Source organism: Gossypium hirsutum, chromosome D05 (assembly GCF_007990345.1).
Source record: "Gossypium hirsutum isolate 1008001.06 chromosome D05, Gossypium_hirsutum_v2.1, whole genome shotgun sequence".
Classification (NCBI taxonomy): domain Eukaryota; kingdom Viridiplantae; phylum Streptophyta; class Magnoliopsida; order Malvales; family Malvaceae; genus Gossypium; species Gossypium hirsutum.
In genome coordinates, this window is record NC_053441.1 from 58789864 (window position 1) to 58851232 (window position 61369).

Here is a 61369-nt window from a genome sequence, read left to right on the forward strand (position 1 = left end):
CATACATATGTTCTTCATATTTTCATAATTTTGTACATATATATATATATATCTTTTATATTTTCATAATTTTTTGGATCATTTCATTCATTTATTTATTTGTTTACATGACAGCTATTATTATTTATGTTTTAGTTTTTATCTATTTATTATTTGTCATTGTGCCTGCATGATTGAATTTTTTTATATATTGGTCTTATTTATTTATTTGTTTGTTTGTTTTTGCTCGTATTATTTACATCATCATCATTATCATTATTTTGCTTCCATTTTTACTCGGATTTATCAAAAAACGAAAAATTTCAAAATAAAAGCAATACTCGATATTTGGGATCTTCGAGAGGATTGAGTCCTAACGTATTGGGTTCCGATTTTCTTCGTTGAATCTAAATAATCGAGAATGCTCTTTAATCAAAAAATATAATAATAAGCTCATTATCAGGAATTCAATACGTTGTGTCCTAACACATTGGATATGACATGTTGTTTTCCCAAGACGAGGATTTTTTTTTCTAAAATAATAAAGGGAGTATTTAGTATTTAGATTCGAGAAGGTCGTACCCTAACTTATTGGGTTTCAATTTTCACAATAAATCTAAATGTGTGAATCTTTTCAAACTCAAGTTTTAAACAATCTCTTGACACCATTTTTTGATGAAAACGGGGTCGACTTGATTTGAAAATGAAAACAAAAAAAGGGAGTCGCCACCAATCCTTTTTGATGAGGTGTGATTGGATCACCTCGAAAAGTGGTTGTTTTTAATAAACGATTTGATTTTATTAAAACAACAATTATGGTCCACGAAATTTAGAAAAAAGGTTAGGGAGTCGGTTACGTACGAGGAAGGATTAGCACCCTCGTAAAGCCCAAAATTGGTACCTAATTGATTAGCTAATGTCTTGATGTCGAGAATTGAAAACTTTGAAGAATTTTAAAAATACGATCCTTGTGTTAAAATGTTGAAAATTTTGGGAAAAAAAGCATATTTCACGTTAATCGAGAAAGAGAATCATATCCAGTAAGTTAGGACACAATGTCTCGAATTCCCGAAATGCGAATGAATGCTAAAAATTTACTTATTTAAAAGATATTTAGCTATCTCGGATTTAAAAAAAGGATCACGACTAGTAAGTTAGGACACGTTCTTTTATCAAATCCCGAGATCGTTTAGAATTTGAGAAAAAAAAGGATCATACTCGGTAAGTTAGGACACGATCTCTTTTTAATTCCCGAGATTGTTTAAAACTTAAGTTGAAAAGATTCACGCATTTAGATTTATTGTGAAAATCGAAACCCAGTAAGTTAGGGTATGGCCTTCTCGAATCTAAATACGAAATACTGTCTTTATTATTTTAGAAAAAAAATCCTCGTCTCAGGAAAACATGTCATATCCAATGCGTTAGGACACAACGTATTGAATTCCTGATAATGAGATTATTATTATTATTTTTTGCTTAAAGAGCATTCTCGATTATTTAGATTCAACGAAGAAAATTGGAACTCAATACGTTAGGGCTCAATCCTCTCGAAGATCCCAAATATCGAGTATTGCTTTTATTTTGAAAATTTTCATTTTTTGATAAATCCGAGTAAAAATGGAAGCAAAATAATGATAATGATGATAATGTAAATAATACGAGCAAAAACAAACAAACAAATAAATAAATAAGACCAATATATAAAAAAATTCAATCATGCAGGCACAATGACAAATAATAAACAGATAAAAACTAAAACATAAATAATCATAGCAGTCATGTAAACAAATAAATAAAAGAACGAAATGATCCAAAAAATTATGAAAATATAAAAGATATATATATGTACAAAATTATGAAAATATGAAGAACATATGTATGTACACATATTTTAAAGCTATTTTACGTGAAAATATATGTAAGTATGTATGTACGTAAATTGAATTAAATTATACATATATATGTATATATAAAATTATGAAATATATAAAAACATGTATATATAAAAGTATGTATATATATGTATACTTTATATATTTATAAAAAAAAGAAATATGTACGTATAAATATATATATACTTATAAAAATTTAGAAAATATGTATATAGATATGTATAAAAATTATAAAATATATATAGGTACGTATATGTATATATAGATAGATTATAAAAATATGCATATATATATATTATAAAATCACATGTATGTGTATATATATATATATAAGTAATTAAAATAATAACAATAATACTATAATAAGATAAATATATTTAAATTTTACATAAATAAGTATAAATGGAAATATGATGATAGTAACAATAATAATAATAATAATAATAATAATAGTACTAACTTAATTGGTTTAATAATAAAATAAAAATAGAAAAGGACTAAAATAAAAAAAGCAACATTTGGGGGAGAAATCAAAAACAAATAAAGAAGAAAGGATCAGCTTGAACGCGTGGAAAACTAGGAGGGGGCAAATGGGAAATAATCCCATTCTTGCAAAACGTAGAGTTCCAATAGGGACTAAATTGAAAACACAAAAACAATCCGGGGTAAAATTAAAAGCAATAAAAATACTTGATTATAAAACCATTAAAAAGCGGAAGGGCTAAAGGTACAATTAGCCCTTCTGAATAAAAACACGTGGATCTTGACCTGGAGCTGGTTAGTTCTCGAGTCGGCCACGAAACGACACCGTTTTGGGGCTTTTGAGCACCAGCCAAAACGAGGTCGTTTTATCACCCTTATATAAGTTAAAATTTTTCTTAAAAAAATCATTTTTCCTTCTTTTCTCTAAAAAAATTCTGAAAATGCTCTCAATTCCTCTCCCCTCTCCGGGCACTGCCCAGAATCAGGCAATGGGACTGCCGTCGACGCCGTCGCGCCAAAAAGGTATTTTTTTACTTCTATATGTTATATATATAAATGTATAGTTTAAAAATAAAAGAAAAATAAAAAATTCGAATACAAACAGTCCAAAAAAAACCAAAAGCAAAGAAAAAATAAAAATAAAAAGGACTTTTCGTATTTTTCTTGTTTTTGATCTACTTTTTTTTGCTGATTTGCTTGAATCCTTTTTTATTTTCAAAAAAAATCCCCCTGTTACAATGTTTACAATCGGTTTTTATACCGAAATACAAAATCCTCCTCTTGTCCTGTGGTTTGTTTCTTTTTATCGTTTGCAGGTAACTGATGCGGCAAGTGGGCAAGTGGGGGTGTCAGGTGAAGCAGGTGGCGATGGGACGTGCCGACGGTGGCGGCAGAAGGGTCAGAGAACCCTAGGTGCGCCGCACCTAGGGTTAGATTTAGTTGTTTCTGATTTGATTTTTTTGGGCTAGGTTTAGACAGTTGGGCCTATAATTTTGGGCTGGTTTTGTTTGGGTTATGTTGTGTGGGTTTTGGGTATTGGGTTTGTAATTGGGCCCCGGGTAAAAAATTGGGCCCTACAATTAGGTTTCATTTTATCCTCAAGGTCAATTTGTGAGTAACTCTTTTGCACAACAATAGGTAGGTGGGGGAGAATAGAAGTTTAAAATACTGGCATCGATACACGTATTGAAACCTTTTTTAATTTCTCATAAATTCATTTTTATCACCAGTAGCAGCTATGGGAACAATAATCAAAGAAAACAAACAATATTATGAGTCAATTTTTATGGTGTTCGGGGCAAATTTTGTTTTTAAGTTCCACAAAGGTAAAGTAAATTCCATCTTTTCTTGTTATTAGTTTTTTCCTTTGCTGTTTTCCATTATTGTTGGCACTATTGTTCTCTACTATGATTCTAAAATATAATATTTGTAAATCACATGTATCTAAATTAGAGCAAATAGCAGTCTTATGATTTACATTAATGCAACATTTCATGGTGCCTCAAATTCCAATTCTTTTAGTCTCCTCCATGTTCCACCTTCAAGAAAAAAAAGAAGAGAGAATGAACCTAAATTTGGATACCTAATCCTTCCTCTATGAAATCAGAGTTACCTTCAAATTTTAATTCCAATACCGACATTGTAACGCCCTAATTATTTAACTTTGTTTCTGTGAATTTTATCACAAATATGTATTTGCTTTAGGGGCCAAGTGTTTTGATTGTGTGTTTGATGTCTTAGGTTCAAGTCCCATTTTTTGAAATTTTTTCTATTTGTGATCCTAGCCTATTCCTTGGCGGTTTGGCTTATATTCTATTGCTAGTCAGATCATATTAGAATGAGCTTGCTGGTTTGAGTGGTAAGGTATTAGCTTGCCTGAGGTCTCGTGTTCAAATCTCTGTATGAGTGTGAATGATAATTTTTGTTGCGGTTGTCTGATAGGGGTTCGGGAGAGTTGAAATTCTGAGGTAGTTGGATGTGAATTGAAGTGTCGAATTTGGTGGGATTAGGTTGATTAGTGGGTTAGTGGGGAGTTGGGGGAGAAATTAGTGATATTTTATTAAAATTTTATTTTTAATTTTTAAATTTTAATTTTCTTTTTTTTCCCAAAAAAATTTCCTCTCTTTCTATTTTATTTTAATTTTTGATTTTATTTTATTCAAAATAAAATTCAATATGCAAAACCAAGTCATTTAAATTTTCAAAGCATTTCGTATTATTTAAGGCTTCTAATTTTTTTGTGTAAAAATCAAAACTTATTTGCAAAAGTTTAAAAATATGCCCCAAACTCTCTGATCACCGTGTCGTGACCTCATGATTCCAATGTTGCAACATCGACCAATATCGGTATCACGATATGGACTTGAAAATTTGCAAGAAAATTTCAGTACTTGTGTTGGACACTTTGACACCCTGATATACATACCAAATCGAGATTTCATGCTATTCTCCCTATTTTAACATGTCATATAACTTACATTAACATGTTTTGACATCTCAAGTAAATTACTATGCTATCATGTAACCCTAAAGTCACAATTCAATTACTCAAATTGTAAATTTTGCATTTTAAGTATTTCTAAGTGCATAATTGATACATAACATACTATATGGTCATTTTGGACTTACCTCAATACGCAACAAGCCAATCCACCTGCAATTTACATGTTAGCCAATAAACAAGTACACAACACCTTACTAATTCAACCAATAACATGCATTCTCAAATCTTCCATTGAAAGCATTCATTCGAACCAATTTTAAAAGTTCTAAAAACCATTTTAAACAACCTATATTGTCCATTAATAAAACATTAACAGTTCAAAGTCTAAAACCCTTTAGATTAGTCCCACATTGCCTTCCTTATTGATTTAAAAACACACCAAACGTAGTCAAGTTAAATTGTCTTGCTTTGAATCACTTGCCAGCTCACTTCTCCTCCTCGTTTCGGCTATATCTCTGCACTGTTAAATATAAAAGAGTGTGAGCTTTTTCAAGCTCAGTGAGTGCTTAGAAATTGCCACAAGTAATCACAATATCCAAAGTTAAAAGAAAGCATACAATCACAATTAATCACGGTGAGCAATAAAGCATAATTCATAGCATTCACATTAATATGTTGCCAGAATGTGATTATGAAGCATATGTACAAAATATATTGCATTGGGTAACCAGATTTTCAAATACGACCAATATAATGTGTAGCGTAAAGCTATCACCCTCCAAAAACATCCACTTAAACATGTATACTTATTGTTTTATGCACACTTTCACATATCACACAACTCATGTTCATATCACATATTCAAGTCTCATATCATGCACTTACAAGTGCTCACATTATGCTCAAATAGTCACAACATATAGATCTCATATAGTGTATATAAAATCAGCAAGACTCATATCATATCCAGTCATGAACACATAACATTTTTATTGTCATCTCAATATACAACACATAACATATCACATTTAAGCATCATTTGCAAATCATCATTAGTTTAGGTAGAAACACTTACTATTGAAAATTGGAAGGTGTGGATGTGTTTGGATAGCTAGAAAAATCATTAAGGATGAGTTAATTTTGAGAGAAAATATTATAGTTGAATTTGGGGAAATTTTGAATGTGAAATTCAATGGAGGGAAGGGATGTCGGGTTCTTAAAGAAATGGGGAAGATGAGTAGTTTTTTAAAATAAGGAAAAATTGCATTTTAAAACTTCCAGTTTTCCTTTATTTTTCCATTCAGACCTTAGCTCAATTAAAACACATTTTTTTAAATTATTTTCAAACCTGATATTTTTAAAAAATCCATTTTAACCAAATTAACTCCCGAACACCCAATTTTAATATCTTAAAATTATTAATTATATTAATTTTAATATTTTATTTAATTAATTTCTAATTATTGTAATGATCTAACTTAATTACGATTTTTGATTCACTAACCCCCGATTTACTATCCCGATTTTTGGGATGTGACATGACAACATTATGTAAATATGATATAATAATAATCACTGATAGCATACAAATAAATTATTGATTACATACCCTATTGTATAAACTAAAATATATTTATACTACAAGTTCTATAATATGATATCTAAATGGGTTAATTTTTAAAATTGCATATTTTAAAATTAAAAAAAATTATAGAAATGTTAATTTATAATTATTTCTAACTTATGTGCTTTTCAATGTTAAAACTTTTACTAGAATTATTAGTAAAAAAATGCATGAATGATTGATAGCATAATCATTTTAAAGACATAATTATAAATTAATTATATAAAAAGGGTAAACACTTCGTAACATAGTAATAAATAATTTATAATACATGAATAAATTATGGATAAAATAATAAGAAATAATATAGTATAAAATTAAATAATTAATAATATAATATAGTAATAAAATTTATAAATATCATTATTTTTAATGCCTAATCGTAAATACATCATTTTAATTAATAAAAATTTATAATATTGTAAATAAAACCATGATGATAGTTTTGTCTCACCTTAATTCATTTTGATTAAAATATGTTTATATTTTATTAATATATTAATAAAAATGGAATATATTTTAATTTATACATGATCTTATTTATTATTTATTATATGTTATTTTTAGATATTAAATACGTGGTAAGATTTCTAGCATTATTTGAACCTTTCAAACAATAAAATTTTTAATTATTAGACTCTTGATATACTCTTAGAAACAATCTACATTTTTTTCTAAATCTAGACCCATTTTTGGCCTAACTCGGTCAATCCAAAAAATAACTCATTTTATTGTTCAAAAATAATAAAATAATTTTATTATAATATTTTTATATTTAAAATTTAAATTTAAAAATATTTTTATTATTTAAATTGAATTTGAATTGTACCCTCTCAATACATGGAAGGGTCTATAGTCAACTTCTATACCATATATTTTTCTTTACTTTAAAATTTGAAGCGAATATATATTATTATATAAAATTTACAAAATAATAGATTAGTGTTAGATGTGATAAAAGATCAGAATAATATCAAAATAAGTTTATAACTTAAATGTTTTAATTATAAATATGAAATTTTAGAAGGTTATTTTGGGAAGTACATATATATATGTATATATTAGAGAAGAAAAAGAGAATAGAAGGAATGGTAAGAGGGAAAATGTTTAAAAAGTGGAGGCAGTTTGATTTCTTATTTACCTTTGCATCATTCCTTTTCTCCTCTCTTTTGCACTATCCTCCCCCCTCCTTCTTTCCCACCAACCCTTTTATCTTTCTCTTCATCATCATCACAGGTATACTTCCAATTTTATTATTATGGAGAAATTAGATTTATCAAAATAAAAAAATAAACTAAACCATAAATGGTTCATACCTCTTATCCTCACGGAGGTTGAAGCGAAGAACATTTTTAAAGTTTGGATGGTCATCCCACTCCAACGATTCCCACTATTCTTTCCTTGACTTGATGGTAAGAGAAGGTGGAGCATATGCAAATGGCTGCCCATTGCCAACAAAGGGAACAAATGGAGGAATTCTCTTCAGTTTTTCACACTTATCAACATTGATAAGCTCGAGAGAATCACAAACCATCACTCCACATTTGCTGCATATGCTCTTCAAATTTGGTAATCTCCACAATACCAGCTTTCTCAATTTGGGAAGATGGAATTTGATTAATGCATCACTCCCTTTTTCTTCAACTTCTGATGTTGCTGCTCCCAATATTTCTACTAGCTGACTACAACCACCCACAAATATTTCTTCCAGGTTTTGGAGGTTTGGAAGCAACCAAGGTGGAAGCAACGTCTTCATACTTGAGCAGTTCGCTATCATAATTTCCTTGAGATGGGAAAAGGTGGCAGACGGAGCCACTGTTGATGTTGTTGCTGAACCAATTCCTGTATCTTTCATAATAAGGGCACTCAACTTTGGCAGAATTTGAAGATCCAACACCTCGAGGCTCTGAAATGGATGAGCGGAAGAAGAGGCAAAAGAGAACAAGGAAACAACACACTCTATCCCTTTACAATCATAAATCCTACAAACCCTCAAGTCAATCGCATTTTTGAAGGAAGAATTATCATCGACTTCTCAAATAGTCGCACCTTGAAATATTAAACTCTCGAATTTCACATGGGTGCATAATTAACTCACCTTCCCAATTCTGGACTCCTCCAATTGTTACTGTTTTCTCCCTTCCACGACCCATATCATCTGAGCTCACCTGTAAATGGTACTTGATGAGATTTTTCTTACTTTGCTGCATTGAGGAGATGAACTTATTCAATTCACCGATGTCTTCGAAACGTCCGGTAAAGCACTCCAACTTCTTCAATGGTTCCATCTCCTCTGCTTTTAGACTTGTTTTTTCATTGCTCTCATGAAAACCCAAGTGCTGAAGGTGAACGAGTTTTGGTAAAAGTCCAGCGGGTATCTCTTTCAGAGTGCGCACTCTAAGATCAAGATATCTTAGCTTTATCAGCATATCCATTCCTTCAGGGACTTCCTCAATTTTAGTCCCGCAAAGATCCAACTTCTTTAATTCTTGAAGCGTAGAAAGACATGGCAGACCTCTTAAATCAAAACAGCTACCAAGCAACAATGTTGTGAGGTTCTTTAGTTCAGAGATGGAATTTGGTAAACTTTTGATCTTCGTAGAGGACAAATTGAGAACACTAAGACAAGGCATGTTTGTGAAGAAAGAATATGGGATCTTCTTTATAGGGTTATCCTGCAATAACAAGGTTGTGAGCAGTTGGCATTTTGTGGGTAGCACATCTATGGAAATTTCTGGTATGGAGTTAAACATAAGCGACACTTTCTCAATATCTGGACTCCATTGCTCCTCTTTTGGTAACTCCTCTAATTGCAAACCTGCTTGTATCATATATCGAGGATTCATTCTTGTGATCGACAATGCCATGTCTCTCACTGCATCATGCATCTTTATACGATGTAAACCAAATTTAGTGGTAATATTTTCCAACAAGCAATTATCTTCCAACTTCTTCAAAATAACATGGCCCTTTTCTTTCATTTCTTGTCTTGTACCCATATCATCTATGAATCCCTCCTCAATCCAGCACTCAATTAGTTCATCCTTTTCAATTTTAAAATCTTCGGGATATAATGCACAATGTAAGAAACAATATTTCACTTTCTCGTCCTTTAAGTGATCGAAGCTAAATTTCAAGCGCTCGATTACCTCAGCTTCCACTCCTTCAACTTTCCCTATTCTCTCTTTTAATTCCCCGAGTGCATTTTTCCAAATAAGAGGGTTATCTTCTCCTTTCATGGTACCAGCTACCACGACAATTGTAAGAGGTAGACCCGCACATTCCTTGACAACAAGCTTCAAAGTAGGCATTATAGTTGGACTTTGAACTATGTTAGGTCCAACTTTATTCAAGAATAGTATCAATGCCTCTTCTTCTGAAAGGGGCTTCACTTTTATCACCTTACAACCCATATACTTACAGACATGCTCCGAACGGGTTGTCAACGCCAACTTGCAGCCATTGCTGCCACTCAGCTCGGGGATCCCAACTTCCTCTAGAGAGACTTTATCCCACACATCATCTAGGATTAGAACATGCTTTCCTGCGTTCTTCAGCATTTCTGACAAGATTGCTGCTCGTCTGAGCTTGTCTTCTTCTTTGTCTAAATATGCCTTCGCCTCCAACGCACTTGCAATATTATCTTGTACCTTCATTACATTGAACTCCTTTGATATGGTAACCCAGATTACCCTTTCGAATCTTCGTTGTTTCAAAAGATCATTGTGGATGTGCTTCATGATAGTGGTTTTACCCACACCGCCCATCCCCCAAACCCCAATCTTGCTCACCTCCTCCTGCATCAAACATGCCCAAATCTCATTTCTGACAGCTTCTTCTCCAACTAGTTCTGATGTTGGCAGTGGCAACCCAGCACTTGGACCATCCATGGCAAGACCTTCAGAGGCATTAGGAGCTTTATCAAGAAATTCCTTCATTTCTCGAGTCTTTTCATCAACCAGCTTCCCGTTGCAAGCACGACAGAGATATCTTCCGTTACTGACTTTGTTTTCAACAACTTGTGCTTCTCTAATCATCTCTTCCACAGCTGTCAACCAATTTTCAACTCCTTTCTTCGGTATCCTCCCCAGAGGACGAAGAAGCTCTGCTTTCAATTGCAGCTCTATATCTTCCATTTTGCAATTCAATTCATCTCTGACCCTGTTGAAGTTTCTCACGTAATCGTTCAACTTTCTGTGATATTGCAAATATTTACAAACAGGAGTTCCGAGACAATTTGCAATGCCGGCAACAGGCTCTACGTATTCCATTGCTATGTCCCTGCAATGCAATCATATATAACAGTAGCAGAGAATGAAAATCTGTGAATGAATTGGATATTTTATGAAGTATTGATATGTCAGTGTAAGCATGAAAAGGAAAACAGGAATGCAAGTTTCAAGTAATGGAGTTTATTAGATGGAGCTATGGATGGGTGGCGGACAGAAACAGGATGAAATTTTGGTCAACAGAATTAAGCTCGCGATGTATATAAAATGCTAGATTCAAGTGTGCAACAGTTCATTACAGAATATTAAGAGTTAAAATGTTAACAGTTTGAGATTTCAACATTATATTGCTCCTGGGTAGCTCTTTCTGTATTAATTTCAATCTGGAGTAGATTATGTCTGGTGATCATCTTATCTTAAAATCTAAAACTGTTGATAATCAGTAGAGGAAATCATAGCTTCAGATCTTATTACCTGACTTAGTGGCTGAAAAGTGTTGAGAGATTAGAAGTGAAGATGAAGCAGTGAAGTTCACTTCTTCCTTGACTGTCTTACAAAGATAGCTGCTAAGAGTAGCAGATAATCAGAAAGAATCATCGTAAAGTCATGAATCAAGCAAAGAAAAGCATGTGATGGATTAAGCAAATGAAAGAAAATTACCTGGAAATTTGGTGATAGACCTTGGACATCATTGAAGTTGGCAATAAAAATAAGAGTTGGGACGGCAGGGTATAAGAATGCATAATTAATAAAAATAAGAGTTGGGACGGCAGGGTATAAGAATGCATATTTAATAATGAGTTGCATTAGGTATAGTTATTCGCACCCCATTAATTAGTAAATTATTTTTAAAATTTTAGAACATTATAAAATTAAAAATTAAATAAAAGTAGATAAAATTTTCAAGATTAAATAAAGTGAGAGAAAATGAGGATAATTGTGTTAAACCCTTCAAAATTTCTCTATATTATTTTTATAAAAATATCCAATACCCATTCTTTAAAAAGAATATATAAAAAAAATTTAAGAAAAATGATATGTCTCTGTCTTTTTACCTCTTCTATTTCTTGACGTAGCTTTTACATTATAAGAAACTATAAAATTCTGAATATAATTTATTTTTATAATTTTGATTTTGAAAAATAATTTAAATGTAATGAAAATTTGAATTGAGTTTGAAAAAGAAATTTTTATGGTATATTTTGTATTCTTTTGATTAAAAAATGGCATCGAGGTAAATTTTATAAGCCTTTGTAATATCAGTTTTAGATATTCTTCTAGGGCATGTAATTCAACTTGAAAATAGTACTAATTTGGTTTTAAGAAACATTGATTTGTTCTGTTTTTAATTTGTTATTAGATTCTATTAAATGATAATTTTATTTATTTCTCAATACAATTCAGTTATTCAACAACATATTCAAGATTTTATTTTTTAGAGTTTTTATATACATTTTCCTATTTTATAAATATTTTTAGTTTTTTTTTATAATTTTATACAAAATCAAGGTCAAATTGACAGAAAATATAAAAATTGAGGACTAAAATTATTATTGTACCAACTAAAACAAGTGCCACTTAATAGTCAGGTGACAAAAAAACAAACAATTTGAAACACACTATTGACCAAATTGTAACTCTTTTTTAGTTAAGTGACCAAAACGAAAGCTTACCCATATTTGAGCGATTAATGGTGTAGTTTACCCTAAATTCTTTTAAAAAATTCAGTTTAAAACCTTTTTATCTATACTATGTATTAAGTCTTTTACTGAGTTGGTTTTACCCATCAATCGGTCCCAACTCAGTAAGAAAATTACGAAAAAATAATTTTATTTGTAAAGTAAGATATATGATTGTGATGGTGTTTTCGTCTTTTCATATCTTTCTAAATCAATAAAAAATTATCCATAATGAAATTTGAACCAAGGACACCATGCATATAAAACTTTTCTGAAGTCCATTGAGACATTCACATTTGCTTCGGCCCCCAAGGTTCGTATTCAACTGTTATGCATAATCATTTACATAATTCTTCATTTTGATTTACATCAGTACACAAGTGGTTCCATATCATCATACCATTTCATTTTGATATCATTTACCAAGTTTACCATTTATAATCTCTATTAATATGACTCAAACGAATACACGGATCGTCCAAGCAATACACCAAACTAGCACCAAAGTGCATAATCAAATAAACTGAAGTAATGGAAATTGACACATATAGTGCATCATGGCACATGAAGCACATTCCTGGCGCACAAAACACATACTGGCAAACAAGGTGCATCTTGATGCACAAAGTGCATACTGGAACATAAAATGCATCTTGGCACACGAGGTGCATCCTGGCGCATAAGTGCACAAACTCGTAGACAATCTAATCCTATGACATGTTAACTATCTGTACCAATGTTCAATTTTATTTTATAATTCAATACATATATCATTTCACAATCACAACCTTAGTCACAATCCAATTCATTATCAATACAGATTATGTCTCATTCCATATAACATATTTCTACTCAATTTTCCATATCGCATATCACATTTCAAAGTAATTCATGTCATTTTCGATTTTATTAATTTTAGTCTTCTATCTCAATATTTCATATCAAGCCTATCACAACAATTCACATTTTCATTATATACTCACCTTGACATTTCCTCATTCAATAAACAATGTATATGCAAACAAATAATACGATCCCGAATCATAAAAGTACAAATTGTAGGCTTGCATCACTCGTCGACAACTCTCACTTTTCTTTTTTCTTTCAAAGGCTCAGTGCCGGCGTTAGCTACGTACAATCACAAAACATATAACACTATCAATTTTCATCCAATTCACAATCAAATACCAAATCATGCATATTTTACAATTTAATCAATTTAATCCTAAACCTTAGATAAGATTTAAAGCTTTGGAATAAAATTTGATTTCACCACCATCTTTCTTTTTTATAATAAACATACACATGCATGGGTGTTGCACTCTGCTGATATACATACATACATACACAGGGGATTACAGCTCTGAAATAAAGAGTTGCAATAATGTTATTGTGTATCATGTCTTAGTTGATAGTCACCGAAGGCTGTAGATGACCAAAAAAACACAAGCCTTAGGTAATTTAAACTGCAGTGATATTGGTCGCAGTGAGACGCATAAACAAGCATAGCTTCCAGAAATTAATTCTTCTAGACTAACAATCATATTGGAGAAAATGAGCCAAACATATTTAAAGCACGCACAAAACAACAAAAACTTCGAATTATAACTTAAAACAGTCTAACATTTGACATTCAGTGACAACGTTCAATAATATAAAAGCCAACAATATAAAAAGGAAATTAAAAAAAAAATTAATGATGGTTGTAAAGGTTAGCCGAGAAGCTATGAACAAGTAATGAGCAAACCATATTTTGCATTTGCATGTACCATAGAATAGTGGTGAATTACATTAAAAACAATAAGCAATTTTAACACATGTCTGGTGCATTATTTGCAAGCCACACTAACTTATGTTGAAGTCAAAGAGCATGTTATCAGAAAGAAGCTCATTATTCCCTATCTTCCGAACCTGGCAACTCTTGTAATTTCTATTTTCAGGATATTCTACATTTATACATGTTTTGGTAAGTACATAACATACGTTATGTTTGTGTATTTAGGACATGTTGTACTTTAATGTATAATTGAGTGGAATCAGCATGACCATGATTAACATCCCCCTATTATGCTTTTATTTTATGTACTATACAGGCAATACATTTGTTATACAAACATACGAGCTCTCTAAGAATCAGCAAGAAGTTCAATCAATGAAACAACCTCGGATCCAGCCCTTGAATGACAAAGTCAACCGGTGAATTATAATAAAACAAGAGAAGAACCACAAGCAAACATCATGAAATTCTCACTATGCAACAATACACTTGAACCCCATCAACTATCACAACAGGAAAACCATGATCAAAGAATCAAACCCCAAATTCCACTAAAATTCGTACACAGAGAAAATTATCTATTCTAAAACCCCACTCAAAGACCAATGCACCACAACCGAAAAGAAAAAGAAAAATGCAAGCACATACCATATGCTACCGAAATAAAAATAGATTGCCCACAAATATCCAACTACCATGAATCGTGTCAAAAGCTATGTATTTTTCAATCTCCAAATCTTTTGGCAACGAATACAAGCTCTTTGAACCTAAAATTTGGTTTTTTTTTTCTTTGTATATTGACAGGGTGAATTTTTAGGGTTTTGTGCATGTTCGATCCACCGTCACCTCTATCATTGTTGATACACAGTATTAATGGGAGTGGAGAAGGAGGAGGGGTGGTGTCGAGGAAGACCGATTCACCCATTATAGGACCAAGAATCAGTCAAGTAGAGGGCCTCTATATGAATATTTAGCATATTTCAAATTTTGAGTCTAGAGAAGACCACTATAATAATGTTGGTACCTTGGGGCATTTATAGCTAAGTGAAGATTCTTACCTAATTATGTTACTTGTTAAGCCTTGAGTGGCCTATTGGAGGGTCCAACTGGGTCCAAGTTGAAGTAGAGATATAATATTATTCTAAAAAAGATTTTTATATTAATAACATTGTTTTGATATAGTATAAAAAAATAAGGTTGGATTACATTAGCATGTTGCATATCTCATAACCTCATTCGTAGGTGGAATTGAGACAATCCATTAAAAAGTAAATAGAATAATATCGCGATAATCTTAATGACACAAATACGAATTCAGATTTACATGACAATAACTCAGCGACCAATTGTTGATGAAAAAGAGTAATAGAGTATATGTTAAATGTTAAAAGATCAAATAACCCAATAGGGATAGTGCCAAGGGGGGTAGGTAGAGGCCCTATCCCCTTAAAATAAAATATTATCATTTTAGTCCCTTGAAATTTTTAAAATTATAAGTTAGTTTAATGGTAAAAATACACTTTGGCTCTCCAAAGATGAAAAAAATTCTAGTTTAAACCCTTTACCTTTCTAAAATAACAAGCATTAACAAAGATAAAATTGTAATTTGACTCATTTAAAGGTTTGTAATTTAATTGGCCTCACAAAGATAAAACTTTTGGCTTTCCCTGTAACCCAACAATAAATACTAGAGAAATTAGATAAAATTGCATATGAAATTTATTTTTCCTTGGTATTTAATCGTATTATTAACTACCTTCTTGGAATAACATATTGCATATGATTATTTTATTTTAATTTTTGTTATTCATTTAGACGTTGTAATCTCATATGTAATTACACTCTGTCACACAAATATGTCTAGAAATTTATAATTCTTTCACTACAGTAGAACAAGATTTTAGCGGCATTTTTAGCGACGTTTTCTATCTAAACGCCGCTAAAAATCGAGCATTAGTGGTGTTTTTTGGAAAACACCGCTAAAGAACGAGCATTAGCGGCGTTTTCCAAAAAGCGCCGCAAAAAACCTAAGAACTTTCGGGGCTTTAGCGGCGTTTTTGAAAAAGCGCCTCTAATGCTTGATCTTTAGCTGCGTTTCCCAAAAAGCGCCGCAAAAAACATTTTATATGTCTATTTATTATTTAATTGGCTTATTTATATTAATTAAAATTCAATTTATTTTTAATTGAATATTTAAAATCTTCAGAAAAAATAATGACATGTAGAAATAATTTGAAATAAAAAAACATAGAAAAATATTTGTTAAAAATGGAAAAATTAAAATACTATTATTTAAAATAATTTTAAACTTTTTTGGGTACATTACTGATTTTTTTAATTTATATATATTAAATAATTTCTTATATAATCGTAAAAGAGATAGTATTAATTTTAAAATATTGAATTAATTATCATTATAGTTTAAGGTTTTTGGTTTAGGGTATATGGTTTAGAGTTTAAGGTTTAGGAGTTACTATTTTAAGGTTTATGGATTATGAGTTTAGGGGTTATGGTTTATGGTTTATGGTTTAAAGGCGGGAGTTTAAGGTTTAGAGGTTATGTGTTAAGGGCGTAGGGTTTTAAGGTTTAGGTTTATGGTTTAGGGTTTAGATTAACTAGTGTTTTCTAATTTATATATTAATTAATTTCTTATATAATTGTAAAAGAGATAATATTAATTTGGTTCTTCAAAATCGTGTCAAGATTTGGTTCTTCAAAATCATTTCGGTGTATTTAAAACCGTTAAAGCTGCATTATATTTGTTGAGGGAATAAAAAAACAGTAATACTGAGTTTTTAAATATTTTCAAAGAATTTGACATGAAATAGTTTCACTACATTTTAATAAGTACAGGGTTAATTTTCATTCTTATTCTGCTCCAGGAATATCCCTTTTTTTAATAAGAATTTGCATTGTTGAGTTTCCCGATCCTTTGGCTTAGGATTAGTCAGTTCCATTTCTTGATGGGGGCAGGGAAGGGATATAACTTAGTGGTAAAGTGTCGCCTTGATGTGGCGGAAGTATCAGTTCGAGCAAGATTATCCTTAAACCCAATGTGAGTTTTTCTATTTTGCCTTGCCCCCGCCCTGATCAAATAAGAATTGATTGAATAGCTTAAACTTTGCAAAGGTTTTATTACTATTAAAAATATTAGTGGGCCAAGCCAGACCAGGCTGTGCCAATGCCCAATTTAAAAAACTTTTCCAACTTCAAGCTCGTTTTACCCGAATCACCTATTTCATTGTTTAAAAACAATAAAAATTATTTTATATTTAAATTTAATTATTAAAAATAATGTCAATATAACCTGTTTATATTTTTATTATTTTAAATGGTAAAAAAGGCTAAGTTTGGCTAGCCTAAGGTTAAAAATATACGATATTTATTTTGAGAGTACTTGATTTTTTTTATAAAAATTCAATTCATAAAAAATAGTAATAATAAATGTTTTATAAAATCACTTAACTAATAATTTTTAGCCGACAAAATAAAAGATTTTTAGCAAAGTAAAACGGCGTCGTTTTGTTCAAAATGAAATAAATTTTTGTGGCGTTTTTCATAAAAACGCCGCAAAAAGTAAGCAATAGTGGTGTTTTTAAAAAACACCGCAAAAAATCATTTTAGTTTAAAAAAATCGCGCCATTTCCCCAAAAGTAGATCAAAACCGACACCGTTTCAAGAAAAGAAAACCGGCACCATACCAAATCTAGGGCAAACAACCCCTCTCTTATGGTTAAAAAGCTCTCATTTTTCAACCAAATCCAAACCCTAAACTGCGCCTCTCTCAATTTCTTCTTCACTTTGAGCTTTTCTTGCAAGAGTTTATAGAGAGGTGAGACCAAGTAATTTTGGGTTACAATAGAGAAACCAAAGTAACGAAAAAGATGGATATGGATAGGATCTTGGGTAACCGGGATTCGAAGCTAGGCAAATCAGGCATACCCAGGAGACGACAATGGGTTAAAAGAAGAGAAACATGGCTGGTTATACTTGGTGTCATCCTCCATGCCGTTTACATGTTAAGCATCTTCGACATCTACTTCAAGACCCCCATTGTTCATGGCATGGATCTTGTCTCCCCTCGCTTCTCTCCTTCTGCTAAATGCCTTGTTCTTCTTGTTGGTAATCCCACCTTTCTTCTCTTTTTAGGGTTCAACCCCCCTTGATTTTGTTGAATAGGATTGATAGTGAGAAATGGCTTGTTGAGTTTGATGCAAATCTGGCAATTCAGCTAAATTTGTAATTACAAGAGGGTGCAATTATTACAGTAGTAATTAAACTTTCATCCAATCAATATAAGGGTAAAGGATAAAATTTGGACCATATATATGTTTTTTTGATAAAATTTGAAGTTTACTTAACATAAAATTTACGAAATAAAATACTATTGTTGAAAGTGGTAAAGGATCATGATAATATTTGACTCAACATCATATTAAAATAAGTTTATAATGTAATTGTTTTATATATATTAATTAAAATATTTTAAAAATAAATATTTTAGAATGTTACTTTTTGAAGTATATATATATATTAAAATAAATCAAGTTATTTTTTAGGGAAGAATAAGAAATTGTTTATTTAAAGGGGAAATAAATTTTAGGGATCCTAAGAGGGGAAATGTTTACAGTTGCATCCTTGAATGTGGGAAACAAATTTTAAGAAATCCTAAAAGGGGGAAAGTTGGATTTACAAACTTGAAAGTTAGAACAATATAAGGGATCTCAAAGCTAAAAGTATATTAGGAAGGTTGATGTGCTTAGGGCGGATTGCTTTTCCATTTCTTTATTGAAAAAATGAGTAAATTAACCCTTATTCATTTTAAAACGTGTAAATTAGTTTCTCCATTAGATTTTATCTATTAAAAGATTACGTGAATGCTGAAAATTATTTTTTATGCGTAAACTGTAAAAATGGTCGTCCAACTATGCTTTTTATTCTATTTTGGTCACCCAACTATTAATTTTTTTTGATTTAGTCTCTAAACTTTTCAAAATTAAATATTTTAGTCACTTTAAACTGGCTAATTTACCAAAAAAGCCCATTTTTTTAAAAAATTACCGAAATGGGCTGGTTTTTTAATTATTTACCGGAATGGGCCATTTTTCGCGAAATCGCGTCCATTTCAGTGCGATGTCAGGGTACGTGATAGGACATCGCGTCCATGTCAGCGCGACCTGCTGACGTGGAAGGAAATCGCGTCCTTGAGAAAGCGATTTCCTTCCACGTCAGCAGGTCGCGCTGACGTGGACACGATGTCCTGCCACGTAGCACGGTACCGGGGACGCAATTTTGACGCTGATTTTACGTTTGGGTTTTCTGGCTTTTAGGGTTTAGGGTGCAGGCTTTTTAAGGGTTAGGGGTCCCGGAAATTTTTTTTCGAGTTGACGTATCTGGTCAAATAGTGGGAAATCGCTTCTACCAGGATGCTATTTGAGAAGAAATTGTGAAATTGTGGCCTCGTGGACGCGATTTCGCTACAGTTGGTCATGTAGGAAATAATTTTTTTTTACGTTTCTGAGCAAATAGTGTCAAATCGCGCCCTCGTGGACGCGATTTTGCTACAGTAGCAAGTTTGGGCTGAGGCTATAAATTAGGCAGAAAATGTTCTTAGAATGCATAACTCACAGCAGAAACATTTTAGAGAGGCTAAGAAACTTAGAGTTTCAAAATGAGTGAACGTATTAGTGCTGTTATTTACTACGATGGTGAGGTTTGCCACACCGAGAATGGTGTTGTTTTTTTATCGTAGAATACGGTGCGACTATCATTTAGCCAAAACATAGATTTGACAGAACTCCGTAAAAGAATTAGGCGTAAAATCTTCGGAACCACGCCAATGAAAGTTCAGTCAATGACGTATCAATTTTGTTCTTCTGTTGATCCGGTGACATATGACTCGTTCGACATAAAAGGTGCTCGTAGCTTGGAGGCAATGGTGCAGACTCATCTTGCTAGCGGAGTAACTTATATTGAGTTATATGTACAATTTACGTCGCCAACTGATGTACTTCCTTCCGGTGTTCGAGATGTATATACGACCCCTGGCCACCACTCGGTTAGCGTGTTACAAAATACAGAACAGCCCATGTTCGGTAGCGGTGTCGAATGGACATCCCCCCAAGACACTCTGTTGATGGATGGGACATGTACGTCGGTGGCTCGACGTTTGACGCTGGAAATACGAGCTGGGGAACTGCATCAAGTTCTACTGGATGGCAATCTACATCCAATTGGGGACGTTATCAAATGCCCAGAAGAAGGGATGACGTACTACCTACGACATCAACCGGTGAGGGGACGTCATACGCTGCAGATGATTCTAGGTTAGAAAGTGACTCCGATGTGGATCCACCTCGAGAGCCCGGGCCGGATGGTGCAGAGGTGGAATTATTTTTTGAACCGGAGCCTATTCCAACAGAAGGTGAAGATGGTGATAGGAGTGCAGATGATGAAGAAAATCCACTATTCAGAGCATACTCACCTCCAGCCCACATGCATAATGTCGATCTGTCAAATGATGATGCGTTAGAGTTTCTAGATCTACCACACCGGGTGCGCGATCATACAAGTTCGGGGGTAGATCTCGGTGAACTTGAAGTTGGTAATCAGTTTACCAATAAGGATAGTTTTATTGGTGCTTTGAAACAGCATAGCATCAAAAACGGCGTTAATTACCACGTCGTTAAATCAAAATCTGATAAGTTTGAGGCGAAGTGTGCGGTGCAAGACGGCACATGTTCATGGAAAATAGTCGCCTCGTTAAGGAAGAGGACAGGGTTGTGGGAGATCAAAAAGTACAAAGGTCCACATACATGTGCTGCAGGTATAGTATTGAATGTGTCTGAATAATATTTTTATTTTCCAATGTTGCATTATTTAATGTACTCCCTCCCTCTGTAGGTGTTTCAGAAGATCATCCGAAAATGGATTCAGCTATGTTGGCTAGCTTGATACTGCCCACGATAAAAGCAGATCCTCGGACTTCAGTGCAGGTGATAATTGCCAATATCCGTAGCCAAATGGGGTACACGCCCTCTTACCGCAAGGCTTGGATAGCTAAGCAAAAGGCATTGGAGAAGATGCATAGTGGGTGGGACGGCTCATATAATGAAATATGGCAATGGTGTCAGGTGGTACAGAGATACGCCCCAGGTGCCATCACAGACCTTGAAACGGAACATGCGTACTACAAGGGCCGATTGCTACGTGGATGCCAAGTGTTCAAACGCCTATTTTGGACCTTTAAGCAATGCCGAGACGCATTTTCGTACTGCAAGCCGTTGGTACAAATTGACGGTACCTTCATGTTCGGTAGGTACACTCATCGGCTATTAGTTGCAGTGGCACAGGACGGTGGTGGGAGAATTCTTCCAATTGCATATGCAATAACACCGGGGGAGTCGTTTGATGACTGGGATTTCTTTCTCTCTAGGTTAAGGAGGCATGTGTGCCCCCAACCTGATATCTGTGTTATTTCAGATCGGGGCACCGGTATACTAGCTGCATTTGATTGAGAGGGAATCTTGTGGCAGCGTACACACCATAGATATTGCCTGAGACACGTTGCTTCGAACTACTACAGGTAATATCCATCTAAGACGGAACGACGACAAGTGACCAACATGGGTATTTACTGTATAACCGTATTATTTCGTTTGTCAAATTAAATTAGTTTTATTGGTAGAAGCGGTATAAAATATTCACTATGTTCTTATATTGGTAGGGTATGAAATGAATAAAGATCGTTTTCACGAGATGTTGGCAATCTTGCGATCCCAAAACGGAGAAGGGGCGGACTACCTTCGCAACATACGTTTCGAACAGTGGGCACAAGCATACGACGGAGGCCTACGATATGGCCATATGACGTCGAACCTGGCAGAATGCATAAATTCTGTTATTAAAGGAACGCGCCATCTACCGATAACAGCGGTTGTGCGAGAGACATATTTTCGTTTGGCGATGCTATTTCCAAAGCGAGCAGCAACTTATGCAGGCCAGATGCAGGGTGGGCATGTATGGTGCAGTAAGGTAGTTCAAGAAATTAATAAGGCGAGGGCAAACATCATGCATGCTATATGTCACGATCGAGACAATTTATGGTTTCGCGTGACGGAGTTCGACATACCGCACCAAGGTGTTGTTGGCGGGCAATATCGTGTACACTTGCGAAACAGGACTTGTGACTGTGGGAAGTTCGATGCACTTCGTTATCCATGCGCTCATGTTATTGCAGCCTGTCAGAAACTCTGTCTAGATCTGCTGAGTTATGTGGATGAAGTGTACAAATTAGAAAACATGTACAACGTATGGAGACACGTTTTCCCACCAGTCCCAGATGAACGTAAGTGGCCGCCCGTATCTCTTGCTCCTTTTAAGCTGTTACCGGATAGAGAATTGTATCGCAAGCCGAAGGGTCGACCTTTCTCCACTAGAATACGGAACAATATGGATATCCGAGAAACAGCCAGTCAACAGAAGTTGTGCGGATGGTGTAGTAACCCAGGCCATACAAGTCGATCATGCCCTAATCGCAATAGTTGAATGTAATTATAGAATAAATTACCTTTTATTAAATTATTAATTGATAATTGTATTAATTGTTAGTAAAATTATAAAATATTCTCTACAATTTCTTAAATGTTATTACCAGTCAAAACATTTTACGAAATCCAACATTATGTAAAACTACAATTTCTTAAATGGTTAGTAAGATTATCAAATCCGCTGAGTTATGTTAGGGTGTTTACATTAATTAAATTAGGTTAGGGTTAGGGATTTCAAATAAAATGATAAATTAGGGTAAGGGTTTTCAATTAAATTAGGTTAGGGTTTTAAATTAAATTAGGTTAAGGTTAGGGTTTTCATGTAAAATAGGTTAGGGTTTAGGGTTCTTAACTAAATTAGGTTAGGGTTTTTAATTAAATTAAATTGGGTTAGGGTTTTTAATTAAATTAGGCTAGGGTTTTTAATTAAATTAAATAAGGTTAGGATTTTTAATTAAATTAGGTTAGGGTTAGGGTTTTTAATCAAATAATGTCAAAATAACTCGAAAAAATTTCTATGTGTATTACATCCTCATAAACTTCTATTTCATTACATCAAATGATAAATTTTAATACGGTAATCAATGTCTATGACTGGGGGATTCGGTTCCACATGGCGGCCGTCGACGGTTACGCGCTGGATTCCTCCTTCCTCTAGCTTCCGGCGGCGGTTGTTCTTCCTCGGGTGGTGATTGTTGTTCTTCCGGTTCGGCATCTGCTTGTCGGACTTGGGACGATGATCCACCTTCAAAGAATAGTGTATGTGGAGGTGTTTGCATCATGAACGGCGACGGAGTTTGAAAGCCATGCGTTGCTGGCGATTGGTAAAAAGGAGAGCTCCCCAACGGCCTCCCTTGCGACCCCTCCTGCGCCGATGGCCTAGTTATCGGTTGTTCGCTCGGCATTACAGGAAATGGAGCTGATCCGGGCATTTGGCTCCAACCTGCCATAGGATTCGGAAAAGGATACATGTACGGGTTAGGGTACATATAAGGGCTAGGAAACATACCTGGCATCATAGGGAAAGGCGATTGCGTGGGTATCATCTGTTGAATTGCTGCGTCAGGTGACTGCGTCGGTGCTCTCGTTGGGGACGGTGATTGCATGGCCGCTGATGATGAGTCGGGTGAATGCCTGGGCCTCGTTGATGGGCTACCCTCGTAGTCTTGTCCCCTTGGATTTAGAGGCCCACGCATTTCCTTTCCGACACGTATTTGCCGCTGCCTCTCCTCTGGCGTAAGTAAATACGGCTTCCCATGGATCCTAAACCATGGCATGTATTCTGGAATGCACGCTAACTCGGGAACGATAATTTGTTCCCGAGTAGGTAGATATTCATGTCGATTTTCCCACATTTCCGTGTACTCTGACCAGTATCTAGGCCAATCCGTACCTAATAGCCGAAGGTCGATTTTGTGGTGCTCGTCAAACACCTCAGGGTCTGCAAGGATCGGTTGTCTACATCCAAACTGTCGTAGGACTCTGTCTGTCTGGCGGGGCTCCACAGTTGCATAGTTGATCAACACCACTTTCACGTGCCAAGCATCCGAATTTTGTAAAAACTCTTTCGAGATTACTGCCCGGATTGCCGGATCCTCGTATGGTGTCCATTGAAACTACATGAACATGATAGAAATATTACTTATATACATAATACTAAATAGTAAATACTAAATATCAATCCACTAGTGAATGTATGGAAATATCTATTTGCAATAATACTTACTTCTGCTTCCGACCGTTGGTCCAATAGAAGCCGTATATCTTCAAGTTCAGACGGTAATCCACGATAACTCGCCGGATGGTTCCACCTAATTAAATAAATTTTTAGCATACTTTTATTCTTACTAAATCTACATAACAATTTCAAAATGTAATATAAAATTTACCTCGTTACGAGTGGGAATGTATATGGGTGGTTCACTCGAGGACGAAGAAATGGAAAGCGAAATCGTGCCCATGATTGTAGTAGTGACAGGCATCCTCCGATTTTTTCTTTCCTCAGTTTGGTCGCCCCGCACATCTCCTGATATAATGTTGCCAAGATGGCAGACCCCCAACTAAATTCACCGGCTGCTCTAAAATCAACGAGTTTTAGCAGCCACCTTAGATGTACACAGCTCCGTGACGTGTCGGCCATGAGATAGCCTCCAATTATTTGAAGAATGTATGATCGAGCATATCAGATTCTTTCAATTTCGGTTAAATTTTCACTCAGATCGGGGAAGGTGGCACGTAACCAGCCCATCTCCACCTTACCTCCATCCATTTTATCCGGAACGGCGCCCAAAAGCTCGTAGCACACCGCCTCCCAATTGCTAGATTGGGCAGACCCGGTCACTGGGTGCTCGTCCACCGGCAATCCCAAATGCAGATGGACATCTTCTAGAGTGATAGTGCACTCTCCACATGGAAGATGAAATGTGTGCGTCTCAGGTCTCCACCTCTCGATCAATGCACTGATCAGTTTCGGCTCCAACTTCCACCCCCGACCTACCGTCGCCACGTGCCAAAATCCCGCTTCCCGCAGGTAGTTCTCTACTAACGGTGATGGAGGAGCATGCATATTCCGAATATTGCATTCCAATACCCGATCTTCAGCCTTTTATAACAAAAAATTAATTAATAAATATCTAAAAATACATAAATAAAAATATCTTAAATAAAATTTAAAATTTAAATTTAATACTTACCATGTTCATTTGCTCCACCGATATGTGATTCCTATCAAGACGAATCAATGATCCGGCCATTGTTGAAAATATTAAAAATTTTAAAATTATTTTTAAAAAAAATTAAAATTTTCTTAAAATAATGAAATTTAATGGAAAAATAAATTTAATATGGATTTGGAGATTTTTTGAAGGAAATTGAGAGGATTTTGGAAGGAATTTGAGAGTTTGACAGAATTTTGGAAGGAATTTGAGAGAATTTTTGAATGGAATTGAGAGAATTTTTTAAGGAAATTGATATTGAATTTGTTTGTGAAAATAAAATGGGTGGGGGGTTTATATAGTAAAAAAAAATTTGACCATTGGGGGGGCAACGGTCAATTTTTTGACCGTTGGGCACTGTTCACGCGCGTGGCCACATCGCGTCCACGTCAGCGCGATGTCCTGTCACGTACCCTGACATCGCACTGACGTGGACGCGATTTCGCAGAAAATGGCCCATTCCGGTAAATAATTAAAAAACCGGCCCATTTCGGTAATTTTTTAAAAAAATGGGCTTTTTTTGGTAAATTAGCCCTTTAAACTAATGTGGGCTTTTTTTATTGGTCTAGTAACAATATTAGCCCTCTAATGTTTACACATTTGATCAATTTGATCCTAAAGATAAAAAAATTCAACAAAGTTATCCCTCAATGTTTACAAAATTTGTCATTTTAGTTCTAATTCTAAAAATTTCAAAAAATTGGACCCTCAAAATTTACAAAATTTGTGCATTTAATTCTACTAAAAATTAAACATATAATTTTTTAAAAACAATCATTTTTAGTCTTGTACGTATAACCCATCTGCTAACCCATCTGCTAACCCTTTCAAGTCACTTACAAAAGAACTCTAAAAAGTTGGGATAAAACACAAAAAAATTTAAGGGCCAAAATAAAATAAAGACATTAAAAACATTATTTGTTCGAGTAGTAATGCAACCAATTATTCCAGAAAGGTTTCAAATCAATTAGTTTGGTTTGGTGTGAAGTCTAAGTTAGAGTAAAAAAAATTGTTGCAAGTGACTTGAAAATATGGGAAAAAGTTGTTGCAAGTGACTTGACCCACATAACCTGGCACACGGCTGTGTGACGTCGATAGTGGGTTTTCCTTTAAAGTACACTAGAAATTTTGATCTTAGAAGTTGAATGGCGTCAAGAACAGTTGCCAAAGTTATAACTACTCCTCGAGATTTTATACATAATTTTGAGATTTTTTATAATTTTTGTATAAAATCAAGGTCAAATTGATAGAAAATATAAAATTGAGGACTAAAATTATTATTATATCAATTAAAACAAGCGCCACTTAACAGACTAGTGAAGAAAATAAACAATTTCGAAAACAATAGTGACCAAATTATAACAGGAGTTTTGAGAAACATGTAGAAAATATGGGAATGCAAAATATGACTTATCTACTTCACTAGGTCAAATGGGAGACTGTTGGATCTAGTGTCTTTATTTTGGTATTTTTGTCAATATATACTTATATTTTTTGAACAAATTGCTTTAATAAAATATTCATTCATTACATTAATATCCTTTGTATATTATTCTTTATGATTTTTGCACGCAAAGCAAATATTGACCCAATAATTATCTAACATTTAACTAATACTAAACGGTATTACATGGTTGGATCATAATATGGAAAAATAATTTATATTAATAGATAATCTAAACATGTCCTTAGTCTAATAAAAAAATGAGCAAACTGATTGAAAAATAATATGTATCTATCCAATCCAATTAAGGAAATGCTTTATCTTCGGTATTGGAGAGATTGAGTCTTAGAAAATAGAGACATAGACGTAACTCACTTGTAGATTATTCATTTGTGACGTTCATAGTGTGACATACCTTAATCCTGAGTAGATGATGGACTATGTATGTGTGATTTGTATACTTTGATATAAATGAAAGTCTAAGTTTAAATAGATAAGGAACTGAAAGTTTGTACATTAGGTATATGACTTTTATAGTATGTAGCATCATTCATCAACAATGGAATTTACAGCTCAACTAAAAGGTAAATGATATTATCTCATCAGCATTACATGATAAATGAAAAGTAAACATGGTCATGGATCACTTGTCTTTGTGATAAACGATTTAATTACTATTTGATAGTAATTGACTTTTCAAGAATAAAGATGAAATAGTTACCATGAGAAAAATGAAATCATATTGAAAGAAAAATTTTATCTCAAAAAGGTTAAAAATATCCCAACAAGGGGAGCAAATGAAGGAATTCTAACTTACTACAGATGCTCTTTAGTACCCCACTTTTATTGCATATGCTTGTTAGTTCTAGTAACTCTTGCAATACCAGCTTTTTCTATTTAGAAAGATGGAATTTGATTAATCCATCACTTTTTTTCTCTTTATCTTCTGATGTTGGGCCTCCCAATGTATCTGTTAGCTCACAACCTCTCACTTTTATTAGTTGTAGATTTTGGAGGTTGGGAAGCAACCAATGTGGAAGCAACATCATCATAGTGAAGCAATTGGGTAAATGAATTTTCTTAAATAGGAAAAGGTAGCAGATGGAGCCAATATTGATGTTGTTGCTGAACCAAATCTGTCAACTTTGATAAGGGCACTCAACTTTGACAATTTGTAAAGAAACAACACCTTAAGGCTCTAAAGTGGATGAGAGGAAGAAGAGGAAAAAGAAACAACACATTCTGTCCCATCACAATGCTCAATTGTACAAACCTTCAAGTCAGCAGAATTTTTGAAGGAAAAAACATCATCGCTGAAGCTTCTCAAATTGTGGTAGTACGAAATGTGTAACTCATGAATCTTCATCAGGAGCATAATTAACTTGGTTCTAAAAATTCCCATGTCTACAAGTGATACAACTTTATCTTCTTTATAATTTACTGTAGAATGCCAATCAGTTGAGCCCACCTGTAATCGATACTTGATGAGATTTTTTCGTTCTAGGGTTTTGGAAAAAAATAAAAATTGAAAAAAAATTCCCTAAATCAAACCTAAATCTGATACCATGTTAAGAATTAGAGAAAGATTCTAAGTAATGTTGAGGAAATAATCACTCAATTTCATTCATAATTCTAAAATATGTTTATGTTTTTATAAACAAATTGTTATGATAAATAATGAAATAATATCAATTGAATCTCTAAAAATTGTTGTTATCCTTAATTATTAACTATTAAGGCTATTAAAATCATGGTTTTCGACTAACATAAGCAAGCATCCCGCTTAAAGAATCAAAGATTTGATCAAGCAATCAAAACTTTAAGATTTGAGAAAAATATTGATCAACTTATTATTTATAAAAGTATTAAGGATGGAAATGTGGTATTTTTTATGTTATATGTCAAAGATACTTTATTCATTGGGAATGATGTAGAGACATTCTCATTGGTTAAATTATGGTTAACCCAACAATTTAGAATGAAGGATTTGGGAGAAACTAACTATGTTTTGGGCATTTGAATACTAAGGGATTGAAAGAACAAAGTGATAACTTTATCAAAAGTTTCATACATAGATAAGATAATGGAATGTTTTGCAACAACAAATTCCAATAAGAGATCTCAACCTTCTGTATCAAGTTTTCATCTCTCTTTAAGAAAGAGAATACATGAGAAATGTTCTTTATGCTTTGGCAATAAGAAGCCTCATGTATATTGTGACACACACACGTCCAGATATTTGTTTCATAGTAGGGTTGGTGAGTTGTTATTAGGTGATTCTTGACCCAAGACACTGGCAAGCAATAAAGCATATACTCAAGTATTTACAAATAACGATGAATTATATGCTTGTATATTCTGGAAGAGATCTCACTCTTATTTGTTATATCGATTCTGACTTCCAAATGTGTTCAGGATTTTAGCAAATCCACAACGGGTTATAACTTTGTCCTAGGCGATGGGTTCATAGTGTGGAGAAGTGTCAAACAGGGTTACACTATAGAATCCACTATGGAGGGCAAATATGTGGCTTCTTTTGAAGCAATAAAATAAGTCATATGGCTTTGGAAATTCCTTACGAGTCTTGAAGTTGTTCATGGTATGGAAAAAATTATCACACTGTATTGTGATAATAGTGCGAAATAGCTAACACCAAGGAAACTAGAAACCACAAAAGGACAAAACATATTGATAGAAAGTATCATATCATAAAGGAGGCAGTAACAAACAAAATAGTGGATGTAGTCAAAGTCATACCAGAGGACAAGCTTACGGATCCATTGATCAAGATTTTGGTGGCTAGGAGTTTTGAGAAACATGTAGAAAATATAGGAATGCGAAATATGACTTATCTACTTCACTAGGTCAAATGGGAGACTATTGGACCTAGTGTCTTTATTTTAGTATTTTCTTTAATATATACTTATATTTTTTGAACAAATTGATTTAATAAAATATTCATTCATTACATTAATATCCTTTGTATATTATTCTTCATGATTTTTGCACGCAAAGCAAATATTGACCCAATAATTATCTAACATTTAACTAATACTAAACGATATTACATGGTTGGATCATAATATGGAAAAATAATTTATATTGATAGATAATCTAAGCATGTCCTTAGTCTAATAAAAAAAATGAGCAAATTGATTGAAAGGATAACATGTTATCTATTGAATCCAATTAAGGAAATACTTTATCTTCGGTATTGGAGAGATTGAGTATTAGAAAATAGAGACATAGATGTAACTCACTTGTAGATTTATTCATTTGTGACGTTCATAGTGTGACATACCTTAATCCTGAGTAGATGATGGACTATGTATGTGTGATTCGTATACTTTAATGTAAATGAAAGTCTGAGTTTAAATAGATAAGGAACTGAAAGTTGGTGCATTAGGTATATGACTTTTATAGTATGTAGCATCATTCGTCAACAATGGAATTCATAGCTCAACTAAAAGGTAAATGATATTCTTTCATCAGCATTACATGATAAATAAAAAGTAAACACGGTCATGGGTCACTTGTCTTTGTGATAAATGGTTTAATTACTATTTGATAGTAATTGACTTTTCAAGAATAAAGATGAAATAGTTACCATGAAAAAAATGGGATCATATTGAAAGAACAATTTTATCTCAAAAAGATTAAAAATATCCCATAAATGTAATACACTTCTGACAAATTTGGTGACATTATAACTTTATAATTTTTATATTAAATATTTTGATTTACTTAAATTTAGTTACTTAATGATAACATTTCATATTCTTAAAAATTTATCTTATGAAAGTGCAGCGTCTGTTATTCCAAGTGTGATATTTTGAGATGACCGTGGGATCAGCTTTTGTGCAAAATTCCATGTTAAATTAGCATCGGAGCCACCAGTTGCTACTCTAATTGGACCATTCAAAGTACCAGCCCATTCCTCTGTATTTTTTACATCTAGTTATTATCTCTTTTCCTTTTCATCATTCAATTATTCATTTTTTTTAATTTGATCATTCAATTAATCGAGATATTTTTTTATCTATTTCCGTTAAGTGCCTTAAACCTCTCTAATGGGAGGATGATATGTTAGTTAAAAAATTTATATAATAATAAATTTATTTCTCAACTTTTACATATTATATCAATTTAATCATAATTTTAAAAAATTAACTTTCAAAATTTACAAATAATTTCAATTTATCAGTGGTGGGAGTGGCTGGAAAGGAGGGTTGCAACCCATTAGTTGAATACACAACTGGGTTTATTAGGCTTTTTTCAGGACATTTTCCATAAAAGAGTTAGAGGCAACCTGCATTGAAGTTTGAGCTTGAGATTCTAACAACGGAATTGGGATTTCAAGCAGTGGATGAAAGCAAGTCGTTGCTTTGATTTTGAAGATATTGAAGAAACTTCCGAGAGATAGCCTTGTCCTTGCGCAGCAACTACCCCATTTTTCTTCTCGCCTGTTTTGTGTATGATTCTGCAAATCACTCATTCCTCCTGCAAAATAACACCATTTCAATCTTATACTATTGAGTATTTGACAATTCAGTGTTGCATGCTCATGCTTTTAGCCTTATTCAAATCTTGTTTAATCAGTGCATGAACAATAAACATGCAACTAGTGAGTGAAATGAAGGCCATCACATCAGGAATTACTCCACTGTTTCATCATATTCTTGTTATTATTAGCATTCAGCTGAAAAGAATATGTCAACCCAGAAATCATACAAACATAATATATCTGCTACTATTTAACGATAAATTAGGTTCAAATAAGAAAGAAGAGAAATTTTTTTTTTGTTTGGAGAAGGGTGGAGGAGGATATGGAGGAAACCATAGTAGTGATCGTGGGGAAGCAGAAGAGGTAGGTAAAATTTGATGATCAAATTAAGATCATTTGTAATTTTGAAGGTTATTTTTTTTAAAATTTGACAATTGATATATTATGTAAAAGTTAAGAGTAAAATTTTTTATTATACTAATTTTTTAATTACCATATCACCCTTCCATTAGAAATTTAATGCCATTTAATGGAAATAGACCAAAAAAAATAATATTGATCAGTTGGGTAATCAAATTTTAAAAAAAAAAGTCGGATAACAAAAAAAGAAAAAGAACAATACTTGAGTGACCACATTAAAAAAGTTGATAGCTGGATGAAAAAAAAAAGGTAATAGTTGGATAGTTTGTGATATAGTTTTCCCAAAAATTAAAAATAAAAAACCCCACACATCATCAAAATCATTTGTTGGACCCAAGCCCATTGGCTTTTAACATCACATTCATGAGTAAATAAATAATGGTAAACTATGTAACAAGTTATTCTAAAATATTTTAGTCACTGCATTTTTTTTGTTAATTTAGTCATTATAATTTAGATAATTATTTGAATTGGCTACTTCTGTTTAAATTTTCGTTAACCTATTAATTGATTGTTGACATGACATTTCTTTTTGATTTTTGACTAAAATTAGGAACCTCTCTATAATTAGTCCAAAATACTTTCTTGTAGCAAAGCCTCAAAGGTAAATTTATTTCAAAGCTCCTCTATTTGATCTTTTCTAGCTACGAAATTTTAGGTTCCATTGGTTTTTTTCATTTGTTCTTAAAGATCGATATTTTCCCTTCCTTGGATCCCCGAACTGAGTCCATGAAGAAGTTAGTTTCTACTCAATCCTTTCGTAAGCTTGTTATTGTTTTAGCTTCCTTGTTGCTTCTCTTTCACCTTGTTTAGCTATTGACTATGTTCTAACCAAGAAGATTCTCGATAAAAAATCTGAGCTATTCAATAACGATAAGTGGAAATGGACTCTAGATATCGGATCCAAGTTCCTTGTCAGAAAAATCCATCATCTCCCCAATCACCATGCAAGATCCAAAGATAGCCGTAGGTTCTTGCATGATGGCTTGTGCTTTTTGCTCCAACTTCACCTACAGTTTCCAATAGTATCCACTTGAAAGTTTGTCCGGCTGTATTTCTACACTAATTTTTACGATAGTCAAAACACAACCAACACTCTCTGTACACCATTGTGATGAAATGTGGTTCTTATGGTGAAGTGAGGTGCAATAGAGATGGAAGCAGGGGATGAGTGGTGACAAGTACATGTGGTTCTTATGTTGCAAATAAATAAAAATAAATGTTTTGGGCTAATAGAAAAGTCCCTAGCTTTAGTAAAATATTCATTCATTATATTAATATCCTTTGTATATTATTCTTTATGATTTTTGCATGCAAAGTAAATATTGACCCAATAATTATCTAACATTTAACTAATACTAAATGGTATTACATGGTTGGATTATAATGTGGAAAAACTATTTATATTAATAGATAATCTAAATATGTCCTTAGTCTAATTAAAAAAAAAGAGCAAACTGATTGAAAGGATAATATGTTATCTATCCAATCCAATTAAGGAAATACTTTATCTTCGATATTGGAGAGATTGAATCTTAGAAAATAGAGACATAGATGTAACTCACTTGTAGATTTATTCATTTGTGACGTTCATAGTGTGACATACCTTAATCCTCAGTAGATGATGGGCTATGTATGTGTGATTCATACACTTTGATGTAAATGAAAGTTTGAGTTTAAATAGATAAGAACTGAAAGTTGGTACATTAGGTATATGACTTTTATAGTATGTAGCATCATTCCTCAATAATGGAATTCATAGCTCAACTAAAAGGTAAATGATATTCTTTCATCAGCATTACATGATAAATGAAAAGTAAACACGGTCATGGATCACTTGTCTTTGTGATAAACGATTTACTTACTATTTGATAGTAATTGACTTTTCAACAATAAAGCTAAAATAGTTACCATAAGAAAAATGGGATCATATTGAAAGAACAATTTTATCTCAAAAAGATTAAAAGTATCCCATAAATGTAATTCACTTCTGACAAATTTTGTGACATTATAATTTTATAATTTTGTGACATTTCATATTCTTAAAAATATATCTTATGAATGTGCAGCGTCTGTTATTCCAAGTGTGATAAATTAAAATAATTTCCCCTTAACAATTCCAAAACATGATCAACATTATTTTGAGATATTCCATGTTATGGTGTAGAAATTAAGTTAGCATCGGAGCCCCCAATTGCTACTCTAATTGGACCATTCAAAGTACCAGCCCATTCCTCTGTATTTTTTATACGCTTTTTAAAAATAGGGGTAAATTACATCTAGTTATTATCTCTTTTCCTTTTCGTCATTCAATTATTAATTTTTTTAGTTTGATCACTCAATTAATCGAGATATTTTTTTTATTTATTTCTGTTAAGTGCCTTAAACCTCTCTAATGGGAGGATGATATGTTAATTAAAAAATTAATATAATAATAAATTAATTTCTCAAATTTTAGATGTTATATCAATTTAATTAGAATTTTAAAAAAGTAACTTTCAAAATTTGCAAGATTTCAATTTATTAGTGGTGGGAGTAGCTGGAAAGGAGAGCTGCAACCCATTAGTTGAATACACAACTGGGTTTATTAGGCTTTTTTCAGGCCATTTTCCATAAAAGAGTAAGGGGCAGCCTGCATTGAAGTTTGAGCTTGAGATTCTAACAACGGAATTGGGGTTTCAAGCCAGTGGACGAAAGCAAGTTGTTGCTTTGCTTTTGCAGATATTGAAGAAAGTTCCGAGAGATAGCCTTGTCCTTGCGCAGCAGCTACCCCACTTTTCTTCTCGCCTGTTTTGTGTATTATTCTGCAAATCACCCATTCTTCCTGCAAAATAACACCATTTCAATCTTATACTATTTGAGTATTTGACAATTCAGTGTTGCATGCTCATGCTTTTAGCCTTCTTTCAAATCTTGTTTAATCAGTGCATGAACAAAAACATGCAACTAGTGAGTGAAATGAAGGCCATCACATCAGAAATTACTCCACTGTTTCATCACATTATTGTTATTATTAGCATTCAGCCGAGAAGAATATGTCAACCCAGAAATCATACAAACAGAATATATCTGGTACTATTTAACGATAAATTAGATTCAAATAAGAAAAAATAGCAGTTTTTTTTTTTTTTTTTGGAGAAGGGTGGAGGAGGATATGGAGGAAACCATAGTAGTGATCGTGGGGAAGCGGAAGAGGTAGGTAAAATTTGATGATCAAATTGAGATCATTTTGTAAATTTGAAGGTTATTTTTTTAAAATTATGACTTAATTGATATATTATGTAAAAGTTAAGAGCAAATTTTTTTATTATACTAATCTTTTAATTGCCATATCACCCTTCCATGAGAAATTTAACGCCATTTAACGAAAATAGACCAAAAAAATAATGTTGATCAGTTGAGTGGTCAAATTAAAAAAATAAAGGATAGCCGGATGACAAAAAAAAAAGAAGACTATAGTTAAGTGGCCACATTAAAAAAGTTGATAGTTAGATAGTTTGCAATGTAATTTACCTAAAAATTAAAAATAAGAAACCCAACACATCATCAAAATCATTTGTAGGACCCAAGCCCATTTGTCTTTTAATGTCACATTCATGAGTAAATAAATAATGGTACACTACATAACAAGTTATTTTAAAATATTTTAGTCACTGTAAATTTTTTTGTTAATTTAATCACTATAATTTAGATAATTATTTGAATTGGCCACTTCTGTTTAAATTTTCGTTAACCCATTAATTGATTGTTGACATGACATTTCTTTTTTATTTTTGACTAAAATTAGGAGTCTCTCTATAATTAATCCAAAATACTTTCTTGTAGCAAAGCCTCAAAAGGTAAATTTATTTCAAAGCTCCTCTATTTGATCTTTTCTAGCTAAAAAATTTTGGGTTCCATTGGTTTTTTTCATTTGTTCTTAAAGATCGATTTTTTTCCCTTCCCTGTATCCCGAACTGAGTCCATGAAGAAGTCAGTTTCTACTCAATTCTTTCCCAAGCTTGTTACCGTTTTAGCTTCCTTGTTGCTTCTCTTTCACCTTGTTTAGCTATTGACTATGTTCTAACCAAGAAGATTCTCGGTAAAAAATCTGAGCTATCCAATAACGATAAGTGGAAATGGACTCTAGATATCGGATCCAAGTTCCTTGTCAGAAAAATCCGTTATCTCCCCAATCGCCATGCAAGATCTAACGATAGTCGTAGGTCCTTACATGACGGCTTGTGTTTTTCACTTCAACTTCACCTACAATTTCCCAATAGTATCCACTCGGAAGTTTGTCCGGTTGTATTTCTACACTAATTATTGAGAAGGTTATTTTGGGAAGTAGATATATATTTTAAAAGAAATGAAGTTAATTTTTAGAGAAGAATAAGAGAATAGAAGTCATCTTGGTGCTCAATTGTAACAACAACAACATCAGCAGCAGCAGCATAATAATGGGAAAGTATGGTATAAGAATGCCTAATTATATGTCACAACTCGAAATTAAATATACTAGTCGGCATCCTATAAAAAATATAGTTTTTCTTACATCATATTCAATACTATGATTTTAATATAATAGTTTTTAGCTTGGAAAACTTTGAAAGGCCATAACTGTTCATCCACGTCAGCAAATCGCGCTGACGTGGACGTGATTTCCTGGCGCGTACCCTGACATCGCGCTGACGTGGACGCGATTTTGCGGAAAATGGACCATTTCGGTAAATAATTAAATAATTGGCCCATTTCGGTAAATTTTGAAAAAAAGAGCTTTTTTGGTAATTTTCCCGAAAAATTAATGGTTAAAATTATAGTTTATCTTTTTTTTTTAATTTAAAAATAATAAAAAAGTGCACTTACAATGCTATGTAATGTATAAGATGACATGGCAATTTCACAAGTTATTGACAAGTGTTTAGCATTGCCATGTCATCTTAGTCACTAACTACTGGGTGGCTAATCATTAGTATTGATGTCTAAATATATAATTTTAATATTTGAGTCATCAAATTCAAATATAAAAAATAGACAATTTTATATAAATATGATATAATAGTAATGACTGATAGCAGAAAAATAATTTATTGATTGCATACCGTATTTTATAAACTAAAATATAATTATACTAGAGTTCTATAATTATAAATAGTTAATTTATAATTTTATATTATTTAAATAAAATTTAAGTTGACCGACCCGAGATATGGTGAGGTCTATACTTAATTTCTATTTCATATTATTTACTTTAAAATTGGAAGCATATATATATATATATATATAAACTTTGAAATTTACGAAGTGTTGAACGTGATAAAAGACCATAATAATATTAAAATAAGTTTATAAATTAAATGTTTTAATAATAAATATGAATATATAGAAGGTTATTTTGGGAAGTGTATATATATATATATATTAGAGAAGAATAAGAGAATAGAAGGAATGGTAAGAGAGGGAAAATGTTTAAAAAGTGGAGGCAGTTTGATTTCTTATTTACCTTTGCCTCTTAACCTCTTCCTTCCATCATTCCTTTTCTCCTCTCTTTTGCACTATCCTCCCCCCTCCTTTCCCACCAACTCTTTTATCCTTCTCTTCATCAACATCAAAAATATACCTGAAATTGTATTAAAATGGAGAAATTTCGTTTATAAAATAAGAAAATATAAACTAAACTATAAATGGTTGATACCTTTAAAAGCTTTCTAAGGGTTTCAATCGAAGAATATTTTTAAAGTTTGGATGGTCATCCCACTCCAACCATTCCCACCATTCTGTGCTTGAGAAGATGGTAAGAGAAGGTGGAGCATATGCAAATGGCTGCCCATTGCCAACAAGGGGAGCAAATGGAGGAATTCTCTTCAGTTTATCACACTCATCAACATAGATAGTCTCGAGAGAATCACAAACCATCACTCCAATTTTGCTGCATATGCTCTTCAAATATGGTAATTCCGAGAACGACAACACTCTCAAATTGGGAAGATGGAATTTGATTAATGCATCACTCCTTTTTTCTTCAACTTCTGATGTTGCTGCTCCCAATATTTCTACTAGCTGACTACAAGCATCCACGTGTATTTTTTCCAGGTTTTGGAGGTTTGGAAGCAACCAATGTGGAAGCAACGTCTTCATACTTGAGCAGCTGTATATCATAATTTCCTTGAGATGGGAAAAGGTGGCAGACGGAGCCAATGTTGATGTTGTTGCTGAACCAATTCCTTCATCTTTCATAATAAGGGCACTCAACTTTGGTAGACCACAAAGTTCCAAATTCTTAAGGCTCTGAAATGGATGAGCGGAAGAAGAGGCATAAGAGGACAGGGAAACAACACACTCTATCCCTTTACAATCATAAATCCTCAAGTCAATCGCATTTTTGAAGGAAGAATTATTATCGACTAAGTTTCTGAAATAGTCGCAGCCTACAATAGTCAATTGTTGAATTTCAATTGGGTGCATAATTAACTCACCTTCCCAATTCTGGACTCCTTTAATAATTACTGTTTTACCTCTTCTCAGAGGGAAAATATCTAAGCCCACTTGTAAATAGTACTCGATGAGATTTTTCTTACTTTGTTGCATTGAGTAGATGAACTTATTCAATTCGCAGATGTCTTCGAACCGTCCGGTAAAGCACTCCAACTTCTTCAATGGTTCCATCTCCTCTGCTTTTAGACTTATTTTTTCATTGTTCTCATCAAAACCCAAGTGCTGAAGGTGAACGAGTTTTGGTAAAAGTCCAGCGGGTATCTCTTTCAGAGTGAACACTCGAAGATCAAGATATCTTAGCTTTATCAGCATATCCATTCCTTCGGGGAATTCCTCAATTTTAGTCCCAGAAAGATCCAACTTCTTCAATTCTTGAAGCATCGAAAGACATGGCAGATCTCTTAATTCATAACAGCCACGAAGCAACAATGTCGTGAGGTTCTTTAGTTCAGAGATTGAATTTGGTAAACTCTCGATCTTCGTAGAGGACAAATTGAGAACACTAAGACAAGGCATGTTTGTGAAGAAAGAAATTGAGATCTTCTTTATAGGGTTGTTCTGCAATAACAAGGTTGTGAGCAGTTGGCATTTTGTAGGCAGCACATCTATGGAAATTTCTGATATGGAGTTATACATAAGTGACACTTTCTCAATATCCGGACTCCATTGCTCTTTTTCTGGTAACTCTTCTAATTGCAAACCTGCTTGTATGATATATCGAGGATTCATTCTTGTGATCGATAATGCCATCTCTCTCACTGCATCATGCATCTTTATGCAAGGTTGACCATTTACATTGGTGATATTTTCCAACAAGCAGTTCTCTTTTAACTTCTTCAAAATAACAAGACCCTTTTCTTTCATTTCTTGTCTTGTACCCATATCATCTATGAATCCCTCGTCAATCCAGCACTCAGTTAGTTTATCCTTTTCAATTTCAAAATCTTCGGGATATAATGCGCAATGTAAGAAACAAGATTTCACTTTCTCGTCCTTTAAGTGATCGAAGCTAAATTTCAAACGCTCTATAACTTTAGCTTCCACTCCTTCCACTTTTTCTATTCTCTCTTTCAATTCCCTGAGTGCGTTTTTCCAAATAAGAGGGTCCTCTTCTCCTTTCAAGGTACCAGATACGACGACAATTGTAAGAGGTAGACCCGCACATTCCTTGACAACAAGCTTTAGAGTAGGCATTATAGTTTGATTTTGCACTATGTTAGGCCCAACTTTACTCAAGAATAGTGTCAATGCCTGTTCTGCTGAAAGGGGCTTCACTTTTATCACCGTGCAACCCATATACTTACAGACATGCTCCGAACGGGTTGTCAACACCAACTTGCAGCCATTGCTGTCACTCGGCTCAGGGATCCCAACTTCTTCTAGAGAGACTTCATCCCACACATCATCTAGGATTAGAACATGCTTTCCTACTTTCTTCAGCATTTCTGACAAGATTGCAGCTCGTCTGAGCTTGTCTCCTTCTATGGCCAAATCTTCCTTCAACTTCAAAGCACTTGCAATATCATCTTGTACCTTCATTACATTGAACTCCTTGGATATGGTAACCCAGATTACTCTTTCGAATCTTTTTTCTTTCAAAAGATCATTGTGGATGTGCTTGATGATCGTAGTTTTACCCACACCGCCCATCCCCCAAACCCCAATCTTTTTTACCTCCTCTTGCATCAAACATGCCCAAATCTCTTTTCTGGCAGCTTCCTCCCCAACTAGTTCTGATGTTGGCAGTGGCAACCCACCACTTGGACCATCCATGGCAAGAGCTTCAGAGGCATTAGGAGCTTTATCAAGAAATTCCTTCATTTCTCGAGTCTTTTCATCAACCAGCTTTCCGTTCCAAGCACGACAGAGATATCTCCCGTTTCTGACTTTATTTTCCACATCCTGTGCTTCCGCAATCATCTCTTTCGCATCTTTCAACCAATTTTCAACTCCCTGCTTTGGTATCTTGCCCCCAGGAGAAAGAAGCTCTGCTTTCAATTGCAGCTCTATGTCTTCCATTTTACAATTCAATTCATCTCTGATCCTCCCGAAGTTTCTCACATAATCATTCAGCTTTCTGTGATATTTCAAGTATTTACAAAGAGGAGGTCCAAGACAATTTGCAATGCCAACACCGGGCTCTACGTATTCCATTGCTCTGCCCCTGCAACGCAATCATATATGTTAGTGGACAGGATTTTTGAATAATTTTTAATATGTTAGTGTAAGCATGAAAAGGAAGCATAAATGCAATGGCCTTTATTAGAAGGAGCTATGGATAGGTGGCAGACAGAAACAAGATGAAAATCTGGTCACTAGAGTTAACCTCTCAATGTATATAAAATGCTAGATTCAAGTGTGCAACAGTTCATTACGGAATATTAAGAGCTAAAATATTCAACAGTTTGAGATTTCTATCTATGATCCTGTCTTAAAATCTAAAACTGTTGATAATCAGTAGAGGAAACCATTGCCTTATTACCTGACTTAGTGGCTGAAATGTGTTGAGATATTAGAACTGAAAATGAAGCAGTGAAGTTGACTTCCTTGACTATCTTACAAAGCTAGCAGATAATAAAAAACAATCATTGCATAGTCATGAATGAAGCAAATAAAAGAAAATTACCTTTGACGGGATGCGTGAAATTTTGTGATAGACCTTGGAGATCAAAACGAATTAAAAACAGTGAAGAAGAAAGAATGTTGTGGGCAGAATGGCAGAACTATTAAGCAAAGAAAATCATGTAATGAAACAAGCAAATGAAAGAAAAGTAGGTAGAGTGGATGGTTGAAATTTTGTGATAGAAGAAAGAATGTTGTGGGTACAAAGGCAAAAGTATTAAGTAAGGAATCCCATCTTTTTTTACTTTTCCTTTACTTCTGCCACTATAGTTGGCATTTTGGGTATTTGATACTCAGCAGTTGTATCTATCAGCTGATTTACAATTTGATTCTTCTTTAAATCTGTAATAATTCACTACTTGATAATAAAACCTCTAATCTGCCATGTCCTCTCCATTCATTCTGGACATTACTAACAAGTTTTGCAGTCATCTTGGTGCTCAATTGTAACAACAACATCAGCAGCAGCAGCAGCATAATAATAATGGGAAAGTATGGTATAAGAATGCCTAATTATATGTTACAACTTGAAATTAAATATACTAGTCGGCATCCTATAAAAAAATATAGTTGTTTCTTACATATGATGTTTGTAAGACGTGAATAATGCGAATAAATCTATTCAAGTACATGTAAATTCCTTCATAAGTTACACTTTTAAATCCAAATTGTGGTTTATTGATTGGGTGTACACCGTTAAATAGTCGAAATTCAAATTATCATTGTACCCAAATCATTTATTTGGTTTATTGATTGGGTGTTCACCATTCTTCAAAAGAAATATAGAAAAAAAAATATTAAGCAAAATCATTTGTTTTCTGTTTTTTATCTCTTATGTTCCTTAACATAACTTTTACATTATACGAAAAGATAAAATTCTAAATATAATTTATTTTTACAATTTGTGTTTTGAAAAATAATTTAAATGTAATGAAATTTTGAATTGAGTTTGAAAAAGAAAATTTTGTGGTATATTTTGTATTCTTCTAACTAAAAAATGGCATCAAGTTCAGTTTCATAAGCTTCTGTCATATCAGTTCTAGATGTGCTTCAAAGACATGAAACTCAACTTGAAAATATTACTAATTTGGTTTTAAATTGTTTTTAAACTGTTTAACTTCAAAAACAAACAAATTGAGCTAAATTGGAACAAAAAACAAGTTGGGGGGGCTGAATTGAAAGTTGCAAAATTATTTTTGGGCTGATAAAAAATATTAAACTTTTTACTTTGACAAATTCTATATTTATAAAAAATTGATTTAGTGGTTGCTTGTTAAGCGTGATTTTAGGAGTAACATCATATGAAATTGGTTCTTTGAGATCAGTATATAAAGGTTTTTAATTGTGACATGAATACACACTTTGAATTTAAAAAGACAATTTAGCACATTCTTGCGTCTACTGCATTTGAAGCAATCTGCCATTGTTTTTCTCTTTTTATATTTTGGTGCAATTTCCCTTTTAGTTCTCTCCTTTATTTACCTATTATCTTTCATTAAAATTCACTCTCATAATCCAATTAAATATGATTAATTTCATGTTCAACTAATCTCCATTTAGCTTTAGACCGGTTATCATTTCGATCAAGAAACATGAGAAATGAACCTATGCTAAAACCTTACAATACGATATTTATTATCTCTCCAGAATATGAGATAGTTACAATTATCCCTTAAAGTTGATTCAATTTCAACTCAAAAAATGTAGATTTGAGTTGTTTGGTGTACAGTTGAGAAAATGAGTTGGTTACATTAGTCCCCAATTTTTATAGTCTCTGTCAATTTGATCTTGATAATCTATAAGTTGGTAAAAAATTAAAATTATTTTTAAAATTTTATGAAATTATAAAATTAAAAATTAAATAAAAATAGATAAAAATTCAAAAATAAATAAAGTGAGAGAAAATTAGGGGTAATTATTTTTAAACCCTCCAAAATTTCTCTATATTATCTGTATCAAAATATTCAATACCCATTATTTAAAAAAAACATAGAAAAGAAAAAAACATTAATCAAAATTATTTGATCTCTCTGTTTTTTACTTCTTCTGTTTCTTGACATAACTTTTAGATTGTAAGAAAAGATAAAATTTCGAACATAATTTATTTTTACAATTTGGGTTTAGAAAAATAATTTATAGGTAATGAAATTTTGAATTGAGTTTCAAAAAAAATTTGTGGTATATTTTTTATTCTTCTAAATAAAAAAAATGGCATTAGGGTCAATTTTATAAGCCTCTATAATATCAAATCTAGATGCCGTTTAAGACCATGAAACTCAACTTGATAATAGTGATGATTCGGTTTCAAGAAATATTGAGGAATCATGTAATGATCTAACTCTCTTTTTTTTTTTGGGTTTTGTTCTCTTTTTAATTTGTTATCGAATTCTGTTCTCCATCTTCTAATATTCCTAGATTGTTTTATGAGAAATTACTATAGAAGTTCTTTATAGAAATTGGTATTCTCAGTGAATTGTTTTTGTCAGTGCAAAACATTGACAATCATTAGGTTTCATTGTATCCTCAAGGTAAATTTGTGAGTAACTCTTCGGCACAACAATAAATAATTGGGGGCGAATAGAACTTTAAAATAGTAGCATCATACACATATTGACCTTTTTTAATTTATCAGAAATTCATTTTTATCACCAGTAACAGTTATGGGAACAATAATCAAAGAAAACAAACAATATTATGAGTCAATTTTTATGGTGTTCGGGGCAACTTTCGTTTTTAAGTTCCACAAAGGTAAAGTAAATTCCATCTTTTCTTATTATTAATTTTTTTGCTTTGCTGTCTTCCATTATTGTTGGCACTATTGTTCTCTACTATGATTCTAAAATATAATATTTATAAATCATATGTATCTAAATTAGAGCAAATAGCAGTCTTATGATTTACTTTAATGTAACATGTCATGTTGCCTAGATTCCAATTCTTTTAGTCTCCTCCATGTTCCACCTTCAAGAAAAAACAAGAGAGAATGAACCTAGATTTGGATACCTAATCCTTCCTCTATAAAATCAGAGTTACCTTCAGATTTTAATTCTAATACCGACATTGTAACACCCTGATTATTTAACTTTGTTTTTGTGAATTTTATCACAAATATGTATCTGCTTCAGTAGCTAAGTGTTTTGATTGTATGTTTCAAGTCCCATTTTTGGAATTTGCTATTTGTGATCCTAGCCTATTCCTTGGCGGTTTGGCTTATATTCTATTGCTAGTTAAATCATATTAGAATTAACTTGCTGGTTTGAGTGGTAAGGTGTTAGCTTGCCCTAAGGTCTCATGTTTAAATCTCTGTATGAGTGTGAATAATTATTTTTGTTGCAGTTGTTTGGTAGGGGTTCGGCAGTGTTAAAATTTTGAGGTAGTTGGATGTGGATTGAAGTGTCGGATTTGGTGGGATTAGGTTGATTAGTGGGTTAGTGGGGAGTTGGGGGAAATTAGTGATATTTTATTAAAATTTTATTTTTAATTTTTTAATTTTTTAATTTTAATTTTAATTTTCTTTTCCCAAAAAATTTCCCTCTCTTTCTATTTTATTTTTAATTTAATTTAATTTTATTTTATTCAAAATATCCAGTAAAACTATTTTAAGAAATTGAAGTTACCATATTAAAATTCAATATACAAAACCAAGTCATGTAAATTTTTAAAGCATTTCATGTTGTTTAAGGCTTCTAATTTTATTGTGTAAAAATAAAAACTTATTTGCAGAAGTTTCAAAATATGCCCAAAACTCTTTGATCACTGTGCCGCGACCTCATGATTCCCACGTGGCAACATCGACCCAATATTGGTATCGTAAATTTTCAAGTACTTGTGTTGGACACTTTGACACCCTCATACACATACCAAATCAAGATTTCATGCTATTCTCCCTATTTTAACGTGTCATATAACTTACATTAACATGTTTTGACATCTCAAGTAAATTACTATGCTATCATTCAACCCTAAAGTCACAATTCAATTACTCAAAATGTAAATTTTGTATTTTAAGCATTTCTAAGTGCATAATTGATACATAACATGCTAAATGGTCATTTTGGACTTACCTCAATACTCAACAAGCCAATCCACCTGCAATTTACATGTTAGCCAATAAACAAGTACACAACATTTTACTAATTCAACCAATAACATGCATTCTCAAATCTTCCATTGAAAACATTCATTCGAACCAATTTTAAAAGTTCTAAAAACCATTTAAACAATCCATATTGTCCATTAATAAACCATTAACAGTTCAAAGTCTAAAACCCTCTAGATTAGTCCCACAGTACCTTCCTTATTGATTTAAAAACACACCAAACACACTAAAGTTAAATTGTCTTGCTTTGGATCACTTGACAGCTCACTTCTCCTCCTCGTTTCAGCTATATCTCTGCATTGTTAAACATAAAAGAGTGTGAGCTTTTTCAAGCTCAGTGAGTGCTTAGAGATTGCCACAAGTAATCACAATATCCAAAGTTAGAAGAAAGCATACAATCACAATTAATCATGGTGAGCAATAAAGCATAATTCATAGCATTCACATTAATATGTTGCCACAATGTGATTACGAAGCATATGTACAAAATATATAATAAAATATTTTATCAACATATATAAAATCAACAAGACTCATATCATATTCAGTCATAAACACATAACATTTTTATTGTCATCTCAATATACAACACATAACATATCACATTTAAGCATCATTTGCAAATCATCATTAGTTTAGGTAGAAACACTTACTCTTGAAAATTGGAGGGTGTGGATGTGTTTGGATAGCTAGAAAATCATTAAGGATGAGTTAATTTTGAGAGAAAATATTAGAGTTGAATTTGGGGAAATTTTGAATGTGAAATTCAATGGAGAGTAGGGACGTCGGGTTCTTAAAGAAACGGGGAAGATGAGTAGTTTTTTTTTTAAATAAGGAAAAATTGCATTTTAAAAACTTACAGTTTTTCTTTATTTTTCAATTTAGACCTTAGCTTAATTAAAACACATTTTTCTCAATTATTTTCAAACCCGATATTTTTAAAAAAAAATCCATTTTAACCAAATTAATTCCCGAACACTCAATTTTAATTTCTTAAAATAAAATTATTAATGATATTAATTTTAATATTTTATTTAATTAATTCCTAATTATTTTAATGATCTAACTTAATTACGATTTTTGATTCACTAACCCCCGATTTACTATCCCAATTTTTGGGATGTGACATGACAACATTATGTAAACATGATATAATAATAATCACTGATAGCATACAAATAAATTATTGATTACATACCCTATTGTATAAACTAAAATATAATTATACTGCAAGTTCTATATTATGATATCTAATGGGTTAATTTTTAAAATTACATATTTTAAAAATAAAAAAATAAAAAAATGTTAATTTATAATTATTTCTAACTTATATGCTTTTCAATGTTAAAACTTTTATTAGAATTATTAGTAAAAAAATGCATAAACGATTGATAGCATATTAATAAGTTTAATCATTAGACTATTGATATACTCTTAAAAACAATCTACTTTTTTTTTCTAAATCTAAACCCATTTTTAGCCTAGCTCGGTCAATCCAAAAAATGACTCATTTTCCTGTTCAAAAATAATAAAATATTTTTATTATTTAAATTGAATTCGAGCTGTACCGTCTCAAGACATGGAGGGGTTGATAGCCAACTTCTATACCATATTTTTTTTACTTTAAAATTTGAAGCGAATATATAGGGAAAATTATAAAAATAATCACTTTTGTTTACCTCATATTACATTTTAGTCATTTACGTTATCGTTTTGTTACGAAGCGGTCACTCTACCATTAAGCTTTTTACCTCCCTAACAACAGTCCTATGTGGTAGTCCAAATGGGTTTTAAATGCTAACTTGGATGTTTTACATGACAGTCCAAATTAAATTTTTTAATTAAAAACTTATTTTCATCCCAACAAATGGACATCCAAGTTGACATTTAAAACCCATTTGGATTGCCATGTAAGACTAACGTTAAGGAGGTAATGAAGTTTAATGATAAAGTGATTATTTCGTAACAAAGAGATAACGTAAGTGACTAAAACGTAACATTTCAAACATAAGTGACTATTTTTGTAGTTTACCCGAATATATATTATTATATAAAAGTTGATATTTATTAAAATTTACGAAATAATATATTAGTGTTAAATGTGATAAAAGATTATAATAATATCAAAAAAAGTTTATAACTTAAATGTTTTAAATGTAAGTATGAAAATTTAGAAGGTTATTTTGGAAACTACATATATATATATATATATATATTAGAGAAGAATAAGAGAATAAGAGAGGGAAAATGTTTAAAAAGTGGAGGCAGTTTGATTTCTTATTTATGCTTTTAACCTCTTCCTTCCATCATTCCTTTTCTCCTCTCTTTTGCACTATCCTCCCCCCTCCTTTCCCACCAACCCTTTTATCCTTCTCTTCATCAACATCAAAAATATACCTGAAATTGTATTAAAATGGAGAAATTTCGTTTATAAAATAAGAAAATATAAACTAAACTATAAATGGTTGATACCTTTAAAAGCTTTCTAAGGGTTTGAATAGAAAAACATTTTTAAAGTTTGGATGGTCATCCCACTCCAACGATTCCCACCATTCTGTGCTTGACCTGATGGTAAGAGAAGGTAGAGCATATGCAAAGGGCTGCCCATTGCCAACAAGGGGAACAAATGGAGGAATTCTCTTCAGTTTATCACAATCTCCATCAACTTGGATAAGTTGGAGAGAATCACAAACCATCACTCCACTTTTGCTGCATATGCTCTTCAAATTTCGTAATTCCCAGAATGACAACTCTCTCAATTTGGGAAGATGGAATTTGATTAATGCATCACTCCCTTTTTCTTCAACTTCTGATGTTGTTGCTCCCAATATTTCTACTAGCTGTCTACAAGCCTCCACGTGTATTTCTTCCAGGTTTTGGAGGTTTGGAAGCAACCAATGTGGAAGCAACGTCTTCATACTTGAGCAGCTGTCTATCTTAATTTCCTTAAGATGGGAAAAGGTCGTAGACGGAGCCAAAGTTGATGCTGTTGCTGAACCAATTTCTTCATCTTTCATAATAAGGGCGCTCAACTTTGGCAGATATTGAAGATACAACACCTCGAGGCTCTGAAATGGATGAGCGGAAGAAGAGGCAAAAGAGAATAGGGAAACAACACACTCTATCCCTTCACACCACCAAATCCAACAAACCCTCAAGTCAATCGCATTTTTGAAGGAAGACTTGTCATCGACTAAGCTTCTCAAATAGTCGCACTTTAAAATAATCAACTCTTGAATTTCAATTGGGTGCATAATTAAATCGCCTTCCCAATTCTGGACTCCTTCAATTGTTACTGTTTTATATCTTGTAGCACGCATAAAAGATGAGCCCACCTGTAACGAGTACTTGATGAGATTTTTCTTACTTTGTTGCATTGAGGAGATGAACTTATTGAATTCATTGATGTCTTCGAAACGTCCGGTAAAGCACTCCAACTTCTTCAATGGTTCCATCTCCTCTGCTTTTAGACTCGTTTTTTCATTGTTCTCATGAAAACCCAAGTGCTGAAGGTGAATGAGTTTTGGTAAAAGTCCAGCGGGTGTCTCTTTCAGAGTGAGAAGTGGAAGATCAAGATATCTTAGCTTTATCAGCATATCCATTCCTTTAGGGACTTCCTCAATTTTAGTCCCACAAAGATCCAACTTCTAAAATTCTTGAAGCATCGAAAGGCATGGCAGATCTCTTAATTCAGAACAGCCACGAAGCAACAATGTTGTGAGGTTCTTTAGTTCAGAGATGGAATTTGGTAAACTCTCGATCTTTGTAAAAGACAAATTGAGAACACAAAGACAGGGCAAGCTTATGAAGAAAGAATATGGGATCTTCTTTATAGGATTACCCTGCAATAACAAGGTTGTGAGCAGTTGACATTTTGTGGGCAGCACATCTATGGAAATTTCTGATATGGAGTTATACATAAGTGACACTTTCTCGATATCCGGACCCCATTGCTCCTTTTCTGGTAACTCTTCTAATTGCAAACCTGCTTGTATCATATATCGAGGATTCGTTCTTGTGATTGACAATGCCATGTCTCTCACTGCATCATGCATTTTCACTCTTTCACTCGAGACATTTTCCAACAAGCAATTATCTTCTAATTTCTTCAAAATAACATGGCCCTTATCTTTCATTTCTTGTCTTGTACTCATATCATCTATGAATCCCTCTTCAATCCAGCACTCAATTAGCCCATCCTTCCAAATTTGAAAATCTTCAGGGTATAATGCGCAATGTAAGAAACAATGCTTCATTTTCTCGTCTTTTAAGTGATTGAAGCTAACTTTCAAACTCTCGATCACTTTATCTTCCCCTTCTTTCACTTTCCCTATTCTCTCTTTCAATTCCCTGAGTGTGTTTTTCCAAATAAGAGGGTCATCTTCTCCTCTCAATGTACCAGCTATGACGACAATTGTAAGAGGCAGTGTTAAATATAAAAGAGTGTGAGCTTTTTCAAGCTCAGTGAGTGCTTAGAAATTGCCACAAGTAATCACAATATCCAAAGTTAAAAGAAAGCATACAATCACAATTAATCACGGTGAGCAATAAAGCATAATTCATAGCATTCACATTAATATGTTGCCAGAATGTGATTATGAAGCATATGTACAAAATATATTGCATTGGGTAACCAGATTTTCAAATACGACCAATATAATGTGTAGCGTAAAGCTATCACCCTCCAAAAACATCCACTTAAACATGTATACTTATTGTTTTATGCACACTTTCACATATCACACAACTCATGTTCATATCACATATTCAAGTCTCATATCATGCACTTACAAGTGCTCACATTATGCTCAAATAGTCACAACATATAGATCTCATATAGTGTATATAAAATCAGCAAGACTCATATCATATCCAGTCATGAACACATAACATTTTTATTGTCATCTCAATATACAACACATAACATATCACATTTAAGCATCATTTGCAAATCATCATTAGTTTAGGTAGAAACACTTACTATTGAAAATTGGAAGGTGTGGATGTGTTTGGATAGCTAGAAAAATCATTAAGGATGAGTTAATTTTGAGAGAAAATATTATAGTTGAATTTGGGGAAATTTTGAATGTGAAATTCAATGGAGGGAAGGGATGTCGGGTTCTTAAAGAAATGGGGAAGATGAGTAGTTTTTTTAAAATGAGGAAAAATTGCATTTTAAAACTTCCAGTTTTCCTTTATTTTTCCATTCAGACCTTAGCTCAATTAAAACACATTTTTTTAAATTATTTTCAAACCTGATATTTTTAAAAAATCCATTTTAACCAAATTAACTTCCGAACACCCAATTTTAATATCTTAAAATTATTAATTATATTAATTTTAATATTTTATTTAATTAATTTCTAATTATTGTAATGATCTAACTTAATTACGATTTTTGATTCACTAACCCCCGATTTACTATCCCGATTTTTGGGATGTGACATGACAACATTATGTAAATATGATATAATAATAATCACTGATAGCATACAAATAAATTATTGATTACATACCCTATTGTATAAACTAAAATATAATTATACTACAAGTTCTATAATATGATATCTAAATGGGTTAATTTTTAAAATTGCATATTTTAAAATTAAAAAAATTATAGAAATGTTAATTTATAATTATTTCTAACTTATGTGCTTTTCAATGTTAAAACTTTTACTAGAATTATTAGTAAAAAATGCATGAATGATTGATAGCATAATCATTTTAAAGACATAATTATAAATTAATTATATAAAAAGGGTAAACACTTCGTAACATAGTAATAAATAATTTATAATACATGAATAAATTATGGATAAAATAATAAGAAATAATATAGTATAAAATTAAATAATTAATAATATAATATAGTAATAAAATTTATAAATATCATTTTTTAATTAAGTAGATAATTTTATAAATATCAGTGCAAAACTTCGAAATCATTAGGTTTCATTGTATCCTCGAGGTCAATTTGCGAGTAACTCGTTTGCACAGCAATAAATAGGTGGGGGCAAATAGAACTTTAAAATAGTGACATTGATACACACATTGGAATCTTTTTTAATTTCTCATAAATTTATTTTTATCTCCGCACAGTAATAGTTATGGAAACAATAATCAAAGAAAACAAAAAATATTATGAGTCAATTTTTATGGTCTTCGGGGCAACTTTCGTTTTTATGTTCCACAGAGGTAATGTAAATTCGATATTAATGTTTTCAAAATTGTATTTTTTTTATCACTCGACTATTAAGTGACATTTTTTTAATTAGTATAATAACAATTTTAGTCCTCAAATTTTCTACTTTCAGTCAATTTAATCTTGATAATATATAAAATGGTAAAAATTTGAAATTATTTTTAAAATTTTAGAAAATTATAAAATAAAAAATTAAATAAAAGTAAATAAAAATTTTAAAAATAAATAAAGTGAGAGAAAATGAGGGATAATTGTTTTTAAACCCTCCAAAATTTCTCTACATTGTATGTATTGAAAATTAAAGAATTTACAGTACTTTCCTAACTTTTATTGTAAATAAAAGCAAGATCATAGTTTTGCCTCACCTTAAATCATTTTGATTAATATATGTTTATATTTTATTTAAATATTAATAAAAATAAAATATATTTTAATTTTTAATACCATTTAAGTTTTAATACTTTTTCAAGCCTAGGCCGGTTTTCGGCCTAACTTGGTTGATCCCAAAATTCTACATTACTGTGCAAGAATATTTTAAAAAATAATTTTATATTAATATTTATATATTTTTATAATTAAATTAAGTTTTAAAAATATTTTATATTATTTAAATTGAATTCGAGTTGGACCGACTCAAGACATGGAGGGATTTATAGCCATCTTCTATTGTGTATATATATTTTATATAAAATTTAAAATTTATTAAAATTTACAAAATAATAGACTAGTGTTGAATGAGGTAAAAGACCATAATAATATTTGATTTGATATCATATCAAAATAAGTTTATAACTTAAATGTTTTAATTATAAATATGAATATGTTAGAGAAGAATAAGAGAATAGAAGGAATGGTAAGAGAGGGACAATGTTTAAAAAGTGTAGGCACTTTGATTTCTTTATTTATTTGTGCTCTTAACCTCTTCCTTCCATCATTCCTGTTCTCCTCTCTTATCCTCAAAAGGGGTTGAAGCGAAGAACATTTTTTAAGTTTGGATGGTCATCCCACTCCAACCATTCCCACCATTCTGTGCTTGACCTGATGGTAAGAGAAGGTGGAGCATATGCAAATGGCTGCCCATTGCCAACAAGGGGAACAAATGGAGGAATTCTCTTCAGTTTATCACATCTAGTAATATGGATAAGTTGGAGAGAATCACAAACCATCACTCCACTTTTGCTGCATATGCTCTTCAAATTTGGTAATCTCCACAATTCCACCTCTCCCAATTTGGGAAGATGGAATTTGATTAATGCATCACTCCCTTTTTCTTCAACTTCTGATGTTGCTGCTCCCAATATTTCTACTAGCTGACTACAAGCACCCACATGTATTTCTTCCAGGTTTTGGAGGTTTGGAAGCAACCAATGTGGAAGCAACGTCTTCATACTTGAGCATCTCTGTAAATAAAATTTCTTAAGATGGGAAAAGGTGGTAGACGGAGCAAATGTTGATGTTGTTGCTGAACCAATTCCTGCATCATTCATAATAAGGGCACTCAACTTTGGCAGATGTTGAAGATCCAATATCTCGACGCTCTGAAATGGATGAGCGGAAGAAGAGGCAAAAGAGGACAAGGAAACAACACACTCTATCCCTTTACATTCATAAATCCTCAAGTCAATCGCATTTTTCAGGGAAGAATTATCATCGACTATGTTTCTCAAATAGTCGCACTTTACAATATTCAAGTGTTGATTTTCAATTGGGTGCGTAATTAACTCACCTTCCCAATTCTGGACTCCTCCAATTGTTACTGATACGGGGTTGCGCGCGGACCAAGATCGAGTTGCCAAGTCACGGGAAACTCCTACGAAAACCCTAAACAATCAGATCCGAAACGAAACAGAAAAATTAAAAGATTAGAACTTTGAATTTCCAGATCTGAAATAAAATCCCCAAATCAGCAAAGAATCAAATTGAGAATAGAAATAAGTGTTAATAAGGAATCTTGAAACCCTAGAAGAGATTGCGATTCTGCCCAATTGAACACCCAGATAGTTTTCCCCAAATTTCGGCAATCTAATTTCTCCCAAAAAGAGTATGGATGAATCGGCAAGAACCCTAGAAATTGGGGATTTTTGGGCTAATTCCTTAAGATAGAAAAAGGCTGAAAACACAATAAGAACAGAAAATAAATTAGATAAAGATTCGGCACAAGCAGAAATAAAGAAAGAATTGACAGTAAGAAATTAAAAGATAAGTCCTAAGAAGCCTTGAAATCCCGAAAGATCTCACAACTCCCTTCAAACGGCTCTAATCTCCCCTCCAAAGAATATCAATGGCAAGAAGAAGGTTGAAGATGGCTCCCACAATAAAAAAGATTGTTAAAACAACTTCTAAAGAAAACTCAAGAGAAAATCCTTGAAGAACTCAAAGAGAATTTTCACTCAAATCAAATCTGAAATTTTCAATGTAATTGTAATGTAATGTAGGGTGGCTGGCCAAGCCATATAAATAGGCCTTTCAAATGTTTTCCTAATTTAATTAGAACACTAAAACTAAAACTAAAAAAAAACTCCTAATTATTTTAATATGGAAATTCGGCCAAGGGTCTTTTATTTGGGACTCTTGGATTGAATATAAAAATTTAAACTAAGTAAAATAAATAAATAAATAAATAAAAATAAAACTTTACAACTTGGGCCACTTTGACAATTTGGCCTGATTTTCAACTAAGTATGGGTGGATTTCTTGATTGGGCTTGGAATCTTCTTATTGGGCCTTACCTTCAAGAATTTGGGCTTTTGTGACTCGTATCATTCCCCCCTTCATCAAAAAGATTCGTCCTCGAATCTGAAAAATCAAATGAACTCGACTTTCCTCTATCGAACGGGACTAATGGCAATTGAGTCCACTGAGAAGAATAGCCATGAGATAGTAAATAGCAACGGAAATAAGCTTGTAGTCCAATCATAAGCATAACAAAACAGGTATAACGCATGTGAATGGACAGATTCAGATTACCATGCAAACAATCTAATTTACTCACCACTGCCTCGTCAAATATTTGAAACAAAGATGGACATGTTTTAAGGCATTCAGTCGTCTCACATTGTTCCCACAAACCATGAATAAATTGCGAGTAATAAATCAAATGGTAAACATAATCGTCACAAGTAGGTATTTGAAAAGATTCACATGGTTCACAGAGTTGCATAATCATACCATGCATTAATCGACGGTCTATAGATTTACTCACACATGCATTATCAAAAACAAGAATCTTTTTATCAACCATCAAAACAGATAGATCATCAATAAATAAAATAGGACAGTCAAGCACGTTTCGATCTAAGTGTTCATCAACACGATCTTTACCACTATCCGAGGAGTACAAAAGTGTTTCAAAGGTTTCAAGCATCTTACCTCGATAAGCAAAAGAATAAGGGTCGATTTTACCTTTTTCATTTAAAACAAACCTTCGCTCATCGGGGGCATAGTGTAGTCGAATCTTCGTTGTTGAGTTAACGTTTGTCAAATGGAACTCAAACTTCATGTACAACCACATAAACTGTTTAAGGCACGAATATAAATTGAAAACAAATTTGGAAAATTTCGTTACCTTATTCTCCAAAACAGATTTGGACAAATTCAAGGATTTTACACAAGGTAAATCAAGAGAATAACAAATCACGCTTCTTTTCGTAATGACTTTATCAACCACAATCGAAGAGTAACAATTAATCGGATCAAAATGAGGGGATCTTTTAAGAACTAAGTCACCAAAAGTTTTATCAATAATTTTCAAATCTGCACTGGACTCGGTTTCTAAAATTTCCTTACCTCGCTTACCTTCGGGATCATGTAGTGTGATTTCATCTTTGCTTAAGTTGATCGTATGAAAGCGTCTTTCATTTGAGAGGTATTGAAGTTGAAAGTTATCTTTCGATCTTTCGGGAACCTGAAAAGTAGCAACACAAGAAAAATTCATATCTTGGTTAGTGGAAACATTCCTCACTACCCTTTCCACGTCTTTTTCTTTTGTTTCTTTTTCTAATTCATTTTCTCTTCTTTCTTCAATTTCTTTTTCACTCTCAATCTCTTTTTGCTCTTTTTCATTCTCTTTTTCTTTTTCCTCACTTGTTTTAACAGAATTTTTCAGTTTGATTTGGTCCTCATGGACTTGTTCCAGAGTGAGCGGCACTAAGGTGAGTTTCTTTCCTTGATGCTTGAAAGAATACCTATTGGTACGACCATCGTGAGTGACTTTTCGATCCAGTTGCCACGGTTCTCCTAGCAACAAATGGCAGGCTTGAATAGGCATTACGTCGCACACAACTTCGTCTTGATACTTACCGATAGAAAAGGCGATGCGCACTTGTTGAGTGACCCTAAATTGGCCTTTGTTGCTAAGCCCTTGTAGTTGATAAGGTTGTGGATGCTTGGTAGTGGTTAAGCAAAGCTTTTCCACCATCGTCGTGCTGGCTATGTTCGAGCAACTTTCACAATCAATAATAACTCTACAAAGCTTACCTTGTACATGGCAGCGAGTATGAAAGAGATGTTCTCATTGCTGCTCGCTCTTTGGTTTTGCCAAAGATGATTGTCCACGATCATGAAAATCATCATCCATTCTAGGGACACGTTGAGGGCTGCACCTATGGGGCTGGTTATCCCTATCTTCCTTAATTGGATCTCGATATTGATGTTTTTGATTCACTCGTACCTCATTCAAAGTAGTATTCAATGCTTGAAGTGTAGCATTTATTTGTGTGATTGCAGCAGTATGTCTGTCTAACTGTTGTTGGACTTTCATAAGTGCATCATTATTATCACCTTTAGACATCTTCAAAACTGTAAAAAATAAACACTCAACACTCAAAAATAAAAGTTAGCAAACCTCACCATTAATCACTCAAAAAGAAAAATCAAATTCTCAATGAGGTCGAATTCAATCTTGTGAGTTCTTTATCAGAGTTTATATCAACCAATTAGAGAGTGTGAACCAAACTACCAAAGAATCCTAATTTGCACTAGGATGCCAAAAACTGACGAGACACCAAGTGATTCGTGTTGCACCGAGGAAGGATTGTGCACACGTTTAAATCCTACTAACACAAGAAACAAGAAGGTGTTAGATATTTTAAAAGGATAATAAAAAGCAAACAAATGAAAACCTACAGCTAAGAATCAATAAAAATTGCTGAAAACAGAAAACCCGAAAAACTGTGGAGTAACTTGACAACTTCGTTCCAGGTGTTCCCGATCTCAAAAAATCACAAAATTAAATCTCGAATGTCCTTAAATATTTAATTTTTGATCTGGAAAGTTTGGGAACCAAACTCAACCCTCTGAATTTTTTTAAAATTTTTATTGGATTTCGTCTTTTTTTCTATTTTTTGACTTTTTTGACTGATTTTTTTGCGGGAATAATTTTTTTTATATTCAATCACAGTGCCACAAATATGTATGTAAAATTTCAGATCAATTTGACAACGTTTACCCACTCAAATAAATTTTTTTTGAAAGATTTTTCTGGGTAAAACTGCTGTTTTTGCTTTAAAATATTGAGATCAGTTTAGAAATCAACCAAGAACACCCGAAACGCCCAAAATCTGATACCAAATGATACGGGGTTGTGCGCGGACCAAGATCGAGTTGCCAAGTCACGGGAAACTCCTACGAAAACCCTAAACAATCAGATCCGAAACGAAACAGAAAAATTAAAAGATTAGAACTTTGAATTTCCAGATCTGAAATAAAATCCCCAAATCAGCAAAGAATCAAATTGAGAATAGAAATAAGTGTTAATAAGGAATCTTGAAACCCTAGAAGAGATTGCGATTCTGCCCAATTGAACATCCAGATAGTTTTCCCCAAATTTCGGCAATCTAATTTCTCCTAAAAAGAGTATGGATGAATCGGCAAGAACCCTAGAAATTGGGGATTTTTGGGCTAATTCCTTAAGATAGAAAAAGGCTGAAAACACAATAAGAACAGAAAATAAATTAGATAAAGATTCGGCACAAGCAGAAATAAAGAAAGAATTGACAGTAAGAAATTAAAAGATAAGTCCTAAGAAGCCTTGAAATCCCGAAAGATCTCACAACTCCCTTCAAACGGCTCTAATCTCCCCTCCAAAGAATATCAATGGCAAGAAGAAGGTTGAAGATGGCTCCCACAATCAAAAAGATTGTTAAAACAACTTCTAAAGAAAACTCAAGAGAAAATCCTTGAAGAACTCAAAGAGAATTTTCACTCAAATCAAATCTGAAATTTTCAATGTAATTGTTATGTAATGTAGGGTGGCTGGCCAAGCCATATAAATAGGCCTTTCAAATGTTTTCCTAATTTAATTAGAACACTAAAACTAAAACTAAAAAAAACTCCTAATTATTTTAATATGGAAATTCGGCCAAGGGTCTTTTATTTGGGACTCTTGGATTGAATATAAAAATTTAAACTAAGTAAAATAAATAAATAAATAAATAAAAATAAAACTTTACAACTTGGGCCACTTTGACAATTTGGCCTGATTTTCAACTAAGTATGGGTGGATTTCTTGATTGGGCTTGGAATCTTCTTATTGGGCCTTACCTTCAAGAATTTGGGCTTTTGTGACTCGTATCAGTTACTGTTTTATCTCTTGCAGCAGGCATAAAAGATGAGCCCACCTGTAAATAGTACTTGATGAGATTTTTCTTACTTTGTTGCATCGAGGCGATGAACTTATTGAATTCATTGATGTCTTCGAAACGTCCGGTAAAGCACTCCAACTTCTTCAATGGTTCCATCTCCTCTGCTTTTAGACTTGTTTTTTCATTGTACACATCAAAACTCAAGTGCTGAAGGTGAACGAGTTTTGGTAAAAGTCCAGCGGGTATCTCTTTCAGAGTGAACACTTGAAGATCAAGATATCTTAGCTTTATCAGCAAATCCATGCCTTCAGGGACTTCCTCAATTTCTGTCCAACAAAGATCTAACTTCTTCAATTCTTGAAGCATCGAAAGACATGGCAGATCTCTTAATTGATAACAGCCACGAAGCAATAATGTTGTGAGGTTCTTTAGTTCAGAGATGGAATTTGGTAAACTCTCGATCTTTGTAAAAGACAAATTGAGAACACTAAGACAATGCATGTTCATGAATAAAGAATATGGGATTTTCTTTACAGGGTTCCCCCGCAATAACAAGGTTGTGAGCAGTTGACATTTTGTAGGCAGCACATCTATGCAAACTTCTGATATGGAGTTATACATAAGTGACACTTTCTCAATATCCGGACTCCATTGCTCCTTTTCTGGTAACTCTTCTAATTGCGAACCTGCTTGTATCATATATCGAGGATTCATTCTTGTGATCGACAGTGCCATGTCTCTCACTGCATCATGCATCTTTATGCGATGTAAACCAAATTCAGTGGTAATATTTTCCAACAAGCAATTATCTTCCAACTTCTTCAAAATAACATGGCCCTTGCCTTTCATTTCGTGTCTTGTAGCCATATCATCTAGGAATCCCTCTTCAATCCAGCACTCAATTAACTCATCCTTCCAAATTTCAAAATCTTCAGGAAATAATGCCCAATGTAAGAAACAATATTTCACTTTCTCGTCCTTTAAGTGATCGAAGCTAAATTTCAAACGCTCTATCACTTTAGCTTCCACTCCCTCCACTTTTTCTATTGTCTCTTTCAATTCCCTGAGTGCGTTTTTCCAAATAAGGGGTTCCTCTTCTCCTTTCAATGTACTAGCTACAACGACAATTGTAAGAGGCAGACCCGCACATTCTTCGATAACGAGCCTCAAAATTGGCATTAAATTTTGATTTTGCACTATGTTAGGCCCAACTTTACTCAAGAATAGTGTCAATGCCTGTTGTGCTGAAAGGGGCTTCACTTTTATCACCGTGCAATCCATATACTTACAGACATGCTTCGAACGGGTTGTCAACACCAACTTGCAGCCATTGTTGTCACTCGGCTCAGGGATCCCAACTTCTTCTAGAGAGACTTCATCCCACACATCATCTAGGATTAGAACATGCTTTCCTACTTTCTTCAGCATTTCTGACAAGATTGCAGCTCGTCTGAGCTTGTCTCCTTCTATGGCCAAATCTTCCTTCAACTTCAAAGCACTTGCAATATCATCTTGTACCTTCATTACACTGGACTCCTTTGATATGGCAACCCAGACTACTCTTTCAAATCTTTGTTCTTTCAAAAGATCATTGTGGATGTGCTTCATGATCGTGGTTTTACCCACACCGCCCATCCCCCAAACCCCAATCTTTTTTACCTCCTCTTGCATCAAACATGCCCAAATCTCTTTTCTGGCAGCTTCCTCCCCAACTAGTTCTGATGTTGGCAGTGGCAACCCACCACTTGGACCATCCATGGCAAGAGCTTCAGAGGCATTAGGAGCTTTATCAAGAAATTCCTTCATTTCTCGAGTCTTTTCATCAACCAGCTTTCCGTTCCAAGCACGACAGAGATATCTCCCGTTTCTGACTTTAATTTCTACATCCTGTGCTTCCGCAATCATCTCTTTCGCATCTTTCAACCAATTTTCGACTCCCTGCTTTGGTATCTTCCCCCTAGGAGAAAGAAGCTCTGCTTTCAATTGCCGCTCTATGTCTGCCATTTTACAATTCAATTCATCTCTGATCCTTCCGAAGTTTCTCACATAATCATTCAGCTTTCTGTGATATTTCAAGTGTTTACAAAGAGGAGGTCCAAGACAATTTGCAATGCCAACACCGGGCTCTACGTATTCCATTTGCTCTGGCCCTGCAACGCAATCATATATGTTAGTGTATTGGATTTTTGAATAATTTTTTATATGTTAGTGTAAGCATGAAAAGGAATCATAAATGCAATGGCCTTTATTAGATGGAGCTATGGATAGGTGGCAGACAGAAACATGATGAAAATCATTGCCTTATTACCTGACTTAGTGGCTGAAATGTGTTGAGAGATTAGAACTGAAAATGAAGCAGTGAAGTTGACTTCCTTGACTATCTTACAAAGCTAGCAGATAATAAAAAACAATCATTGCATAGTCATGGATGAAGCAAATGAAAGAAAATTACCTTTGACGGGATGCTTGAAATTTGGTGATAGACCTTGGAGATCAAAACAAATTAAAAACAGTGAAGAAGAAAGACTGTTGTGGGCTGAAAGGCAGAACCATTAAGCAAAGAAAAGCATATGTAATGAAATAAGCAAATGATAGAAAAGTAGGTTGAAATTTTGTGAAAGAAGAAAGAATGTTGTGGGTACAAAGGCAAAAGTATTAAGTAAGGAATCCCATCTTTTTTTACTTTTCCTTTGCTTCTGCCCTGATTTACAATTTGATTCTTCTTTAAATCTGTAATAAATCACTAATCTGCCATGTCCTTTCCATTCATTCTGGACATTACTAACAAGTTTTGAAGTCATCTTGGTTCTCAATTGTAACAACAACATCAGCAGCAGCAGCAGCATAATAATGGGAAAGTATGGTCTAAGAATGCCTAATTATATGTTACAACTTGAAATAAATATTTAGTTACGTACATATAAATTCCTTCATAAGTTACACTTTTAAATCCAAATTGTGGTTTATTGATTGGGTGTTCACTATTAGAAATAGCCGAAATTCAAATTATCATTGTACCCAAATTTGAAATTGTTTTAAAATTTTAGAATATTATAAAATTTAAAAGTAAATAACAGTAGATAAACATTTCAAAAATAGAGAAAATGAGGGATAAACATTTCAATATTTTATTTTTCTACAATTTTTATATACATTTTTCTATTTTATAAATAATTTTGAGTTTTTTTTATAACCTTTATACAAAATTAAGATCAAATTGATAGAAAATATAAAAATTGAGAGCTATAATTATTATTATACCAATTGAAACAAAATCCAGTTAACAGTTCGGTGACAAAAAAAAATTCAAAAACATTAGTGATGAAATTGTAATTTTTTTTAGTTAAGTGATAAAAATAAAAAACTTACCCTTAATTGGATCACTAATGGTCTAATTTACCCTAAATTCTTTTAAAATTTTTAGTTTAAAACTTTTTTTTATAAATACTATGTATTAAGCCTTTTATGTTGGTGACGCCATCAATCAAATCACAACTCAATAAGAAAGTTATCAAAAAACTATTTTATTTGAAAAGTAAAATATATGATTATGAGAATGTTTTCGTCTTTTTATACTTTTATAAATTAATAAAAAAATTATCCATAATGAGATTTGAACTAATGACATTCACTTGAAACTTTAATAATTATATC

General features: G+C 32.8%; 3 protein-coding genes across 3 annotated transcripts; all 3 read right to left on the bottom strand.

The window, feature by feature from the left end:
• Positions 1-7811: 7811 nt before the first annotated feature.
• On the bottom strand, positions 7812-11339 carry LOC121217249 (probable disease resistance protein At1g61300). The gene is made up of 4 exons (XM_041092775.1): positions 11311-11339; positions 11130-11213; positions 8520-10702; positions 7812-8386 (listed from the first exon to the last, which is right to left on the bottom strand). Exons 1-4 carry the CDS (start codon positions 11337-11339, stop codon positions 7812-7814), a joined length of 2871 nt encoding a protein of 956 aa, XP_040948709.1.
• Positions 11340-34324: 22985 nt separating this feature from the next.
• Positions 34325-40365, bottom strand: LOC121217250 (probable disease resistance protein At1g61300). Its single transcript, XM_041092776.1, has 3 exons — positions 37481-40365; positions 37273-37336; positions 34325-34561 (listed from the first exon to the last, which is right to left on the bottom strand). The coding sequence occupies exons 1-3, from the start codon at positions 40363-40365 to the stop codon at positions 34325-34327; spliced, it is 3186 nt and encodes a 1061-aa protein (XP_040948710.1).
• An 11725-nt stretch (positions 40366-52090) lies between these two features.
• Positions 52091-59854, bottom strand: LOC121217252 (probable disease resistance protein At1g61300). The gene is made up of 2 exons (XM_041092777.1): positions 57713-59854; positions 52091-52672 (listed from the first exon to the last, which is right to left on the bottom strand). Exons 1-2 carry the CDS (start codon positions 59852-59854, stop codon positions 52091-52093), a joined length of 2724 nt encoding a protein of 907 aa, XP_040948711.1.
• Between the last annotated feature and the right edge of the window lie 1515 nt (positions 59855-61369).

Coding starts and splice junctions, on each gene's coding strand:
- LOC121217249 (XM_041092775.1), bottom strand. CDS start 11,339: ATGTCCAAGGTCTATCACCAAATTTCCAG. Junction 11,214..11,310: donor GTCTATCACCAAATTTCCAG/GTAATTTTCTTT, acceptor TACTCTTAGCAG/CTATCTTTGTAAGACAGTCA. Junction 10,703..11,129: donor CAACACTTTTCAGCCACTAA/GTCAGGTAATAA, acceptor ATTGCATTGCAG/GGACATAGCAATGGAATACG.
- LOC121217250 (XM_041092776.1), bottom strand. CDS start 40,365: ATGGAATACGTAGAGCCCGGTGTTGGCATTGCAAATTGTCTTGGACCT. Junction 37,337..37,480: donor AGCACAGAATGGTGGGAATG/GTTGGAGTGGGA, acceptor ATACAATTTCAG/GTATATTTTTGATGTTGATG. Junction 34,562..37,272: donor GGAAAGGAGGGGGGAGGATA/GTGCAAAAGAGA, acceptor GTTATTTTGCAG/GAAGAATGGGTGATTTGCAG.
- LOC121217252 (XM_041092777.1), bottom strand. CDS start 59,854: ATGGAATACGTAGAGCCCGGTGTTGGCATTGCAAATTGTCTTGGACCT. Junction 52,673..57,712: donor CTGCTGCAAGAGATAAAACA/GTAACTGATACG, acceptor CATCCATTTCAG/AGCGTCGAGATATTGGATCT.